The sequence below is a fragment of the Mobula hypostoma genome, chromosome 6 (assembly GCF_963921235.1).
Source record: "Mobula hypostoma chromosome 6, sMobHyp1.1, whole genome shotgun sequence".
Classification (NCBI taxonomy): Eukaryota; Metazoa; Chordata; class Chondrichthyes; order Myliobatiformes; family Myliobatidae; genus Mobula; species Mobula hypostoma.
This window is the reverse complement of record NC_086102.1, coordinates 174779109-174846599: the sequence shown is the minus strand read 5'-3', so window position 1 is coordinate 174846599 and position 67491 is coordinate 174779109. Positions and strand designations below refer to the sequence as shown.

Here is a 67491-nt window from a genome sequence, read left to right as displayed (position 1 = left end):
TTCTCATAAAACAAATTGTCCCAAGCCACTCCTAAATTCTTTCGCATCTCCTCAAAGTTAGCCTTTCGCCAATCAAAAATCTCAACCCTGGGTCCAGACCTATCCTTCTCCATAATTATATTGAAACTAATAGCATTGTGATCACTGGACCTGAAGTGCTCTCCAACACAAACCTCCGTCACCTGACCTATCTCATTCCCTAACAGGAGATCCAACACTGCCCCTTCTCTAGTTGGTACCCCTATGTATTGCTGCAAAAAACTACCCTGCACACATTTTACAAACTCCAAACCAGTCCTTTTACAGAATGGGCTTCCCAATCTATGTGTGGAAAATTAAAATCTCCCACAATCACAACCTTGTGCTTACTACAAATATCTGCTATCTGCTTACAAATTTGCTCCTCAAAATAGTTAGGAAAGCTAACAACATTATTGCCTGTTGTGTGAGGAATTGAATAAAAATGGAAGGTTATGTTTCAGAGTATTGGTGAGAGTTTATGAAAGAGATGTTTGAAGATCATGTTCTACTAGGCAACAGTGATCCCTGCTCTTCTGTGTGCTTCTGAGACCTAGACAACCTTGAGAAGGCAATAGAAGCATACTAACAACTTCACTATCCTCCCCTTGCCTGACATCTCTAGTATCGAGTTCCTAATTGCAATTCACTAGCCACATTGGGCATGCTGTTTTTATTATAAAACCCTTTTCCAGGCTTTGTCATGGATAGTCAGGGGTGTGATTAAAACTTCAAGAGTAAGTCTTTATTAATTCCAAGGGAAGGTCTCAGAAGATTGAAGAGATGACATCTGGAATACCCTGTACCACAAAACATGAAAGATTTCTGCAGATGTTGGAGTTCTTGGGCAAAGCACACTAAGTACCTCTCTGCCTTCCCTTTCTTCCAAGGTCTTCTGTCTTCTCCTATAAGATTCCTTCTTCTCCAGGCTTTCACCGTTTCCATTTATCACCTCCAGCTTCTTACTTCACCCTCCCACTCCACCCATCCACCTTCCCCCTTCACCTGGTTTCATCTATCACCTGCCAGCTTGTACTCCTTCCCCTGCCTCCACCTTCTTGTTTTGCCTTCTTCCCGTTTCCTCAGTAGTTCTGATGAAGGGTCACAGCCCAAAATATCAACAGTTTATTCCCCTCCATAGATGCTGCCAAACTTGCTGAGTTCCACCGGCATTTTCCTATGTGTTAACCTGCACCATGTTGGACTACTTGTTTAAGGAAGAACATTAATGGGTGACTGGGTAGCTGGGTGACTGTCAGGAGAGGGAAGGGGAATAGACAGAATGAGCAGAGCACCCCTGTGGCCATTCCCACCAATAATAAGTACATCATTTTGGACACTGTTGATGGGGACGACCTACCAGGGACATTGAATCCATCCACTATTTCCTGCTTTCCACTATTAATTCGCAGACTCGCTTAGTAGATCACCATCACTTATTTTATTCTTTCCTTTTAAAAAATATATGTATTGAACACCCTGAAGGTTAACTTGCAGGTTGAGTTGATGGTGAGGAAGGCAAATGCCATGTTAGCATTCATTTCAAAATGTGTAGAATACAAGAGCAAGGATGTGATGCTGAGGCTTTATAAGGCACTGGTGAGGCCTCACCTTGAGTTTTGTGAACAGTTTTGGGCTCCTCATCTTAGAAAAGATATGCTGGCATTGGAGAGGGTCCAGAGGAGGTTCACAAGGATGATACCAGGAATGAAAGGGTTATCATACAAGGAACGTTTGATGGCTCTGGGTCTGTACTCGCCGGAATTCAGAAGGATGAGGGGGGGATCTCATTGAAGCCTTTTGAATTTTGAAAGGCCTAAACAGAGCAGATGTGGAAAGGATGTTTCCCGTAGTGAGAGAGTCCAGGATAGAGGGGCACCCTTTCAAAACAGAGATGCAGAGAAATTTCTTTAGCCAGAGGGTGGTGAATTTGTGGAATTTGTTCCCACATGTAGCTGTGGAGGCCAGGTCGTTGGGTGTATTTAAGGCAGAGTTTGATAGGTTCTTGACATGGTATCAAAGGTTATGGGGAGAAGGCCGGGAATTGGGGTCGAGGAGGAAATAGAAAAGGAGGATCAGCCATGATTGAATGGCGGAGCAAACGCAATGGGTCAGATGGGCTAATTCTGCTCCTGTATCTTATGGACTATTTCCAACTTGTTTGCAAAGTTCTGTTCGGATATACTCTGTTCTCCACCCCCCCCCCCCCCACCATTGTAATCATTCAGTTATTCATTGTGGGCTTTCAGATCTGTCTAATCTTCTGTCCTGTCAACAGTTTTAGGGCTTTATTTTGATACTATCTTTAACTCTTTTTTATTCGTTAACCTCACCCTGAGACCGCCCTTGAGAACACTTGTTTAGCACTGAATTGCATCTATTTTCGATATTCAGGGAATCACTTTAAATGCTTAAATTAGATTCTAATTGTAGATTGCTTAATCTTTTTTGTCAGCTCATTTGGCAGGCTCTACTCAAATTTGCTCTTATTTAAGGTTAAAATATTTATCTCTCTCTCTTCTCCCTCTCTTCTTCCCCACTCTCTCTCTCTCCCACCCTCTCTCCTCCCTCCCTCCCTCCCTCTCTCCCTCCCTCCCTCTCTCCCTCTCTCCCTCTCCTCTCTCCTCTCTCCTCTCTCCTCTCCCCTCTCTCCTCTCCCCTCTCTCCTCTCCCCTCTCTCCTCTCCCCTCTCTCCTCTCCCCTCTCCCCTCTCCCCTCTCCCCTCTCCCCCTCCCTCTCTCCCCTCTCCCCTCTCCCCCTCCCTCTCTCCCCTCTCCCCTCTCCCCCTCCCTCTCTCCCCTTCCTCTCCCCTCTCCCCCCTCCCTCTCTCCCTCTCCCCCTCACCCTCTCCCCTCTCCCCCCTCCTCTCCCCCTCTCCCCCTCTCCCCCTCCCCCCCTCTCCCCCTCTCCCCCTCCCCCCCTTTCCCCCTTCTCCCCCCTTTCCCCCTTCTCCCCCCTTTCCCCCTTCTCCCCCCTTCTCTCCTCTACCCCCCTCTCGCTCTCATCTGAAAGTATGATTCAATTATTTCAGGATTACTGCTACCTGGGTGTCTCTGTGTGATCGGTGTGTAGCTAGGCGTGTAATCCTACCTCACTGAACATGACTAGTCTGGTGAAGCCTGCTACCTGGATGTCTGCATAACGTGCTGCTCTAAGGAACTATCTTGAAAAAAAGCTCTATGAATTCCTCAGTAGCCGTCCTTTTCCATCTATTTTTTCCAGTTTGTATATAAATTAAAACTCCTACGATTATTGCTGGGCATTTCTGACAAGACAGAGGTAAAAAAGAAGAACAAATGACAGCTTATGTTATAGTAATTGCCTAGCGGTGGTGGTGGGGGTGGGTGGGGAGGAGGTTGTCATCACTTGCACAATGACATTTTGCCTTTATTGTTTCAATTTCTACTTTCCATTCTCATTCTGACATGTCAGTCCATGGCCTCCTCTACTGCCAGGATGTGGCCACGATCAGGCTGGAGGAGCAACACCTTATATTCCATCTGGGTCACCTCCATCCCGATAGTCTGAACATCGATTTCTCGAACTTTTGGTAATTGCACCCCACCTTCACCATTTCCCATTCCCATTTCCTTTCTCACCTTATCTCCTTACCTGCCACTCACCGTCCTCTGGTGCTCTTCCTCCTTCCCTTTCTTCCATGGTCTTCCACCCTCTCCTATCAGATTCCCCCTCCTCCAGCCCTTTATCTCTTTCACCAATCAATTCTCCAGTTCTTTACTTCCTCCCCTCCACCTCTCCTGGCTTCACCTTCAAATACCACCTTGTACTACTTCCTCCCCTCCCCTCCCCCCACCTTCTTACTCTAACTTCTCATCTTCTTTCCCGGTCCTGATGAAGAGTCTGAGCCTGAAACGTCAATTGGTTACTCTTTTCCATAGATGCTGCCTGACCTGCTGAGTTCCTCCAGCATTTTGTGTGTGTTGCTTTGGATTTCCAGCACCTGCTGATTTTCTCACATTTGCCTTTGTAATTTCTTATCCCCATTTAAATTGTTTCTACGCCCTGGTTCCCTGAACTTAGGTTATCTCCCTAAGTACTAAGACCAGTACTAATTAACAGAACCACTTCTCCTCCTATTTCTATCTTCACATCTTTCACAAATTTCATATACTGAATCCCAGTATTCAGCTCCCAGCACTCAATCCTACTAAGTCCATTCTATTGGAGTATCACCTCTCCAATGCACACACATACATCTCACACCTTGCACAAACTTATTGCAATACATTTGCCTTTCCTTACCGCTGTCTCAACATGCATGTTAATTTTTAGGGAATCGTGCACTAGAACTCCCAAGTCCCTTTGCACTTCTGATTTTCGAATTTGCTCCCCGTTTAGAAAATGCACTTTCCAAAGTGCATGGCTATACACTTCCCTACACTGTATTCCATCTGCCAATTCTTTGTCCATTCTCCTAATATGCCTTGGGGGTGTAGTGTACAGCAAGGAAGACTATCAAAGTCAGATCCCAAGACTATCAGATCCCAGTGGGATCTGAACCAGTTGGAAAAATGGGCTGAAAATGGCAGATGGAAATTAATGCAGACAAGTGTGAGGTGTTGCACTTTGAGAGGATCAAGCTGATTAGGATTTGCACAGTGAATGATAGGGTACTGAGGAGTGTAGTAGAACAGAAGGATCTGGGAATACAGATCCATAATTCCTTGAAAGTGGCATCACAAGTAAATAGGGTCGCAAAGAAAGCTTTTAGCACGTTGGCTTTCATACATCAAAGTACTGAGTACAGAAGTTGGGATGTTATGTTGAAGTTGTATAAGATGCTGGTGAGATCCAATTTGGAGAACCGTATGCGGGTTTGGTCACCTACCTACAGGAAAGGTGTCAATAAGATTGAAAGAGTGCAGAGAAATTTACAAGTATATTGCCAGAATTTGAGGACCTGAGTTGTAGGGAAAGGCTGAACAGGTTAGGATTTTATTTCCTGGAGTGTAGGAGAACGAGGGCAGATTTGATAGAGGGTTACAAAATTATGATGGGTATAAATAGGATAAATGCAAGCAGACATTTTCCACTGAGGTTGGGTGAGTCAAGACCTGGAGGTCATGGGTTAAGGCTGAAAAGTGAAATTTTTAAGGGGAACATGAGGGGGAACTTCTTCACTTAGAGGGTGGTGAGAATAGAACAAGCTGCCAGCAGATGTTGAGGATGCAGGTTTAATTTCAACATTTAAGAGAAATTTGCATAGTACATGGATGGGAGGGATACGGAGAGTATGGCCCAGGTGCAGATCGATGGGATGAGGCGGTTTAAAGGGTTCAGCATGGATTGACGAAGGGTCTCGGCCTGAAACATCGACTGTACCTCTTCCTAGAGATGCTGCCTGGCCTGCTGTGTTCACCAGCAACTTTGATGTGTGTTGCTCAGCATCGACTAGATGGCCAAAGGGCCTGTTTCTGTGTTGTAGTGTTCTTTAACTCTACGAAATCAGGATGTAAAAATACTATCTATTTTATGAATTTTATAAGTTTTTCGAAACTTTAAAGTACTTTTAAAGCATAGAATGACACAAATGCAGTAATACATTGTATAAGGCACTCCTTCCCTTCACTGCAGGTCACCCTTGGGCAAGGTGTAGCACTTGCTTAGCAACTCCCCCCACCGATCAGGAGCACACGGGGGAACATTGGTAATAGCCGGGACCACCTGTCTTGTAAAGACACTGCCCAGAAGAAGGCAATGGCAAACCTCTTTTGTAGAAGAAGTTGCCAAGAACAATTATGGTCATGGAAAGACCATGATTGCCCATGACATATGGCATTGCACATAACGAACGTACGATTTGCTCCATTTTAAAGTGTCTCCATTAATACTGAATGAATGGAATGCAACTTGATGTTACCAGACTGATTAATTTATTCACAGTAAAGGATGGATGGATTTGATACAAACAGTTTTGAAAAATTGTAGCTGTTTATTGTTACATCATGCAGAGTTTTATTGATGGAAGCTGAATATATTTCATGTTGTACTCATGTTTAGTGTAGTCTATTTTGGTTAATAATAAATACACTTTAAAATTTGCAATGGAGTATTGTTAAAGTCTGTGTATCAGTGGCTTATTTATTTCTCAGCTCCTCGCTGATTTTGGTGAGTCATTTTCAGCTTCAAAGGTACAATTGTTTCTGCAGAATCTGACTTCTTATTAAATTTATTATCATGAAGACCTATTTACTTTATTTTGAAAACACCATGGGAAATACTGTGGTAAGTCCAGTACTCAATAGACTCTTATAAATGATAAAGAAGGATTTCCACTGAACGAAATGATAAAGAAAGGCCCTCAGCTTGAAAAGCCAATTTTAAAATCAGTTTGGCTAGCACCCAGGAAGCAACAAGGGAAACAAACACCAGCAGGAAGAGTTCATAAGGCCTAAGTAGCATTTGATATGTTGGGAACTGTATAATCAGATTAGAGGAAAATATAACAGGGATAATAGAATAATCATGGATGATTTTAATCTTCATACAAAATGGACAACTCATATTTGCAGAAATGGTGTGAAGAATGAATTAAGGGAATGCATTCCAGATCAGAAAATGATAGAATCCATAAGGAAAACTGTATTTATCTTTTTAAAATCAATTTAATTTGTACCTGCATCTCTAGCATATCTCTGACCTTAAAATTGAACAAGAAATCAAATTAGACATGGCAACAATTAATATTGAAATGTGAAGTATAAATGCAGTATTGGTGTGTATTATTGATTTTTAAAATTGGAATTGTTTAAATTGATAATGATTGGAATCTGTAGAATTTTTACCATTTTGTTTTTATTTGTTGCTTTTCTTCTAACACAATTTTCCTGTTCTAATTTTACAGTTCTGAAAATAAGTTTACCTGGTAACTTCCATAAGAAAGGATCATATCCTGCCATTGGCAGTACAGATGATGATAAGTTTGTATGATGATATTACTGAGACACACACTTAACCTAAAACCATTGCATGAAAGATTAACATCATCTTCGAGGTAACTTTCTCCAGTTGCTGTAGCCAGCTTGTACCAATGCCAAGTTGTGACAATAGCTAGCCTAATTAAAATCTATATTGTTGACATCCTAATAACCTTGGAGATTACTTTTGTACTAAGAATCAAATATTCAGGAAGTAATTAAAGATGAATAACCTTAAGAGATAAATATGACATTTTCTTTCCTCAAAAGGTACATCATTATAGAGGTTAAAAACAGGAAAGAGAGGAAAATAAATTTGTTTTACAGAATGATTGTGATTTTTAAACTATTTTGTGATTTTCCCACACTGAAATTAAACTGGGAAGTGAAACAATCTTCCCCATTTTTATATTTCTTCATGTTTCAATGCAGAGGAACATTAGGCGGTGACCCGTGAAACTGGGTGTGTGCTGCCCACACACTTCCTCAATGAGCTGAGCTGAAGCTGCAGTGCCAAGAAGGTTCCACTTAAATAATCTTTAAATCAAGCTGCATTCGCTGGTCGTGCTGTTGTTAAGATACAGACTGCTTTCATTTAAACTGAAACTTTGATCGTGGTATTATTTAAAGATACAGCTTATAAGTTCTGTATCAGTGTATTGCTAACCAAGGCAAACCTAAAAATGCAAGACCACAGGACTCCTGATGATTCAGAAAACAAAATGATTAACTTCTTTCTGACTGTTTAGTCCAGGATGACAAAATAATCTAATGATTCACTGAGTGAAATATGAGATAAATATAATTCCTTTACAATCAGGATTTGTTTGTATCCTTGTGATCTCTTTCCCAATTCCTTTTGGACCTTGCATATACTTTCTCAAGGTCACAGAGTTATAGGACTGTACAGCAGAGAAACAGACCTTTTGGCCCATCTTTTCCATGCTGATTGTAATGCATATCCAGTCGAATCCAGCTGCTTGCATCAGGCCTACATCCCTCCACTCCTTTCCGATCGAAATATCTGTCAAAAGCCTCTTAACTATTGCACTTGTTACGGCCTCTACACCTCCTCTGACAGCTTGTTCTATAGGGCGGCATGGTGGCCTGCTGGTTAGCATAGCGCTTTACAGTACAGGTGACCTGGGTTCAATTCCTGTCGCTGTCTGTAAGGATGGGAATTGTAAGGAGTTTGTATGTTCTCCCCCTGAATGTACAAACTCCTCCCGGTGCTCTGGTTTCTTTCCATAGTCCAAAGATGTACCGGTTGGTAGGTTAATTGTCCAGTGATTAGGCTAGGATTAAATCAGGGCAACACACGTCAAAGTTGCTGGTGAACGTAGCAGGCCAGCCAGCATCTCTAGGAAGAGGTACCATCGACGTTTTGGGCAGAGACCCTTCATCAGGAAGAGCTAGTAAGAGATTTGAAAGTGGGAGGGGGAGGGGAGATCCCAAAATGATAGGAGAAGACAGGAGGGGGAGGGATGGAGCCAAGAGCTGGACAGGTGATTGGCAAAGGGGATATGAGAGGATCATGGGACAGGAGGCCCAGGGAGAAGGAAAAGGGGGAGGGGGGAAGGAAAAGGGAGAGGGCGAAGGGCCTATTCCGCACTGTATCTCTAAATAAATAAATAACTACCAGTCTCTGTGTGGAAAACTTGCCCATTAGATCTCCCATAAGTTTCCCCCCCGGCCTTAAATCTACGTCCTCTGCTTTGAGACTCCTCTAAATCGGGAAAATGGTTCTGATTATCTGCCCCTTTAATGCTTGTCACTCTGATAAATTTCCATAAGGCCACCCCTCTGACTCCTCGAGTGAGAACAATCCACTTTCTCCCTGTGAATAATACTTACTCTCCATTGCCCTCTATTCTAGGCAACGTCCTGGTGAATCTCTTCTGCAATCTTTCTAACATACTCACATCACTCCTGTAGTGTAGTGGTCAGCAGATGTGCACCGAACACAGAACTTCTATTTAATCGGCAATCCCCGTCAGTAAGTTATGTTAAATCATCTATACCATATACATAAAGCAAGTAGGTCTAAATTATGAATAAATAAAAGATTTTGCACTATGAGATGATTTTCCTTTGATACCCTTCTCTCCCAAAAAACAAAATGATTTCTTTCAATTAAATCCAGTGATGTAACGTCTTAAGTTTAAGATTTAGATCTGAATTTCAGCAGAAGCATTTTGCTTATGTGAAGTATTTTTTGGTTTCAGGTTTACTAAGTCTTGGGTGTACTAATGATTTTAATTGTGATTATTGTTTGTGGTTTTAGTTACTGGAAGAGTTAAACGTGCTTGTCCTTTTTTTTGGTTTTTCCGGCTAATTCACATACAATGGACCAAAAAAGCCATCAGAGCTTGTAATTTTCTTAGTTCAAGAATTAGAAATTGCAGTGAAACAAGTCAAATTTGATTTTCTTCAGTTTGCAGATGCATTCCTAAAACAGCTTTATTTTTTATTGATTTAAAATATAATTAAGTCCTAAGAAGATCATATTGGTTTATTTATTTAGTTATTGAACTCTGGCGTGGAATAGGCCCTTCTGGCCCTTCGAGCCGGGCCACCCAGCAATCCCCCGATTTAACCCCAGCCTAATTACAGGACAATTTACAATGACCGATTAACCTACTAACTGGTACCTCTTTGGACTGTGGGAGGAAACCGGAGGAAACCCACGCAGTCACGGGGAGAACATACAAACTCTTCACAGGCCGTGGCGGGAACTGAACCGGGGTCGCTGGTTCTGTGAAGTGTTGTGCTAACCTCTGTACCGCTCTATTACTTCCCTGTCATTTTTTTATACGTCAATGTCTATCTACTCCTGTTGACATATTTACATTTACCTTCAGAAAGGGATTACTTATGGTGGTCTATTAAGCTTTGGGCTCAGTATTGGGATTTGGAAAGAATCCAGAATACCCGGTGGAGAACGTGGTAACTCCACACAGACAGCACCGGTGTTCCGGATTGAACCCTCGTCTCTTGGAGCTGTGAGGCAGCAGCATATCCTCATCTGCAAGATCTCATTTAGTAAAGATAATGTTGCATAAGGGAGTTCACAGAATTAAATTTGAAACCGCAGTAATCTGTAACAAGAGAAAATCTGTAGTTGCTGGAAATCCAAGCGACACACACAAAATTCTAGAGAAGCTCATCAGGCCAGGCAGCATCTATGGGGGAAAAAAAGTACAATTGACGTTTTGGGCTGAGACCCTTTGGCAGGACTGGAGAAAAAAAGATGAGTAGGTTTAAAAGGCGCAGGGGTGGGGGGGGCGGGGGAGAGAAATACAAGGTGATAAGTGAGCACGAGAAAATCTGCAGATGCTGGAGTTTCAACCAACACACATAAAAGTTGCCTGTGAATGCAGCAGGCCAGGCAGCATCTATAGGAAGAGGTACAGTCGACGTTTCAGGCCGAGACCCTTCGTCAGGACTAACTGAAGGAAGAGTGAGTAAGAGATTTGAAAGTGGGAGGGGGAGGGGGAGATCCAAAATGATAGGAGAAGACAGGAGGGGGAGGGATGGAGCCAAGAGCTGGACAGGTGATTGGCAAAAGGCATATGACAGGAGTCGATAAAATGTGAGTACCTGGGATCCTCAGAAGGTCCAATTTGAGAGGCTCAAAAACGAATCCTAAAGCCAACTGGAGTAAGTTGGCAGTGGAGACATGTTCCAAGAAAGGATATATGGCTGTGATAGCGAGTCTGAGTCAAAATGTGGTCGGAAAGTTGAAGAGCCAAAGAAATTATAGATGGGGAGCAGTGAGAGACCTTCTGAGGATCCCAGGTACTCACATTTTATTGAATCCTCTCATATCCCTTTTGCCAATCACCTATCCAGCTCTTGGCTCCATCCCTCCCCCTCCTGTCTTCTCCTATCATTTTGGATCTCTCCCTCCCCCTCCCACTTTCAAATCTCTTACTAGCTCTTCTTTCAGTTAGTCCTGACGAAGGGTCTTGGCCCGAAACGTCGACTGCACCTCTTCCTAGAGATGCTGCCTGGCCTGCTGCGTTCACCAGCAACTTTTATGTGTGATAGGTGAAACTGGGTGGGGGAAGGATGAAATAAATAGCTGGGAAGTTGACTGGTGAAAGAGATAACGGGCTGGAGAAGGGGGAGTCCAATAGGAGAGAGCAGAAGGCCACGGAAGAAAGAAAAAGGGAGAGAAGTGCCAAAGGGAGTGATGGGTAGGCAAGGAGATAAGGTGAGGGAGGGAAAAGGGGATGGGGAATGATGAAGGGGGTGGCCCCATTACCGGAAATTTGAGAAATCGATGTTCGTGCCATCAGGTTGGAGGCTTCTCAGATGGAATATAAGGTGTTGTTCCTCCAACCTGAGTGTGGCTTCATTGTGACAGGCCATGGATTGACATATCGGAGTGGGAATGGGAAGTGGAATCCACTGGGAGATCCTTCTTCTGGCGGATGGAGCGTAGATGCTCAGTGAAATGGTCTCCCAATCTATGTCGGTGCTCACTGATATACAGGAGGCCACACCGGGAATATCAGACACAGTTTATGACCCCAACAGACTAAGAAGTGAAGTGTCACCTCACCTGGAAGGACTGTTTGGGTTCCTGCATGGCAGTGAGGGAGGAGGTGTAGGGGCAGGTGTGGTACTTGTTTCACTTGCAAGAGTAAGTGCCAGGAAGGAGATCAGTGGCTGGTGGGGAACGAATGGACGAGGGAGTTGCGTAGGGAGCGATCCCTGCAGAAAGTGGCTGAGAAGGAAAGATGAGCTTAGTGGTGGGATCCCGTTGGAGATGGCGGAAGTATTGGAGAATTATGCACTAAATGTGGTCGCCAGTGGGGTGGTAGGCGAGGACAAGAGGAATCCTATCCCTGGAAGGGTGGCGGAAGGATGGGGTAAGAGCAGACATGCTTGAAATGGAAGAGCTGTGTTTGAGGGCAGCATTAATGGTGGAAGAAGGGAAGACACTTTCTTTGAAAAAGGAGGACATCTCCTTCATTCTAGAATGAAAAGCCTCATCCTGATGTGGTAGAGATGGAGGAATTAAGAGAAGGGACTGAACTAGAGGGGATAAGACAGAATTGATGTATGGTGATTTGAGTTCAGTGGGGCAGGACCAACCTGAAACAATGGGTCTACCTGGACAAGTGGGTTTGTGGATCTTGGATAGGAGGTAGAAATGGGAGGTGCGGGGTGTGGGAACAATGAGGTGGGTGGCAGTGGATGGGAGATCCCCAGAGCTAATAAGGTCAGCGATGGTGTGACAGGTAATGGCCAGGTGCTCCCTAGTGGGATCCTGTTCGAGGGGTAAGTAAAAGGAAGTATCTGAGAGTTGTAGCGGGGCCTCGGCAAGGTAGAGGTCAGTCTGCCAGACTACTACAGCACCCCCTTTATCTGCTGTGGATCTTGGGTAGGAGGTAGAAACGGCAGGTGTGAGGATTCCATTCTGGGGAGACCAGTGTTCAAGCAAAGGTATCGATTTAACAGTGCATGAATCTTTAAAGGTTTGCAATCGGTGAGAAATATTATAAGGATATTCAGATATTTCAGAATCAGCTTTAATATCACCAGCATATGCTGTGAAATTTGTTGATTTTTGTGGCAGCAGTACAATGCAATACTTAATAATAGAGAGAAAAATCTATCAATTACAGTCTGTGTGTGTGTGTGTATATAATAGTAAAATTAAATAAGAAGTGCAAAAAAATAGAAACTTTAAAAAGTAGTGAGGTAGTATTCATGGGTTCAATGTCTATTCAGATATCGGATGGTAGTGGGGAAGAAGCTGTTCCTGAATTGTTGTGTGCCTTCAGGCTTCTGTACCTCCTTCCTGATGGTGGCAATGAGGATAGGCCATGTCCTGGGAAATGGAGTCCTTAATGAGTTCACCGCTTTTAATGACGGCTGCCTAATGACCTGATATAAAACTTGAAGCACTGTGTTATTCTTTCATTTAGTGCTAGGAAGCTTGGCAAGCTTGGTGTTAGTACCATATAAACGTCTTAGTCACACATATATAACTAGGGTGCCTAAGACTTTTGCACAGTACTGTAGTAATTTTATGTGTTGCACTCTACTGCTGTCACAAAAAAAAGACATTTTATGACATATGTGAGTGATGATAAACCTAATTCTGTTATGGGTCTCGATTGTGGACTGGGAGTGGGAAAGAGGCAGGGAGGGGAAAATCATAATTGGGAAGAGTGGAAGGGAGAGGGGAGGGAGTGGGAAACGGCAGAGGGACATTCTTTAATGATCAATAAACCAATCGTTTGGAATCAAATGACCTTGCCTGGTGTCTCGGTGCTGAGTGTGTCTGCATCGGTGATACCAATGCCCCCGGCACTCCTTCTCTGCCGCCTGTCCCCCACCCCTTCCACGGCGCTCTACCCTTGCCATTCCCAACATCCTTTTGTGGCAGCAATACAGTGCCACTCTCTGCGTAAAAAAAACTTACCCCTGATAGCTCCTCTGTACCTACTTCCAAGCACCTTAAAACTGTGCCCTTTCGTGCTAGCCATTTCAGCCGTGGGAAAAAGCCTCTGACTATCCACATGATCAATGCCTCTCATCATCTTGTACACCTCTATCAGGTCACCTCTCATCCTCCGTCGCTCCAAGGATAAAAGGCCAGGTTCATTCAACCTATTCTCATAAGGCATGCTCCCCAATCCAAGCAGCATCCTTGTAAATCTCCTCTGCACCCTTTCTATGGTCTCCACATCTTTCCAATAGTGAGGTGACCAGAACTGAGCACAGTACTCCAAGTGGGGGCTGACCACGGTCCTATATAGCTGCACCATTACCTCTCAGCTCCTAAACTCAATCCCATGATTGATGAAGGCCAATGCACCGTATGCCTTCTTAACCACACTGTCAACCTGCGCAGCAGCCTTGAGTGTCCTATGGACTCGGACCCCAAGATCCCTCTGATCCTCCACACTGCCAAGAGTCTTCCCATTAATACTATATTCTGTCACCATATTTGACCTACCAAAATGAACCACCTCACACTTATCTGGGTTGAACTCCATCTGCCACTTCTCAGCCCAGTTTTGCATCCTATCAATGTCCCGCTGTAACCTCTGTCAGCCCTCCACACTATCCACAACACCCCCAACCTTTGTGTCATCAGAAAATATGCTAACCCATGCCTCCACTTCCTCATCCAGGTCATTTATAAAAATCACAAAGAGTGGGGGTCCCAGAACAGATCCCTAAGGCACACCACTAGTGACCGACCTCCATGCATCTGCATGGAAGTCTCACTTGGGCTGGGGTGGTGGTGGGTTTTGTGGCAGTTTCTGTCGATGTCTGAGCAGTTTATCACTGCCAGGACTCTGAGTCACTGTGTTTAAAAACACGAAGTGTCTGAGTAGTTCCTTACAAAGCAAGTAGTCTTTGCTAACACTGAGAACCATGCAGTCAGGCCATCTTGAAAGTGGGGATTTAGTTGATCCCTCATCCAGCAGATTGGAGCCTTTCTGAGGAAGTGATGGCAGTATAGCTCCTTGAAGGATTGTAGTGGTGCAGATTTGTGAGTTGATATTTAAATTTTATTTCAATTTTAAACATAGAACATGGAATGTGTACACAAACAATAAATCTAGCCTCCCAATGTACTTTTTTAAAAAAATTGCACGAGCCATCTTTGTCACAACCATGGATTTGACAGCACAGCAGATACGGCAACTGCGCTCGTGAATATGCTCATGTCAGCTAATTATTTCATTGTGATGGTATTTAACTCCATTCTTTTCATCGTAGCACTTGTCAAGACTTGAGCAAAGCACAGCAAAGCACAGCAAAGCACACTTCCTGCTTGCATTTGGCCTCACCTGAGAAATTGGACTGTCGAGTCAACTGACTCTGAAGACTAGCGGAATTCATTTTATATTTAGTTATTCCTTTCAGCCGCGATGTTGGCTTTATTTTCCACTTGAGAGTTTTAGTTAATGGCCCTGTTTGGCCTCGTGTTTATTGTTTTCTTTTCCCTCTAACTCTGTTCACATTAAAATCTGTGATCTGTGGACCCGGTTCAGTGTCTCTTGCTCCACACTTGGGCCATATCCGAACGTTCTGACAATCCTGTTGCGTGCGATCTTTTATTGATTCTATTATGGTTCTTGGATTTACTGAGCATGCCTGCAAGAAAATGAATATCAGTGTTATATATGGTGACATTGTATGTACTTTGATAATAAGTTTACTTTGAACTTTGAGCTCAGGAAATGTGGGTACCGAGTTTGAAGGAGATAGGTTGGAGTGAGGCAGAATGAACGTCCACAGTTAAGTAAACATAGAAGGAATTTCATTTCTCAGTGGGTGTACTCTTGGGGTGTATTCTGGAGCTGGGGGTATATAGCAAATATTAATTTCACCAGCAACAAAATTTGTGGATTGCAGTTTGGATTTAAACTGCAGCTCAGAACAACTAGACCCCAGGTGCATGAATGTGGCCTACAGCCAGTGGAGATTAACATTCACTTTGGGTGTCTGGAGTGTGGGTATGAAGAAGGAGGTGTGTGAAAACTGTATGTAATTCAAAGGAGGCATTGAAGATACATTGTAACTATAGAATTGTTTGATCTTCAGCATATAAAAATGTCATGTAATATTGGGCCGGGAGGCCTCCTCTTCAATGAGTGACTCAATCTGCACCTGTTGCTCATTTTTGTTGAATAAATCACTTCTGTATCCACTCGCTTCAGTGTCTGTCTGCTGACTTTGTTCACGTTACAACACCACGATCATTGTTCAAGCTGCACAGTGGACAGAAGGTAATTTAGGTACAGTATTGCGTAATGTATATTTTGGTCTTGTTGAAATCAGTCTCAATGCAATTTGGGATTAGAACTGTCTTTCCTAGTTTTTCCCCCTTTCATTGGTATTATTCCCTCCCACCCCACCGTTTCTCTTGTGTTTTTCTCCAAGAGTTAACGCAGCCGGTAATAAAGCGGTTCATTCAACAGGGGCGGCGGGTGGTCTAGTGATATAAGCTAAAAGGTTGTAAACTGGTGCTTTGAATGACAGTGTGGTTCGACTGTCACTGCAACCCCAGTTCCAACCGCCCCAGGGACCCTCGGGGACAAAGAGAAGGGGCAGCAACCAAAACTGTTTTCGATCCATTCGTACTCCGACGGTAACTGTATTTCTTAGTTCATGGGAGGAGCCCTGCAATGCGCAAATTGTGATTAGCACTAATGTCTAAATCCCAACGCTAGCAATGCTTGTCTGCATTGCCGTGTTGCCCGAGCTCAGCGCTTTGCACAAAGTTTATCTTCAATCAGCAACTTGCATAAACGTGAACTCCAAAGCGAGAGAGGTGAGATGCAAAAAAAACCCCACAAAACTAAATCACATGACTCGAATTTCCGACTTTATGCTTACTTTGTGGGAGTCTTGGGGACGAGTAACTTTTTGCTCAACTGCACGGAGGTAACTTTGCTGTAATGAGACTCACTGATCTGCAAACTAAACTATGAATGTTTAGAGTGCTCTTTCACTGAATGGCAAAGCGAACTACATGGCGATGAATTCCTTATCATCCAGCTACGACTCCTGTTCGGAGAACTCCAATGAGAGTTACTTCGGAGAAACAGATAACAGACAGCTTCTCGTTTTAGGAACTCTGCCGCGGAAGTACAAACAGGTAAATCAGTCATCTCCAGGTTTATAGTCCCACTTTAAGAAGCAATTAAGGCAAACATTTCGATTATGTATACGTATTTATGTTTGTAGCACCATGTATGTTCTTAAAGTTTTTCTTCTATGTTTTGGAGAAAACGGTTTTGAATATCTGACTAATTTCCCTTGGAGTAATGTAACATAGTGCAAAGTTGGCGAGATTGAAATAGGACACAATGCATGTACTGTACTGCATTTGTCTCAATTTACTCAATCAATGTAGGGTATAGAAGTGACAGATCTTGAAAAGTTCTACACGGTACAAAATGAATGGGATTCTAATTAAGTTAATTAATTGGGCTCGTTTTGGTATAAAGTGTACATAGATTATCTTACACTTTGAAAAAATTAAAGTTGTTGAAGAGAACAATAATTTTGACCATTTCCTTTACAGCTTGTTTTGACTAGATCAAACTCTTTGGCTGATGCATCAGATTTTAAAAAGTAAGATGTTTATACTGTATATTCATTGTTTTGGAATGGTAATCTTGGAAAATCTTGGAACCTTGGAATTTAAATATGTTTTGGTAATAGTAAAGAAAATCTACATTGTCAGTATGAATATATGTTTGGATGATAGCTCTCTGTAGAAATGAAGATGGGTAATGAATGACTCTATCACCCAGTGTTGTGAGGGAATGATTAGATGTTTTAGAGAGGTCCATTCTAATAATAACAACAGAAGATGCTGGAAGCTCTTAGCAGATCAGGCAGCCTAAGTAGAGGGAGAAACCAAGTTTACTGTTTCCAGTCAAAGGGTCTTCAACTTGAAAAGTAACTCATTTCTCCAAATGCAAATGAGTGTTTCCAGCAATTTCTGTTTTTATTGGAAATAATATGGCTCTGGGCATTGACTCATTGTTCAGAATAATGAGGGGTGACCTCATTGAAACCCATCGAATGTTGAAAGGTCTCAATAGAAAGGATGTCTCCTATGGTGGGAGAGTCTAAGACCAGAAGCCACAGCCTCAAAATAGAAGGGCGTCCTTTTGGAATGGAGATGAGGAGGAATTTCTTTAGCCAGAAAGTGGTGACTCTGTGGAATTCATTACCACAGGCATCTGTAGAGGCCAAGTCATTGGGTATATTTAAGGCAGGGGTTGATAGATTCTTGATTAGTCAGGGCTTGAAGAGATACGGGAAGAAGGCAGGAGGAGATTGGGGCTGAGAGGGAAAATGGTTCAACCATTATGAAATGGTGGAGCAGACTCGATGGGCCAAATGTCCTAATTCTGCCCCTATATCTTATGGTCTTATGGTCTAATATTTGCATAAATGTGTTTTACTTTGAAAGAATAGAATCAGTAGAATGAAAATTAATATTAACTTATCTTTGTTTTACAAGTAGAACCATGATTGTTATAAATAAGCAAGATAATGAAACTTTTGGATTTGAGATTCAGGTGAGAAATTTTTTACATATCCTGTAATTATTTTAAACAAAAAAAATTGACAAATATTTACAATTATTTTTTGCAATAATCAAAATTATTATTTTTATTTAGACACTTGGGATGAACCAGAAGAATGCAAATACAATGGAGAGATACACTTTTGTCTGCAAGGTCCATGATAATAGTCCATCTCACTGCGCAGGGCTGAAGCCTGGTAAATGATCACTTCCCCTCCTGATCTGTTTGGTTTTGCCTTTTTCATTGATCTGCAGTAATCACAGGAAGCTTAGTGTACAGTTTCCTACATCTGTAGGACAACGACTCATTTTGTGTTTTTTTAATCATAGGCGATATGCTAATTAACATAAATGGTATAGACACTGAAGGATTTTGTCACCGAGAAATTGTCAACCTAATTAAATCGTCTGGCAATATATTAAGGTAAGTGTTACATGTAAAGGATTGTTCAAAATTTCAAGGAGAACTTGATGCTTCTGTTACCAACTGTAGTTGCAATTTTGGTATTGATTCCACCAAGCAACTCTGTGGCAATAGTACTAAAAGATGTAATTGTAATTACCAGATGAGCTTAACTAATCTTAAATTTGTTAAACTCATGTACTTCTTGGAGAACAAGGTGGTGGTTGGGGGAGGCAGAGGAGTGGCTTGGACCAAGCTAAGTTCAAAGACTCATCAGAGGATTGGAATGAATATGCTAAGGTTATCACAGACTTCATTGTTAGTCATGGATGAGTGAGTGCCCACAAAATCATTTAGTATCTTCCCTAACCAGAGGACCTGGATGAACCTAGAGATCTGCAATCTGCTGAGGGCCAGGTCAGTGCTGTTTAGATTTGGCGACCAAGTAGAGTACAGGAGATCCAGATACGACCTCTGGAAAGCCATCTCATATGTGAAGTGGCAATTCCAGACCAAACTGGAATTGCAGAAGGATGCTTGGCAGCTGTAGCAGGGCATGAATGCTTTTACTTTGCCCTCCTACAAAGTAAAACCAAGTGATATTCTGTAAGTGGCAACAAGGTCTCGCTCCCAGATGAGATCAATGCCATTTATGTTTGCTTTGACTGACAAAACTTGGCACCTTCACAAGTTCCCATAGCTCCTGATGGCCCTGTCATTTCAGTCTTTGAGACTAACATGAGAGCATCCTTCTGGAAGGTGAACCCATGGAAAGCATCTGACCCAGGCAGGGTACCTGGCCAAGCACTAAAGACCTGCGCTGATCAACTGGCTGGACTGTTCACTGCTATCCTTAATGTCTCACTTCAGCATTCTGAGGTACCCCCCAGCTTCAAGCAGGCTTCAATTATACCTGTTCCCAAGAAGACTTCAGTAACTAGCCTCAATTACTGTCATTCAGTAGCACTTGCATCCACTGTGATGAAATGCTTTGAGAGGTTGGTGATGAAACATATCAGCTCCTGCCTGAGGAGCAACTTGGATCTGCTCCAGTTTGCCTACAGTCATGACAGGTCAACAGCAGATGCCATTTCATTGGCTCTTCACTCAAGCTTGGAACATCTGGACAGTGAAGATGCATACATCAGGATGCTGTCATTGACTACAGCTCCGAATTCAATAATATCACCCCCTAAAACCTAATCAATAAGCTCCAAGACCTAGGCCTCATTCCTCCTTGTGCAGCTGGGTCCTCAATTTCCTTTCTTGCAGTCCCCAGTCAGTTCAGATTGGCAACGACACCTCCATCACAATCTTCAACTGTGCAGGTGCACCACAAGGCTGTGTGCTTAGCCCCCTGCTCTACTTACCTTATACTTAATGACTGTGAGGCTAGGTACAGCTTCAATGCCACCTTTAAGTTTGCTGATGACACCACTATTGTGAGCTAAATCAACTTCTCATTCAATGTCAGCAATCCCAAGGAGCTGATTATAGACTACAGGAGGAGGGCACCTGAGTCCTCATCAGTGGATTAGAGTTTTGAAAGGTATAAAATCATATTCTATGACTTTCGTTGTCTGGGATTTTTCCAAAATACCTAATCTTGCCATAAGGCCATCAGACAGGAGCAGAATTAGGCCATTCAGCCCATTGAGTCTGCTGCACTATTCCATCATGGCTGATCCCAGATCCCATTCAACCCCATGCACCTGCCTTCTCACCATATCCTTTGACTCCCTGACCGATCAGGAAACAACTAACTTCCACCTTAAAAATTCCAATGGACTTGGTCTCCTCCATGGTCTGTGGCAGAACATTCCAAAGATTCACTGCTTGCTGGCTAAAAAAAATCCTCCTTGCCTCTGTTCTAAAGGCCTCGCATTTGAGGCTATGCCCTCTCGTTCTGGATACCCCCACCATAAGAAACATCCTCTCCACATCCACCCTATCTAGTCTTTCAACATTCAGTAGGTTTCAATGAGATACCCCCACATTCTTTTAACTTCTAGTGAATACAGGCCCAAAGCTGCCAAACACTCCCCTTCATTCCCAGAATCATCCTCGTGAACCTCCTCTGGACTCTCTCTAATGGGAACACATCCTTTCTGAGATATGGGACCCAAAACTGTTAACAATTCTCCAAGTGTGACCTGACTAGTGCCTTATAAAGGCTCAGCATTGCATTTGCCTCCTTTGCCACAGACTCAACCTGTAAATTAACCTTCTGGGAGTCTTGCATGAGGACTCCTAAGTCCCTTTGCACCTCTGATGTTTGAACCTTCTCCCCATTTAGATAATAGTCCACACTATTGTTCCCTTCATAAAATGCATTATCATACATTTCCCAACACTATATTCCTTCAGCCACTTTTTTGCCCATTTCTTCCAATCGCATTGCTTCCTCAGCACTACCTACGCCTCCACCTATCTTTGTATCATCTGCAAACTTTGCCACAAATTATCAAAATCATTGACAAACAATGTGAAAAGTAGCAGTCCTAATACTGACCCCTGAGGAACACCACTAGTCACTGGCAGCCAACCAGAAAAGGCCCCTTTTATTCCCACTCACTGCCTCCTGCCTGTCAGCCATTCCAATAGCCATGCCTGAAATGCCATAGGATTTTGTCTTGTTAAGCAGCCTCATATGTGGCACCTTATCAAATGCCTTCTGAAAATCCAAGTAAGTGACATCCACTGCCTCTCCTTTGTCCACCCTGCTTGTTACTTCCTCGCTGAACTCTAACAGATTTGTCAGGCCAGATTTCCCTTGACAGAAACCATGCTGACTTTAAATTATTTTATCATTAGTCTCCAAGTATACCGAAACCTCAACCTTAATAATGGACTCCAACACATTCCCAACCACTGAGGTTCGGCTAACTGGACTATAATTTCCTTTCTTTTGCCTTCTTAAAGAGCTTGGTGGATGTGTGATCTTTCTAGGATGTTGGTGTGTAAGTGGAGTGCTTGCAGTCTCTGGGAAGACTGGGGACATTGACCAAAAGGGGATGCTGACTGCAGCATCTTCAAATTGGATGGCAGAAAATACTACATTATTCTAGCCATGACCATATTCAACCTGTGTATTGGGCTAACACTAATAATTCAATACCTATTGTAAGACTGTTCGTACAGCATCTTGAGAGCCTTTGAATTCTCTGAACATTGCAATGTTCAGTTCTAGTCCATCCAACTCAAAGTGTATTCACTTCAGGCCGCTCAACAACCCTTAAAGAAACTTAAGTCTTTTCTAGAATATGTGCAGTCTCATCTTCTCCATTAATATTGTGACCTACTTAATGGATATTTGTCTGTTGTTCATGAATCTTTGTAATATCCCAGCCATTACCTGAATTCTTTGTGAATTGCTTCTCTGAGACTTTTCAAACAGATTGCAGGATCTTCTCTGAATTGCTTGCCATTGAGATTCCTAAGGGGCCCCATTATTCTGAAAATGCTGAATGGTTTTTGATATGTGAAACTCTGAGAAATCTCACTGCTCTTCAGAATTCCCAACCAATTCGTCTTTGCTTTGTAGGCCTGTTTCTTGTTCTCCTGATGGCCTCCAGAGACTTTTCTATTTTCAACAACTTTTCTAGCATGTGGGCACCATCATAATTCAGTATCTGCTTCATTTGCTAATCCACTTTAAAGAAGATATTTATTCACTTTTGCTGGCAGCATCTGAATGGTCAATACTGCAGATCCATGGTTCTTGAACAGTTCCCCCAGTATTCTCCTTATTGTCATAGAAGGAGTACTTGCTTCTGATTCTACCTTTTCAAAATAAATCAGAATTCCCCAGAACTGCGTTTATCATAATTTGGTTTCACCATAGGCCTTATTGAAATATCCTATAGACCTCTCTGGTTTTGTTAGTACACAAATGAACATGTTTTATTCAAAATGCTGGCTCACCTATCCTTAGTGAGCCTCTTCTAGGAAATATATGGCAGTTATAGAGAACAAAAACTGGGTGAATCTCAATAGGAGGATTAAAAAATGCAGCAAATTTAGTACCCTAATTCAAGAAAGGCAGCAAGTATAAGCCAGATAATGACTGTGAATCCAATGCCAGTGACACAGAAGATATTCAAAAAGATATCTGTGGTCAGAATTATTCTACACTTGGAAAGGCAGGAAGTAATCAAAGATAGCATGGCTTTGCTAGAGTGACAAAGGTTAGATCCTATGTGGTCATTTGGCAAAGTGGATCTGAAGTTGATGTGATTACTGGCTTGGAGGTAGTTTTTTGATACAAAAGCCTGTGAGTGATGATATCTGTCAGGATCAAAATGTTATCACTCTTGCTATTTGTTAGATGCACCAATGACTTGGACATGAAAGTGAGAAGTATGATTGGTCTCGATATAAATGTTGACTATCCCTTTGCCTCCACAGATGCTGATGATCCACTAACTTCCTCTAGCAGCTTGTTGTTTTGTTTTTGCTTTAGTTTATTTTAGTAAGTTCACAGCTGATTCTCACATGAATGCTTCAATTACCAAGGCTTTGGATGCTACAGACCAAGTGCCTGAAGATGGTATTAGCGTAGATGAGCACTCAGCTTGGATGTGATGGTTAGAAAGCCTTGCATGACTTTCGCAGATGAAGCAAAAATTGGGGGTGCTGTTGATAGTGAGGATAGGAATATGAGGCTTGGGCAGAAATGAAAGTCAATGGAGCCTTTTTTTTTTTAGGGATTCTTTTGCGGCTTCTTTGCTTTGTGGCTGCCTGTAAAAAGATGAATCTCAAGGTTGTGTAATGTATACATACTTTGAATAAAAAAATATACTTTGCGCTTTGAACTTTCTGTGCTGTATGACTCCTGGGCCATTTTGTCCATACCAGCCGCTGCACATTGATCTATACTAAACCCATTTCCAAACAATCGACTGCCAACATAAAAGGCAGTTTCATCCAGTTCATATTTTTTTTGGTTTGACCAGGGCTCCACCCCACAGATATCCCATGTAACTCACAATGGAGGAGGCCGTTTAGCCGGCTCACTGAGTAATCCAAAGTACCATTCCCCACTTCCCTGTTTCAGATCCAAACCCAGCTTGTACTTTCTCTTGCTCTATCTTAGTTATTGAACGAAAATCTTCCATACCAATTACTGTATCTGCAACCTATTGGTCTGCTAATCATTGCTTGCAAAATTAAGATTTGCTTGTGCCACTCAAGCTCAGCTGACCAGTGGTCTGTTTGCTTAAGGCCAATGCACCCCAAAACATGAGCGATTCTTGGCTCTCTCCTAAACTCATGATACCTCAGTCTGAAAGCATCTAGGAGCATGACTGCTGCTAGCTCAATACCACAACAGGCAAGTGGGCCCATTTTTCTTTGTTACGGACTTAGCAGTCGATCTTTACAAACTTCAATAGTCCCCCCTGCGTAGGTGTTCAAAACAGGAAGTGGTTGAAGTGTTTCTGACTCACAGGCCTCCCCTCCCCCTTCTTTTTGCAGTTGCATGAGCTTCTGGTCTTTTTACCCAGCCACATGTGATGCCCACCCCCGAAGAAACCACTGTTAACATTTTTGTGTACCTCTTTCCTCATTGCACATTGAAACTATGCTTGAGTGAATAGCTTGCCCTTTTAACTGCTGTTTCTGCAGTGACGGCTATTCTGCATGCTTTCTCAACCCAGTGCATCGAATATATCACTTGAATCTTCCTCATTGATATTCTATCATCCCACAATACCCATTCTAAGATGTGAAAACTGCACTTCTTTTTCCACTGCCTTCAAAATGGTCACATTTACCAAACTTGTTGCTTCTGAAAATCTCTGATGGTACCATGATGTCCTTGGAGCCGATCTCATCTTTAGTTTGTGCAGTTAGGAGGCTCGAGTTGATTTCTATGTCTCCAGCCTTGTTGCCAGCACCAAATGTGCCTTCCATATCTCACGCCTGGCTGCATTGCTCTTCTGTGCCCTCCTGTATGACTTTGAAAGCATAATTCTCCCACAAGAGCAGATTAACCCCTTGTGTATGCAGGGCAAATGGTCCACTTGTACCTTTTGACCTCATCAATATAATGTCTGCCGTCTTTGCCGTTCTACTTAGGAATCACTGTTCTCTTTTATAGATAAAAATGAGGATGCTGGAAACATCAGCAGCTTAGGTAACGTCAATGCAGTGAGAAACAGAGACAACATTTCAAGTCAGTGACCTTTCATCAGATGATGAAAGATCATCAAGCTGAAACATTAAACTGCTCTATAACCTGCTGTGCAGTTGCTGCATTCCCTCTTTTTATTTCAGCATTTCAGTATGTATTGTTTTCTTATAAAATATGTTTCCTTTTAACGTTGCTTTGGAAAATTGTCAAGCAATCCTGCAAACAGGAATATCCCAGACTCAATCCCTGTGTAAAGTTTGTAGGTTCTTCAATGTTTCCGCTTACCATAGCAAATAATAGACATAGAGTTGTCAAGAAAATTTTAACAGCAATCGCTTTCTGTTTTTAACGGCACACTTGCAGTCATAAGGACGATTCCTGGGATTTGGTGCTTCAAATGAAACATGATGCTTACCAGTGTATGCATGAATGTTGTCTAGATTGTGCTGCCTGCAGGGATAGACTGATTAATTTGCTGAGGAGTGGCAGAATGGGTTTGAGCATTATGCAGTCATTAGAAATTAACATGATTTTTGAACTTATGAGAGTTGGTCCTCAGATAACACCCTTAGCAAATATTGCTGCATTGTCCTGAGGCTCAGGTGACTGACTTTAAACAACCCTCCTAATGGTGGCTAATGTTTGAAAAGGATCGGGGGTGTAAACCAAGAAACTATAGGCCAGTCAGCCAGTAGTGGGGAAGTTACTGGATGGAATACCATAGAACAAGACCTACCATCATTTGGATAGACACAGTCTGATTAGGAGGAGTCAGCATGGTTTTATACATGTGAACTTTTGCTTGATGAGCATTGTAGAGTTGTTTGAAGAGGTAACCAAAAGGTAGATGAGGGCTTTTTGTTTATGTAACTTATTTGGATATGAACACACACGTCTTGATCAGTAAGTTTGCGGATGATATGAAATTGGGAGGTGTTACTAATAGTGATGAAGGTTATTATAGATTACAAGGGGAGTTGATCAGTTAGGAAAGTAGGCTGAGGATTGGCAAATAGCTTTCAAGACAGATAAGTGTGAGGTGATGCATTTTAGAAAGTCAGATCTATGTAGGACTTGTACAATGGTAAGGAACAGAGGGACGTAGGACTATAAGTGCATAGATCACTGAAAGCGCCATCATTGCCAAAGACTTTTGCACAGCGCGGTATTTCCTGCTTCAGGTCCAGTTTGACAGTTATGCCACTCTTCTTGATCTGTGGAGCTGCCGTCAAGCTTCTTGTGATGGGCACTGAAGTCCCCAATCCAAAGTACATTCTGTACCCTGATTGTTCTCAATGCTTCACTCAAATACCTGGGAAACTCCCTTTATCCTATCCATTCCTCCCACATGCAGTGTAAAAGTAGCTCGCTTTCTCTGTTTCCCAATTCTGATAAGGATCTTCAAACTGAAATGTTAACCCTTTCAGCATCCATTCAGATGCTGCCAGACCTGCTGAATGTTTGCAGCATCTTTATTTTTTCTGCTGTGAGTTTCACCCAGTATCAGCGAAAAAAGATCAATGACCGGTCTTGACTAGGATAGTTCTGATTTATCTTTAAATCTGATGGTGTTCACTTCATGGTTCTGCTCATGTTTTTCATGGTGGTTGAGGAATTGTTGAAGTAACTTTGCAGCGTTGCTGCAGTGCATCCTGTAGAATGTGCATAGGCTAGACACTTGACGTCAATGGCGGGAAGTGCATATCCTGTTAGAGCAAGGTTGTCTCAGATAATAGTTTCTGTATTCACACTTAACTGTTTTATCTTTTCACAGCCTTATGACTGTCAATAAAAATTCTGTTAAAAGAGGTGAACTTGAAGCAAGATTGTACTTTTTAAAGGTATTTTCACAATTTTATCAGTTATGAAATAATAAGAGCAAATGGCTGATTAAGCAAGACTTTTATGATCCTAAAACAGAAAGCTATACAGGCTAATTTTCCTTTAAGACTCAGAGAAAGTTCGGTGCATATAAGTGAAACTGTTTTTTTTAGATGTATTTGACAGAAAGATCACCTGAGCTCACTTTTCTCTTTCTGTGGTGAACTTGCACCAAAATAAGTGGCCCACTGCTGCAGTTATTTTTGACAGTGCCAAAATGCTATGGAAAAACAGAGAAATGCTGTGAAATTTGTGCCTTAATTTAGCAATGCCACATGAAGTTGCTTTTTCAATATTGCATTTGAAGTGAAAAACAAAATGCATAAAAATAATAATGGAAAAACTTGCAGATGCTGGAAATACAAAATAAAATTAGAAAATTTTTGGAAAACTGAAAAATGTTAGGCAGCATCAACAGAAAGAGAGTCAATGCTTCAGGCCAAAGACTGTTCAACAGAATTGGGTGTTTATTTGAAACTTAACTCTTTTTTTTCTCTTTCTGCATTTGCTGCTTAACTTGCTGACTATTTATTCCCAGCAATTTCTAGTTTCAGTTCAGATATCCTTTATATACAATATTTTGAGTTTTAAAGCTTTAACATCACTTTTATTGCTCCTTTGTAAACTTGTAAAGAATTAAATGCCTCACTTAGAGCAAATTATTTTCAGTGATCATCAGTAATTAAGTAACTAGTTATTATTTGATTAATGCTACTGCTTTGAAATGGGCAGAACTGTCTACTGAAAAATAAGCTAATGCTGCATTTCCAAACTCTGCAGAAAACTATCATATATTTAGCATTTACTAACACTACTTTCCTATGTCTCATAGAAAACACTTCAAGAGAAATGGGTGGAGTACAGGTCACTTATGTTACAAGAACAACGCCTTGTTCATGGTGAGTTTCTGTCGGAAACCACAGCAGCATCGTTTTAACTGCTGCACAATTTTAAAGTTTGCATTGAAACTTGTTATATAATGAAAGGTGAACTAGATTTTCAGGGGGGATAGGAAACAGAGCGCGAGTACAGATAATAGCGTGGTTATGAAGAAGGACGTTGTTGGGCTTGCATACAAAGTCAGGAATTGAAAGGTTGAGCGTGGTGGGACTAATGTTCTGAGCTGCATATATTTCAATGCAAGGAATATTGTGGGAAAGGCCGATGAGCTTGGGGCAATGATCAGCACATGGAATTAAAACATTGTGGCAATTAGTGAGACTTGGTTGTAGAAGGGGGCAGGACTGGCAGCTCAATGTTCCAGGGTTACGTTGTTTTAGTTAAAATAGAGCAGGAATGATTAAAGTGGGAGGGATGGCATTATTAGTCAGGGAAAATGTCATGGCAGTCCTCAAACAGGACAGACTGGGGAGGTCAACTAGTGAGGCTTTATGGTAGAACTGAGGATGAAGAAAAGTATGACAATGTTAATGGGATTATATTATAGTCTGTGGAATTTAGAGGAGTCAATTTTAGATTAGATTATGAGGACACGCAGTCCTCTTTTATTGTCATTTAGTAATGCATGCATTAAGAAATGATACAATATTCCTCCGGTGTGATATCACAAAACACAGGACAGACCAAGACTGAAAAAACTAACAAAACCACATAATTATAACATATAGTTACAACAGTGCAACAATACCATAACTTAATGAAGAACAGTCCATGGCACAGTAAAGGAGTTCAAAGTTTCTTGAAAGTCCCACCTCTCACACAGACAGGAGAAGGAAGAAAACTCCTCCCTCCCATGTCTGACCATAGTCCGACTCTGAGTTGTCCGAAAGCTTCGAGCCTCCGATCAGCCCTCCGACACCAAGTACCGAGCACCATCTCTATCCGAACGATTCGACCTCAGTCTCGGTTGCCAGCAGCAGGCAAAGCCGGCGATTTTGAGGTCTTCCCTCCAGAAGATTCTCGATCGCGCAGTAACAACGGCAGCGAACTGGCGTTTCAGAAATTTCTCCAGAAGTTCCCCTGTGCTTTCACGTCTGTCTCCATCAAATCAGAATTGTCCACGGCCCCTATTTAACGGATACGATATCATTTTCACCGGAGAGCTGCGCGCACAAGGCGTGCTGCTATCGCCTCCTCCCATACTCTCTCCAATAGAAAATCTCTCCAATACTTTGCACCTAGTGATCAAATGCCATTAGTTTCAAGGTAATTATAGAAAAGGATAGGTCGGGCCCTTAGGTTGAGATTATAAATTGGGAAAAGGCCAATTTTGATGGTATCAGAAAGGATCTGGCAAGTGTGCATTGGGAGAGGTTTTTTTTCTTACAAAAGTATACTTGGTAAGTGGGAGGCCTTTAAAAATGAATTATGAGTACCAGTATTTGTATGTTCCTGTCAGATAAAAGGCAAAGATAACAGGTTTAGGAAACCTTGTTTTTTTGAGAGATATTGAGGCTCTGGTTAAGAAAAAGGAGGTGCATAGCAGGTATAGGCAGGAAGGAGTAAATGAGGTAATTGAAGAGTGTTAAAAATGCAAGGGAACACTTAAGAAAGAAATTAGGAGGGCGAAAAAAGGTATGAGGTTGCTCTAGCACACAAGGTGAAGGAGAATTCAAAAGGCTTCTACAGATATGTTAAGAACAAAAGGATAGCCATGGACAAAACTGGTCTTCTAGAACCTCAGAGAGGTAATCTATGCATGGAGCTGAAAGAGATGGGGGAGATCGTAAATGTATTTTTTTGTATCTGTATTTACTTAGAAGATAGACATGGTGTCTATAGATGTAAGGCAAAGCAGCAGTGAAGTCATGGACACTATACAGATTACTGAGGAGGAGGTATTTGCTGTCTTGAGGCAAATTAGGGTGGATAAATCTCCAGGGCCTAACAGTGTATTCCCTTGGACCCTGTGCAGGGGCCCTGGCAGCGATATTTAAAACATTCTTGGCCATAAGACCAGAAGACATAGGAGCAGAATTAGGCCATTCTGCCCATTGAGTCTGCTCCATCATCCCGGATCCCACTCAACCCCATACACCTGCCTTCTCCCCATATCCTTTGATGCCCTGACCGAACAGGAAACAATCAACTTCAGCCTTAAAGATATGTACGGACTTGGCCTCCATCGCAGTTTGTGGCAGAGCATTCCGCAGATTTACTACTCTCTGGCTAAAAAAAATTCCTCCTCACATCTGCTCTAAAGGGTCGCCCCTCAATTTTGAGGCTGTGCCCTCCATTTCAGGATACTCCCACCATAGGAAGCATCCTCTCAACATCAAACCTATCTAGTCCTTTCAACGTTCGGTAGGTTTCAATGAGATCCCCCCCCCCCCCCCCAGCATTCTTCTAAAGCCCAAAGCTGCCAAACATTCCTGATATGTTACCCTTTCATTCCCAGAATCATCCTTGTGAACCTCCTCTGGATTCTCTCCAATGACAACACATCCTTTCTGAGATATGGGGCCCAAAACTGTTGACAATACTCCAAGTATGGCCTGATTAGTGTCTTATAAAGGTTCAGCATTATCTCCTTGCTTTTATATTCTATTCCCCTTGAAATAAATGCTTTTGCCTTCTTTACCAGAGACTCATGGCATGGGTGAAGTGCTGGAGGATTGGATGGCAGCTAATGTTTTTCCAAAGGCTCTAAGATTAAGCCAGGAAACTATAGGCTGGTGAGCCTGACATTAGTAATGGGACAGTTATTGGACAGTGTTCTAAGGGACTGGATGTTTGAGTGTTTGAATGATGAAGGCAAGGCAGTGGATGTTGTTTACATGGACTTTAGCATGGCATTTGACAAGTTCCCGCATGGGATGTTGGTCAAGAAGGATCAGTCACTCGGCATTCAAGATGAGGTGGTAAAGTAGATTGGACTTTGGCTTTGCAGAAGGAGTCAGAGTGTGTCTGTAGTTGGTTGCCTCTCTGACTGGAGGCCTGTGATGAATGGAGTGCCATCTCAATTGGTGCTGTGTCTATTGTTTCTCGTCCACATCGATGATCTGGATGATAATGTGGTAAACTGGATCGGCAAATTTGCGGACGACACTAAGATTGGGGATGTAGTGGACAGTGAGAAAGACTATCAAAGCTTACAGCAGGATCTGGACCAGATGGAAAAATGGGCCGAAAAATGGCAGGTAGAATTTAATGCAGACAAATGTGAGGTGTTGCACTTTGGAAGGATAAACCAGGGTAGGTCTTATATGGTGAGCAGTAGAACACTGAGGGGTGTAGTAGAAAGAGGCAGCTGGAATACAGCTCCATAATTCCTTGAAAGTGATGCAACAGGTAGGTAGAGTTGTAAAGGAAGCTTTTGGCACATTGGCCTTCATAAATCAATGTACTGAGTACAGCAGGTTGATGTTATGTTGAAATTGGCCTCGCCAATATCTTAATTCAAAGTTCAAAGTAAATTTTTATCAAAGTGTGTATGTATATGTCACAACCTGAGATTTATTTTCTTGTGGGCATACTCAATAAATCCATAATAGAAAAAATAACCGTACTAGAATCACTGAAAGACCACACCAACTTGAGCGTTCAACTAGCATACAAAAGACAAATGGTTCTTTTTGTATTTGCACAGTCAGCTGTCTTTTGCACATTGGTTGAGCACTCAATGAAAGACCACACCAACTTCATTCTACTGTGAGTACTGTTCTATTATGCATTTATTGAGTATGCCTGCAAGAAAATTAATCTCAGGGTTGTAAATGGTGACATGTATGTACTTTGATAATAAAGTTACTTTGAACTTTCAACTTTGAATTGTATAAGATGTTGGTGAGGTCTAATTTGGAGTTTGGTGTCCAGTTTTGTTCACCTATCTACAGGAAGGCTGCAAATAAAATTGAAAGAGTACAGGGAATATTTACAAGGTTGTTGCCGGAACTTGAGGACCTGAGCTTTTGGGAAAGCTTGGATCTCACTCAGGGTGGTGGGATTGTGGAACAAGCTCACAGTGCAAGTGTTGGATGCAGGGTCAATTCCAACATTAGGAAAATTTGGATAGGTACATGGATGGGGGGGATATGGCGGGCTGTGATCCAGGTGCAGATCAGTGGGACTGGGCAGATTAATGGTTCAGCATGGACTAGGTGGACCAAAGGTTCCGTTTTTGTGCTGTTGTGTTCTTCGACTCTATAATTAAAATGAAAGATTAGAATAATGTGGGTCAAAACTTATTGAGGTACTATTTCTGGTAAAATTGTGTTCAAGATAAGGGATCTCAACAGTTATGAATAAGCAGTATTTCACCTGATGTGTCAAGTGTTCAATAGTCTGCATCACAAAATCCAACATTGTTTTCAACTTAGAACTATCTGGAGCAAAGCTTCATCATATGCCCCGTCTTCAGTATTTAAAAAAAAAATACTACTATTGATCCAATACCTTCTTTTGATAAAAAAAACACTCCGTTGATTTTATTTGCTCAGCTACTGCCAGCACGTAAGACCTGGCTATATCCACAAGAATGGCAAGATTCTGCCCAAGCTTCTTGCCCTCAAACTATTTAGTTGCAGTTAGTTCAGTTACTTGCATAAGATTAAATCTGAGGCTCTGCAAGTAAACTTATAACCTCTTGCCCATTTTGTGCCCTAAATTTGTGTTAGTATTACTTAATAATTTTCCTTGACTGTTTTCCATTGAGTATTTTGTTGCCAAGGAGAAAAGATTACAGTCTTGACTTTTTCATTTTTGTAGAACATGAAGTTTTGTTTTCAAGTGTTTTATTTCTTATTTTGCTTTTGCCTGGGCAAAATTAATACAAAGTATTCATACAGGCATTCAAATCTAATTAAAAGCTTTAATGCCGTGGCAGAGATTGATTTGCCATCTGAGTAGACAGTTTTAGTGCTGATAAAATGTTCCAGCCGAAACTGTTGACTGTTTATTCCTCTCCATAGATGCTGTCAGACCTGCTGAGTTCCCTTGGCATCTTGTGCATGCATCTGCAGAATCTCTTATGTTTTTACATTTTCTGTGTGTGATACAAAGGAACATTTTAACAGCTTGCAAATCTCTGCAGCTTTAGCTAATCAGTGGGAGGGCTGGTGGTGTAGGTATTTTCGCAGAGCAAAGATTCACATTTTGGTAGTACATGGAACTTTAAATTGGGATTATTCAGACAACACAGTTTTTAATGATATTTCCATTGTTTCAATTTTTAGGATTCTTAAGGAACAATGAGTCAACAGAATCTTCTGAGTCTATTCTGTATGGTGATACGACATTATTTGGGTCAACAGTACGAAACAAGGAAAGGTTTTCTAGTGACAGTAGCTGTCGGAGCCAGCTTAGCCTAATGACTGATGACAGCGAGGATGGAGTCTTCCAGCCTGGGATGTCTGATGACTTGATCATTGGGAGCCACTATAGGCGAAGCAGCATGGACGAAGATTGTGTCTTCCACAGAGATACAGAAGTATTTACGCCCAAGAGCCAACTGAGCAGGAGTAGGAGCATAAGTATGACCAGCAGTGGGAGTGGTCAGATGTCTCCATCATGGGACTTCCACAGAAGCTGCGGGACAATGCCTCGAAAAGGCAAGAGACCAAGTGTCAGGAAGCGCCTCATGAAGTTCATTCCAGGTTTAAATAGGGCAGTGGAGGAAGAGGAGAGTCACTTTTAGATTTGCATATCAATAATGCAATACTGGTCCTGCTAGTTTTAAGATAGCATTAAGGAGTAATAGGAATCTGTGGCATTAAGTGATCAAAGTATCTCTGTTGCAGACTACATTTATGACTTTTATGGAAGTTCAACAAATCCTCGAGATAAAATGATTGGAAGGTTTTGTAAGCCATAATTTCATATTTTACACAGAGAGGTGCTTCTTTAAGATTGTGACTTTAGAAGAAGTTATCCTTGAAATACACAGCGCCCTTTTTACATCTAATTATCTTTAACAGTTTTGTCTCATTGTCCAAAGTATACAGGAGAAAGCAAGATAAATAGGGGTAATTTGCAAATATTCCTCCTTTATTAACAATTAAATTCAGAACCACCATAAAACTCTTCTCCAGGGATCCCTTGAATAACCCACTTGCTCGTTATATGACGTGGGTGATCATGGTCTTTCCATGATCATGATTGTTCTTGGCAATTGGATAACTGCCCTTAAAAAAATCAAACTGAATAGTCAGCTAAGTGACACAACTAAGCTGTGTATATCAATATGCCTGAGATTCCGGCATGAAAATTTGATCCAGACAGGTCTGGGTGAATTGAGTGGTTTACGAAGATAGCAAACATTCAATTAATACAGGAGTGAACATCTTAATTCTCACTTGATACTGTAAGAACAATACTGACAATCTATCAATTGTAATTTGTATCACCACTGCTCTTATAGAGCAATAGCTTCACAGAAGTTTCTGGAAGCTTTGGGAGATGATTAGAGTTTGCTTAGTGACATTAAGTGCCTGAACCATTCTAGATGCATGCATTATTGGCTATCTGCACCATCCATACAGAACTTTGTAGCCAAGAAACTGTATTCATTAAAAAGCAAACCACTGGGCTGATGTGCATGCATAATACTTGCACAAAAAAAAGCATGTTGCATTTCTCAAAGTTACTGTGTCTGTTTTAAGTGGAAATCCTGACCACTGCGATATTGAGTTGAGTACTTCCTGTTGCAATTCACCCTAGCACTAGTATAATTTCTCATTAGTGTTTTGTGCTGAAGATAATGTCATTTACGTGCTTAGTTTGTCACTCAAGGTGAAACAGAGCAAAGTGCGCAGCAAAATGGAACCATGTCTAATTTAAAAAGAGTTCCGACCAAGACGCTGGTTTAGCGTTGAGCTCTCAGTTGATTCCATCTTTGCCTGCATTTGACCAGCGTTACTGACAAATATCATTGCAGCTGGGCACTTGAATGCAAGATGCTGCTACCTGTGACCCCAATGATCAGTGTGGTAGTGGCCCCAGCACATAGGGCCTAGTTAGGCTGTCCTTGAGCTTGGTGGAATGGGGGGACGGGGTGAAGCACTATCACATATAGATGGACACTGTTTAACCCCAGCTTCTAAATTTCATCCTCCCTCACTTTATTTCTACTGGTGTGCTTTTAAGAACTTGAGTATATTGTTTGGTCTAACATTTGATACATCATTGTACAAGATATTGCCATTGATTACAAGTTTATTGCCTTCAATAAATGAAGTTTTATTGATAATTGTAAATTTCCTTTTGTATTAATGAGTAGAAATACTATATCGATCCAAAGGCATCTATTTGGTTTCAATATGAGATGTTGCTGCTTGCTGGAGTAGGAGGATATAGATTGAGTACAAGGTTACAAGAGAACTTTTTCTCTGGGCAGTGCAGTGATGACGACTGGGTGTGAATACAGTGAATATATCAGTGACTTCAAGATATAGAAGTTGTGTTTGCTGTGATCCTGGTACATAAAACAATACTGAGGGTTAAAAGATGTTGTCATCGTCCTTTTCCAATGGTCGTCGTGGAAGGCTTGTGATTTCTTGAGATCCCAAGAGCAATGCTGTCTCTGGAGCTTAGACATCAGGCACTTTACTACTGGTAGGCGTTAAGGTCAAGGGGGAGATTCCAGACAAAGAATAATCCAACCAAGACATCAGTGGAGGAGTTGGTGGAGGATGATGACACATAACAACAGCAGTGAAAGTGGAGGAAGGCTGCAGCACTGAAAGGTCCCCAGTCGTCTTGCACTCCATTGCACTGGGTCCTGACCCTGTCCCTGATCTGGCAAGGAATGTGTGGTGACTGCAATACACCAGCCCCCACACATTAAACAAAGTCACCCAGCGCAAAAGGTGGCAAGTATCGTCGTGGGTGTTATGAGAGCCAGCAGAATATGGCATATTACATTCTCCATTCTTAATCTGATCATGACTTTGAGTATCAAACATCCGAACGGTTGCCCAGTGGGTGAATTACAAGAATCACCTCACGAAAGCTCTAATTCAAATATAGAAAATGTGATGTACATCTTACAGAAACAGACTGGTTTTACTGCGGCAGAAACCGATTAAACGTGAGTGATGCAGATGATCAGTACTACAGCACGTAAGTAAGTATATTTTGAGTAGCAGGAAAGATTTAGGTAAACATTTGAATGAGAATAAAAAGCTGGCCACGTTATGAGTGGCGTCACAGAATGTTTATACCAAAAGGACTATGAAGAGATCCATTCATAACATTTGGGAATTGCTACTGAAAATAGTAGCTTGTAGCTTAGCCTGTTGGCCATGCATAGTCTTGTGACTGGAAATACCTGCCAGTACTGTGATCCGTCATGTCCAGTTCATAAGACAATAAGATACAGGAGCAGAATTAGGGCATTTGGCCTGTCGAGCCTGCTCTGCCATTTCATCATGGCTGATCCACTTCCATCTCAGTCCCAACCCCCTGCTTTCTCCCCGTATCCTTTCATGCCCTGACTAATCAAGAATCTATCAACCTCTGCCTTAAATATACCCAATGACTTGGGCTCCACAGCTGCCTGTGGCAACGAATTCCACGGATTCACCACTCCCTGGCTAAAGAAATTCCTCCTCATCTCCATTCTAAATAGATGTCTCTCTATTTGAGTTGGTGCCCTCCGGTCTTAGACTCGTCCACCATAGAAAACATCTTCTCCACGTCTACTCTGTTGAGGCTTTTCAGCATTTGATAGGTTTCAATGAGATCCTCCTACGTTGTTCTGAATTCCACTGAGTACAAGCCCAGAGCCATTAAACACTTCTCAGACTTTTCAAACCTTGAATCATTTTCATGAAACTCCTCTGACCCCTCTCCAATGTCAGCACGTCCTTGGATAAGAGGCCCAAAACTGCTCACAATACTCCAAGTGAGGCCTCACCAGTGCCTTATAAAGCCTGAACATTGTTACATCCTTCTTAATGCATAGGAAATGGCTTTACAGGAGTTAGGGGTAACACTATCATTTAGGAGATACAAGAGATGTCAGACACTGAAATCTGGAGTGATATATATCAAATAGATTAAATAAGTCATGCAAAATTAAAAATTTCAAAGAAATAGTGAGGTAGTGTTCATGGGTTCAATATCCATTCAGAAATTGGATGGCAGGGGGAAGGAAGCTGTTCCTGAAATACTGAGTGTGTGTCTTCAGGCTCCCGTACCTCCTCCCTGCTGGTAGCAATGAAAAGAGGGCATGTCCTCGTCTCAATTGGATGAGCTACATCAAATGCCTGTTTCCCTCAACAGATGCTGCCTGATGCTGTGAGCGCCTCCAGAACTTTGTTAGCTACTACCAATTAGGAAACATTTTTTATAAAAGGGGCCAGTACATTTAGCAATGAAATACACCCCTCCTCAAGCATCATCACTGCCAAAATATTCTCAGGTTATTTTAGATCCTCTTGGTATGATAATGCAACTGGAACTGCTGTAGAATACTTCATGTAACATCACATCAGTTTAAAGCTGGGATCCACGGACCCCTTGCTTAATGGTATTGATCCACAGCATAAAAAAGGTTTAAATGCTAACATTGCATTTGCCTTCCTCACCACCAACAGAACCTACAAATTAACTTTCAGGGAATGAGGAATCCCAAGTCCCTTTGCACCTCAGATTTGTGAATTTTCTCTCCGTTGTACCACCAAGAGCATTGCTCCAAATGTACAAGTGGCCCCATGGCTATTCAGGCAAGAAAGCTATGACCGATTTCCTGTTATTGGTGAATAGCAAATCAAAATAGATTGAGATAAGCTGTCTGGAGTCTAGACACCCAATTGATGCTTGATGGAGCCAATTTTAATCAATTTGATTCAGTCCAGGCCTTTGATACTCTTTGTGTAGAGACTGTGTTCTCCCTGTGGTTGTGTGTGTTTCTCTCAAATGATTTGGTTTCCTCCCACATCCCAAAGGATAATTGGCCACTTCATTGCTGAGTGTAGAATATGGGAGGAGTTGATGAGAAAATGAAGAAAATAAAATGAGATTAGTGACAGATTGGTGTAAATATATGCACACTGGTTGACACAGGTTTCTATTGCTGTACATATGACTCAGATCACGTGGGTAGCATTGTGCACATGTGAACATTGGTGAAAAGACTCAAAGCAGCCACACCTTCTCGAGCTCTGTGTTTCCCATATGTTAATCTACACATTACTACACCACAGACTAGGGACCCACACTTGGCCAATCAGTGGTTGCAGAAATTAGGTAATTAGTACAAGATGGAGGAGTCGGTAGGTTGAGGTTGGTAGATGAGAAGTATGATTGGCCTGGTAGAGAACTGGCAATTGAAGATCTGCTTCAGCTGGATTCCTCATGCCTGTGTGGGATCTATTCCAAAAGTTTCCCCTCGACGTGCTAACACTACAAATGCATTTTGCATCAGTATGACCAGCTGAATTTTTAGAATGGCTCGATTTAACCCAGGAAGACCAGATAATTGGGTTGGATTGTGGGAACTTGATTTTGCTGCACAAAACACTGGAAAAGCACTGCTTCATGACCAAGTTCTAGGCCCTAAGTTACATCAGCTGAAAATTAATGCAAGAGATCTTATTAACATACGAGCATAAGAAATAGGAGCAGGAGTAGGCCATCCGGCCCATCGAGCCTGCTCTGCCATTCAATGACTGATCTGGCCATGGACTCACCTCCACCTACCTGCCTTTTCCCCATAACCCTTAACTTTCCTATTGTTCTAATTTAGCATTTATCCAAATAAGAAGTAACTTCAGGAAACTTAGTCTTCTTTCAAGCCCCCATAAATTAAAATAAGGTATTCCTAGATTTGGAAATACAAGATCAAAATAGTCACATTGTCTGTATGTGAAGAATTAGTGTGCCACGTAGTCCAGAAGCTGTGTGCAGACAAAACATTCAGCAGAGAACAATAGTACTGTTGTAACATTTAATCCTTATAGAGTGAAAATATTCCAATGCACTCATGCTGTAACCTGGATCAGATTTGAAAGGCAACAACTTATTTCTGTATCTGAAAATGCCACATTTTGATTTTGCATCATAATTACTATAAAGACAGCCATGCAGCTGAATCTTTGCTGTATGACCTTGAGACATAGGAGCAGAATTAGGCCATTGAGTCTACTCTGCAAGTCCAATATGGCTGATTTAATATCCCTCTCAACCCCATTCTTCTGACTTTCTGCAACCTTTGACATTCTGGTTAATCAAGAGTCCATCATGAGTTGACGGCGCTAGCCAGGAGTCAGAGAACATTTTGGGAAATCAGTGTTATGTGTTTTACTGAAACGTGGCTGCACGTGGGCATACCCGACCAAAACGTTTCCATGGAGGGCTTCCAGACCGTTCGGGCTGACCAGAAGTGCACTGAGAGCGGTAAGCATAAAGCCGGGGGGGGGGTGGGTTTGCTGTTCTGGTTTACAGCAGATGGTGCAATCCTGGTCATATTACAATTAAGGAATATGTTTGTAGCCCGGATATTGAACTTTTTGCTCTTGGACTCTGGCCATATTCCACCGAGATGCAACCCTGGGCGTCATGGAGGTCGTTCCTGCCTGTGGCCATCGAACTTTGCAGCTCCTCCCGTGGAGGGTCAGACACCCTGAGCCAATGGGCTGGTCCTGGACTTATTTCCATCTGGCATAGTTTGAATATTGTTGTTTGATTGTTTGTGATTTTGTTTTGCTATATTTATGCTCTATTCTTGGTTGGTGCAGCTGTAACGAAACCCAATTTCCCTCGGGATCAATAAAGTATGTCTATGTCTATCAACCTCTGCCTTAAATATACCCAATGAACTGGACTGCACAGCTGTCTGTGGCAATAAATTCCACGGGTTCACCATCCTCTGGCTTAAGAAGTTTTTGCTTATCTCTCTTCTAAATGGGCATCCATCATTTCTGAAGCTTGCTGGTCCTAGACTCCCCCGCTATATGAAACATCCACTCCACTTGGGCCTTTCAACATTTGACAGGTTTCAATGAGATCCCCCTCTCATTCTTCTAAGCTCTAGTGTGTACAGGCCCAGAGCCATCAAACGCTCCCCATATGTTAACCCTTTCATTCCTGGGATCATTCTCATGAACCTCCTCTGAACCCTCTCCAATGCTAACACATCTTTTTCTTAATAAGGGACCAAAAAGTACTCTAAGTACTCCAAATGGGGTCTGACCAATGCCTTATTAAATCTCACCATGACATCCTTGCTTTTATGCTCTAGTCCTCTCAAAATGAATGCTAACATTGTATTTACCTTTCTTACTATGACTCAACCTGCAAGTTATCCTTTAGGGAATCCTACATGAGGACTCACAGGTCCCTTTGCACTTCTGATTTTTTGAATTTTCTCCCCATTTAGAAAGTAGTCCACACCTTTATTCCTTCTACCAAAGTGCATGACCAAGCACTTACCTACACAATATTCCATTTGCCACTTCTTTGCTCATTCCCCTAAACTGTACGTCCTACCAGCCCTTTCATCTATCTTTGCATCATCCACAAACTTGTCCATGAGCCATCGTTTCCTTCATCCAAGTCATAGACGTATAATATGAAAAGAAGCGGTTCGAACACAGACCCCTGTTAGTCCTACCTGTTCCTTCATCTATATCGTATCGTTCCAACACGGACCTCTACGGCACCCCACTAGTCACTGGCAGCCAACTGGAAAAGGCCCCCTTTATTCCCACTCTCTGCCTCCTGCCAGATTGCCGACTGTTGACAAAGTCAATGGCAGATTAATTTGGTACTCTGTAGCTCCTATTTTCTTGTCTGAGAGATATACCAACTCAGTTAGTGACCATCACTTAAAATGCTGACAGCAGAAGTCTGAATAACTTGCGCCAGATTTTGAATCCACCTTTTTGCTCACGTAGCACCTATAAGATGCTTCATGAGCTAGGACATGGTCAATGTTCAAAGTAAATTTATTATAAGAATACAGAAAGGTCACCATGTACAACCTTGAGATTCATTTTCTTGTGGGCATACTCAATAAATCTATAGAATATTAGCCATAACAGAATCGATGAAAGACTGCCCAACTAGGGTGTTCAACTAGAGTGCAGAAGACAACAGTGCAAATACAAAAAGAAAATAAATAAATAAATAAAAACAACAAATATCGAGAACATAAAATGACAAGTCCTTGAAAGTGAGTCTATAGGTTGTGGATACATTTTAGTGATGGGGCAAGGGAAGCTGAGTGAAGTTATCTCCTTTGGTTGAACAGCCTGATGGTTGAGGGGTAATAACCATTCCTGAACCTGGCGGTGTGAGTCGAGGCTCCTGTACCTTCTTGACATGACCTGAATGCTGGGGGTCCCTGATGATGGATGCTGTCTTCCTGCTACGACGCTTCATGTAGATACGCTCGGGGGGAGGGCTTTAGTCATGGTGGACTGGGTTGTATTCACTATTTTTGTAGGATTTTCCATACAAGGGTATTGATATTTCCATACTAGACTGTGATGCAGCCAGCTCTTTGATCTTGCTGACATTGAGTAAGAGGTTGTCATGAAACAACTCAGCCAGATTTTCAGTCTCCTTCCTAAATGCTGATTTGTCACCACCTTCGATTTAGCCTATGACAGTGGTGTCATTAGCAGACTTGAAAGCGGTATTGAAGCTATGCGTAGCCACACGGTTGTAAGTATAGAGCGAGTGGACCATGGGGCTCAGCACACAGCTTTGATGTGCATCTGTGCAAATGAAGATTGTGAAGGAGATGTTGACAATCCAAACTGACTGGGGTCTGCAAGTCAGAAAATCAAGATCTAATTGCACAATGAGGTATTGAGGCCAACATGTTGAAGCTTATTGATTAGTTCTGACCAGATGACAGTATTGAATGTTGAGCTATAGTGGAGAAAGAGCATCCTGATATATGCACCTTTGCTGTTTAGATGTTTCAGGGTTGAGTGAAGAGCCAGTGAGGTGGCATCAGCTGTAGACCTGTTGCTCCAGTAGGCAAATCTGTGCTATCCAAGTTGATTCTCAAGCAGGAGTTGATATTTTCATATCCAACCTCTCCAACCACTTCATCACTGTGGATGTAAGTGTTACTGGATGATAATTATTAAGGTAAGTTACCACATTCTTCTTAAGCACCAGTATATGTGAGACCTGCTTGAAGCACACAGGTACCTCAGACTGCCGAAGCATGAGGTTAAAGATCTCAGTAAGCACTCAAGTCAGTTGATCAGAACAGGTGTTTAGTACTTGACCAGGTACCCTAACCGGGCCAGATGTTTTTTGTGGGTTTGCCTTCCTGAAGGATGCTCGCATGTCGACCTCTGAAATTCTAGCATTATTGGGAGCCGTGGGAATTTGTGATAGCTCCTTCATTTTTTTGCCGGTCAAAGTGAGCACAGAAGGCATTGAGGTAATCTGGAAGTGAATCTCTCTTTTCACCGATGTCGCTTGATTTAATTTTATAAAAGGTAATAGTATTCAAGCCCTGCCACAACTGTCGAGCATCCTTCATTGATTCAAGTTTAGTCCGGAATTTCCACTGTGACAGTGGGATGTCTTTCCAGAGATCGTACCTGGACCTCTTGTAATTTTCTTGGTTACCAGACTTGAATGCCTCAGATCTGGCCCTCAGCAGACTGCAGATCTCACGGTTCATCCACGGCTTCTGGTTGGGGAAGACTGAATGATTTTGTGGGATGCATTGATCTACAACTGTTTTTATAAGGTCCGTGGCAACCATGGTGTATTCATTCAGATCCACAGGTGAGTTCTTGAACTCAAAGCAATCCCATAGCTGCACCTTTTACTATATTGTCTGCTTATTATATATTTTTAGTGCTTTGAATAAGTAGATAAGTTATGGACATGTATGATAAGCTAGAAATATATGATAAACTAGATTGTATTGGTGGAAAGAGAAAATATATACCTTTAAGATTTGAGATTAAAGACCTTCATTGTAATTAGCTTCTGTGATATCAGGGTGTGTTTTTATGGTGTCTGAGACAGAAAGTATACCTGCTCATTTCTTTATGAACACAATCAGAAGAAAGAAGCTAATTATAAAAGAATGTTCTGTACACAAAGTCTATTCCTATTCATCACTACTAGTTTAGTTTGCACTTAAGCAATGGATTTTTCATTTATCATTGCTGCTGCTTCTTGTTGCTTGAAACAAGTTGAGTTGGGTTCATATAGCGTGAAATGTTGTGCTGAGCAAAATGCATGTAAGTATAACTTAAACCACCATTAAACCAGCCTGAAAGATAAGATCGTTATATAATCTGCCAATCTAGTGTATGCTTCATTCAGAAATGCCCTCACACCAATCTATTAATAAAAGGTATAACAACTTGAAAAGTTATTATTTCAGACAGCAAATTTAGCCAAGAGGGTTTAGCAAAAATAAGAATTCTGTGGTCATGAGCTGAGGGGACAACATAGTAAATCAATTCAGTAAGAAAGATAATGTTTAATGCTGTTGAACATTTGCTTAAAGATTATTAATCTGAAGCATGAATCCTGATTTATTAAGCATTTTCACTATTTTCTGTTTTCAAAAGATTTCTAGCATTTTTGGCTTTATTTAACAAAGTGATTTTTGAAGGTACTACCTTCACACCAAATTCTTACATTTAAATTAGGACGTGGTCTGTATTCTCAGTTAAAAACAGGATGTGGTGAACAAAGGATATGCTTTCTCAAATGTAGTGTTTTCTTTGCAATGTAATGATCAAGGCGAACCTGGTTTCCATTGAAAAAGGATTAAACGCAAGGAATCCATTGTAAACCGAACCTTATTACTGGTGAATGTGTCTTAATGTAAACACTGATCCTTGGACAAAAAAGAAACCAACAAAGCTGAGAAAGGTTCAAAGGTTAAAACAAGGAACAATAAGCCTCACCTTTAACTGGATTCCAAGACCACAACTATTCTGTACCTTCACATAAAACTTGATCATTTGGTCGTCATAATGCAGCTTCATTTTTTTTTCCGCTGGACTGGAACACAGTCTTAGCTCCCCACTAAACATTTACATCCCAGTTATCCAATGCCGAGTTATACTTTGCTTGCTTGTAATATGCTGTGAATAACAAGAAAGGAATATATTCTAGCTGTTTCTTTTCAAATGGCACGGAAGTGGAACTTCAATAATTAATATACGACTTCATTAATAGGCTGAATTTTTCAAATTAAAAATTTTGTCAGAAATTGTTCTGACAAAGGTCACTGACCTGAAATATTAACCCTAAGAACCTTTTTCTGATGCTGTTCAATGTGCTGAGTTTCCAACATTTTCAGCTGGTATTTAAAATTTTCACCATTTCTCTTAATCCTTTTGTTCAAATGGAAAGAAGTATCTGCCACTCTGCCCTTTAAACATTCAAATAAAGCCCACAGGCTGGACAATCTCAAAACTGAATGAAGTTAATACTAAAAATTTACCTCACCTCCTATTCCTTTCACTATCTTTCATTCAGTTTTGAACGGCTAGCTGTGATTTGGATTCCATACTGATCTTATTTATATTTTTGATACAAGGCTTGGAAGGATTTTCAATTTTGAAGTGATGTAAGACAATAATAATCTATACTAGGAGGACACAGCACGTGCTTTCACGTCAGAAGAAGGGAAGTCTCCTTGGAGACTTAATGGAGGCCTATGAATGACAAAGGCTAGTCACACATTGCAGGTCTTAACTGGAGAACTAAGGTTACTTAGGTATAAAGGTGACCAATCCTTCTTGCCATTTAACCTTCTTCCTCACTGCCTATATCTCTGAGGAATGTGACCTGGATTTGAACCTTCCTGACTGAATTTTTTGAGGGTATGACGAAACACATTGATGAAGGTAGAGCAGTCGATGTAGTGTATATGGATTTCAGCAAGGCATTTGATAAGTTACCCCATGCCAGGCTTACCGAGAAAGTAAGGAGGCATGGGATCCAAGGGGACCTTGCTTTGTGGATCCAGAATTGGCTTGCCCACAGAAAGCAAAGAGTGGTTGTAGACGGGTCATATTCTGCATGGAGGTTGGTGACCAGTGATTGCCTCAGGGTTCTGTTCTGGGACCCCTACTCTTTGTGATTTTTATAAATGATCTGGATGAGTAAGTGGAGGAATGGGTTAGTAAATTTGCAGATGACACCAAGGTTGGAGGTGTGGATAGTGTGGTGGGCTGTCAGAGGTTACAGCGGGACATTGATAGGATGCAAAACTGAACTGGAAAGTGGCAGATGGAGTTCAACCCAAATAAGTGTGAGGTGGTTCACTTTGGTAGGTCAAATATGATGGCAGAATATAGTATTAATGGTAAGACTCTTGGCAGTGTCGAGGATCAGAGGGACCTTGGGGTCAGAGTCCATAGGACACTCAAAGCTGCTGCACAAGTTGACTCTGTGGTTAAGGTGGCATATGGTGCATTGGCCTTCATCGATCGTAGGACTGAGTTTAGGTAATGTTGCAGCTGTACAGGACTCTGGTCAGATCCTACTCGGAGTACTGTGCTCAGTTCTGGTTGCCTCACTACAGGAAAGATGTGGAAACCATGGAAAGAGTGCAAAGGAAATTTACAAGGATGTTGCCTGGATTGAGGAGCATGCCTTATGAGAATAGGTTGAGGGAACTCGGCCTTTTCTCCTTGGAGCGACGGAGGATGAGAGGTGAACTAATAGGGGGTGTATAAGATGATGAGAGGCATTAATCATGTGGATAGACAGAGACTTTTTCCAGGGGCTGAAATGGCTAACACGAGAGGCACAGTTTTAGGGTGCTTGGAAGTAGGTACAGAGGCGATGTCAGGGTAAGTTTTTTTTTATGCAGAGAGTGGTGAGAGCGTGGAATGGGCTGCCGGCGACAGTGGTGGAGGCGGAAATGATAGGGTCTTTTAAGAGATTCCTGGATAGGTACATGGGGCTTAGAAAAATAGAGGGCTATGGGTATCCCTAGGTAATTTCTAAGGACATGTTCAGCACAGCTTTGTGGGCCGAAGGGCCTGTATTGTGCTGTAGGTTTTCTATGTTTCAGCATTTCTTCCAAGTCATAAGGGAAAATCTGTCTGATTAGCCAACTTGCCGATCATGGAAATACAAATTAAGTGACAGATATGGCATTTGCAAACATGCACCAACTGCATTATATTCTTTCAATCCCTTTGTCATAAGAACATAAGAAATAGGAGCAGGAGTAGGCCATCTGGCCTGCTGAGCTTGTTCTGCCATTCAATAAGATCATGGCTGATCTGGCCATGGACTCATCTCCACCTGCCTTCCTTTTCCTCATAACCATTAATTCTTCTACTATGCAATAATCTATCCATCCTTGTCTGAAATTCATTTACTGAGGTAGCCTCCACTGTTTCATTGGGCAGAGAATTCCACAGATTCTCCACTCTCTGGGAAAAGTAGTTCCTCCTTATCTCCATCCTAAATCTACTCCCCCAAAATCTTGAGGCTATGTCTCCTGACGAGTTCTTGTGGAGAGTCCTGGACCTGAAATGTTAACTGTATCTCTTTGGCTTTGGATTTGGCTTTGACTTAACAGGCTTCAACACAGTTAAGAAGAAATAAGCTTTTTTGTTTTAAGTACACAGTAGTCAGGATGGACTGCTCCTCCTATCAGATGTGGGAATTCAGAATACCTGATGGTATCCCTGATGACTATATCTGTGGGAAGTACACCCTACTTCAGTGCTTGACTGACTGGGTCAAGGAATTGGAGCTGGAGCTGGATCTGGATATACTCAGGATCATTTGGGAGGCTGAAGATATTATAGGTGAGTCTTTAGCAGAGGTGGTTACACTCAGAGTACAGGCTTTGGACAGTAGATGAGTAACCACCAGGGAGGTAAGGGATTAGGAAGTCATTATAGGATTCCCCTGTAGCCATTCTCCTCAGACACAAGTATACCTCTTTTAATACTGCTGGGGGGGGGGGGTGGGAGTGGAAATGACCCATCAAGGCATGGCAGCAGCAGCAGCCAGGCCAGTGGCATTGTGGTTGGGTCTGGGGCTCAGCCGGGAAGAGGAAAGTCAGGCAGTGCGGTAGTTATAGGTGACTCTATGGTCAGGGGGACAGAAAGGAAATTCTGTGGTCGCAAAAGAGATGCCAGGATGGGGGTGTTGCCTCCCAGGTGCTAGGGTCCAGGAGTGGCTGCAGAATGTTCTCAATGGGGAGATTGAACAGACAGCGGTCTTAGTGCACATTGGCACCAATGACATAGGCAGAAAAGAGGAAGAGGTCCTATGCAGTGACTATATAGAGTTAGGTAAAAGGCTGACAAGAAGGACCTCCAAGGTAGTAATCTCCAGAGTACTCTTGGTGCCAAGGGTTAGTGCAGGTAGGAATGGAGTGATAGCACGGACTGGCTGTGGAGATAGTGCAGGGGGCAGGGTTTCAAGTGCTATGATCATTGGAACCTTTTTTGGGTGTGAGGCAATGTGTACAAGAGGGACAGATTGCACTTGAACTGGAGTGTAACCAATATGTTGGCTGGGAGATTTGCTACTGCAACTCAGGAGAGTTCAAACTAGTTTTGCAGGAGTCTGTGAACCGGAGCACCACGTCATTAAGGGAAGGATTGGACTGAGAGGTATGTGTCAGGGTAAGTATTGAAGGGCAAAATTGATATAACAGGTATGGAAGTTTGAAGAGTGTATATTTTAATTCTATGAGTATTATGGGTAAGGGTAATGAACTTAGAGCATGGATCAGTACTTGGAACTACGATGTCATAGTCATTACTGAAACTTGGTTGGTAGAGGGGCAGGAGTGGGTGATTAACATACCAGGTTCTGGAAAAGATAAAGGAGGAGATAAAAGTGTTGGGGGGGGGATTTGCACTACTAATGAGAGGCAATATCACAGCTGCGCTCAGGGGATACATAATGGAGGGGTCAGACATCGAGTCCATTTGGGTAGAACTCAGGAATATGAAGGGTGCAATCACACTGATGAGATTGAACTACAGACCCTCTAATAGCCATCAGGGCATGGAGGAACAGATATGTAATCAGATTAAGGAAATGTGTAAAAATAACAGGGCTGTTCTCATGGGAGATTTCAACTTCCCTAATATAAACTGGGACCGTCTTAGTACAAGGGGTTTAGGTGGGGCAGCATTTGTTAAGTGTATCTTGGAAGGTTTCTTAAATCAATATGTGGATGGTCCAATGAGAGGAGAAGCAATACTGGACTTGGTGTTGGTTAATGAGCCTGGCCAGGTGACTGACCTTTCAGTGGGTGAGCAGTTAGGAAGTAGTGACCACAACTCCTTAACTTTCATAATAGCTAAAGATAAGGATAGGTATGGTCCTTGCAGAAGATTTTAAAATTGGAGTAGGGCAAATTATGAGGGCATTAAGCAGGAACTATGAAGAGTTAATTGGGAACCCCTTTTTTCCTAGTAAGTCCACATCAGATAAGTAGAGGATGTTTAAAGATCAATGGCACAGTGTACAAGTAAAGTATGTTCCTGTTAGAAGGAAGGTTGGGAGTGGAAAGATAAGAGAACCTCAGATGATCAGAGAGGTGATGAATTTAGTCAAGAAAGAGAAAAGAATCTAAAGCTTGGGAAGTCAGGATCAAATGAAGCATGAGTATAAAGACGTCAGAAAAGAACTAAAGGAGAGAATTAGGAAAGCCAGGAGGTCCTTGGCAAGTAGGATCAAGGTGAATCCCAAGGCATTATATTCATACATCAAGAACAAGAGGATAACTAGGGAGAGGGTGGAACCACAGGGATAAGGGGGTGAGCTTGGATGCAGAGAATGTGAGTGAGGTACTTAATGAGTACTTTGCTTTATTATTTACTAAGGAAAAGGATATGGAGGACCAGGAGATCAGTGCTGATTGTATAAATACATTAAGGTGTTTAGAGGTCAAGGAGGCAGAAGTGTTAATATTAAGGTGGATAAATCCCATGGACCCGATGGGATTTACCCCAGGTTATTTAAGGAGGCAAGAATGAGATTGCTGGGGCTTTGACCAGCATCTTCATGACTTCTCTGGCCTCAGGCGAGGTCCCAGTGGATTGGCTATTTAAGAAGGAAACAAGGGAAAATCCTGGGAACTATAGATCAGTGAGCCTCACTTCAGTTGTAGGGAAATTACTGGAGAAAATTCTTAGGGGTAGGATACATCAGCATTTGGAAACTTATGGCCTAATTAGGTAGAGCTAGTATGACTTTGTGCAGGGCAGGTCGTGTCTTACCAACTTAATTGAGGTTTTTGATGAGGTGATGAGAGAGATTGATGAGGGTTGGACAGTGGATGTTGTCTACATGGATTTCAGTAAGGTGTTTGACAAAGACCCTCATGGGGGGGCTAATCCAGAAGATTAAGATGCGTGGGGCCACTACAAATGAGCTGTTTGGATTCAGGACCGGCTTGCTCATTGAAGTCAGAGGGTAATGGATGAAGGGACCCTGCTGAGCTGGAGCTCCATAATTAGTGTTGCTCCACAGGGATCTGTGCTGGGACCTCTAGTGTTTGAAATAAATATAAATGACCTGGATGATAATGTAGGTGCATGGGTTAGTAGGTTTGCAGGTGAAATCAAGATTGGTGGAGTGGTGGTTAATGTAGGAGACTGGCAAAGAATACAGTATGAGATAGATCAATTGCAGATATGAGCAGAGAAATGGCAGATGAAGTTTAACCCAGATAAGTGTGAGGTGTTGCACGTTGGCAGGCAAAAGCAAGGAGACAGTACCCTGTTAAGAGCAAGGTCCTGAATAGTTTTGTTGAGCACAGAGATCTTGGGATCCAAGTTCTTGTGGATAGTGGATAGTGTGGAGGGCTGTCAGAGGTGACAGCGGGACATTGATAGGATGCAAAACTGGGCTGAGAAGTGGCAGATGGAGTTCAACCCAGATAAGTGCGAAGTGCCTCATTTGATGGCAGAATATAGTATTAATGGTAAGACTCTTGGCAGCGTGAAGGATCAGAGGGATCTTGGGGTCTGAATCCATAGGATGCTCAAAGCAGCGGTGTAGATTGACTGTGGTTAAGAAGGCATATGGTGTATTGACCTTCATCAATCGTGGAATTGAATTTAGGAGCCGAGAGGTAACGTTGCAGCTATATAGGACCCTGGTCAGACCCCACTTGGTGTATTGTGCTCAGTTCTAGTCACCTTACTTCAGGAAGGATGTGGAAGCCATAGAAAGGGTGCAGAGGAGATTTACAAGGAACTCAGCCTTTTCTCCTTAGATTGACGGAGGATGAGAGGTGACCTGATAGAGATGTATAAAATGATGAGAGGCATTGATCGTGTGGATAGTCAGCAGCTTTTTCCCAGGGCTGAAATGGTTACCACAAGAGGACACAGGTTTAAGGTGCTGGGGAGTGGGTACAGAGGAGATGTCAGGGGTAAGTTTTTTCACTCAGAGTGGTGAGTGTGTGGAATGGGCTGCCAGCAATGGTGGTGGAGGCAGATATGATAGGGTCTTTTGAGAGACTTCTGGACAGGTACATGGAGCTTAGAAAAATAGAGGGCTATGGGTAAGCCTAGTAATTTCTAAGGTAGGGACACGTTTAGGACAACTTTGTGGGCTGAAGGGCCTGTATTGTGCTGTAGGTTTTCTATGCTTCTACGTTTTTTAGCTCCTTGAAAGCGGCTAAATGCATCAATAAGGTGGTTAAGGCGGCTTATGGAACACCTTCTAATAGTTGAGGCATTGAGTTCAAAAGTCAAGAGATTATGTTGAAACTTCATAAAACGCTGGTTAGGCCATATCTGGAGTATTGCATACAGTTCTGGTCACCTCACTATAAGAAGGATGTTGAGGTTTTGGAGAAGGGTGCAGAAAAAGTTTACCAAAATGCTGCCTGCTTTAGAGAGCATGTGCTGTCCTAAGAGGCTGGATAAATTTGGGATGTTTTCTGTGGAGCGCCAGAGGCTGAGGGGAGATCTATTTGATGTTTATAAGATTATGAGAGGCATAGACAGAGTAGACAGAGAGTATCTGTTTCCCATGGTTGAAATACCAGAGGGCATACATTGAAGGTGAGAGGAGGTTTTTCAAAGAGGATATGAGGGGCAAGTTTCTTAACCAGGAAGTGGTGGATGCCTGGAATGCGCTGCCTGGTGTGATGGTAGAGACAAATACGTTTGAGGCTTTTTAAGAGCCGTTTGGATAGGTACATGGATGTAACAAAGATGGAGGGATATGGGCATTGTGCAGTTAGGAGGGATTAGTGTTTGGGTGTTTTGATTTGCTTTTCAGATGGTTTGGCACAACCATTGTGGGCCGAATGGCCTGTTCCTGTGCTGTACTGTACTGTTTTACATTCTTTCCATGGAAGCTGTCTAACTTGTAGAGTATTTCCAGCATTTTCTAGGGAATATGGGTACATTCCTTTAACTCATGCAACCGAACTATCATCCCAGGGACCCAGGAACATACTCAAACCAGGTTCTATACTGTAGAACTGTAGTTGGTCACCTTTACTCCTCTATTCATATGCTTTTGTAATGAATATGGACATGCCATTTCTCCTTCTAATTACCTGTGTTAGCTTTTAAAGTTCAAAGTACATTTATTATCAAAGTATGTTTTTTATACACACACAATATTCTGATCTGTGTCCTTACAGGCAGCCACCAAGCAAAGAAACCCAGCGGAACCCATTAAAACAAGAGACGACCATTGAACACCCAATGGAGAAAGGGCACATGAGTGCCTTTGCGGATGAATGTTTCCCAACATGTCAACATTTAAAATACTCCCCTTTTCTGTTGTGTGTACCAGTGTAGATAATCTCACACTTTTTTACATTATATGCCATCTGCCATGTTTTAGCCTGTCATTTACCTTGTAAATATTCCCTTCAGGCACTTCACATCATCCTTTCTACTAACAATTCCATCTAAATTTGCAACATCTATAAACATTTGATCTCTATATCCAAATCATATGCATATAGATTGTGACTATATTGCACTCAGTCCCAATGATATTTCATTCGTCACAGCCAGCCAATCTGAGAAAGACAAACTGGTATCTGTTCAAGCAAATCTGAATTTCGCTCACATTAGCCTTGCTGACTAATCTCCTGCGTGTACTTTCATCAGACATCTTTTGGAAATTCTCCTGCACCACATCCATTTGGCCCCCCTTATCTATTTTATTAGTCACTTCCTCAAAGAACTCCAGTAGATTCGGCACATATGGTTTCTCTTTAATCAGTTCATGCTGAATCTGCTGATTCCCATTACTCTTTAGAAGGCGTTCTATAGCTAATCCTTTATTTTAGAATCCATCATTTTATCTAGTATTGACTTTAAATTACCTGATTGATAGTTTCTTATGACTTACCTTTCTGTCAGGAATAGTGTAGACACCATAGCAGAAACCAGAGAAGTCTGGAAACTGGTAACCAATATATCCAATAGCACAGTAGCCACTTTCAAAACTCAAGCATATTGATCATCTGCCCATGGGATTTATCAGTTTAGTCTCAACAACTTAAGTACTTTTCCTAAGACTTCTTTCATTCAGTTTCACATTCATTGGTTTCCTTATATTTCTGAAAGTGCCTTTTTCGATAAAGAATTTACTTAATTTCTCTGCTGCTTCCTTATTCCTCATTATAAAATCCCTTACCTTTAACTGAAAATTATCTATGTTTGTCTTGCTGCTCTTTATCACATACTCATAAGATAATATACAGTTCATTTCGTTTAGAGTCATAGAGTACAACTCAGAAACAGGCCATTCGGTTCATCTAGTCCATGCCAAAACCACTTAAGCTGCCTACTCCCAGCGACCTGCACCGGAACCATAGCCCTCCACAGTCCTCCCATCCATGTATCCATCCAAACTTCTCTTAAACATTGAAGTCGATCTCACATGCACCACTTGTGCTGGCATCTCATTCCAGGCTCTCTCAACTGTCTGAGTGAAGAAGATTCCCCTCATGTTCCCCTGTTTCTGCCTATTTTCCTTTCATTTCCTATCTTCACCTCTGAATTTTACTAATTTCTTTGCTGAGTTCTAAAATTCTTCCAGTCCTCAGGTCTGCTGATAATTCTGATATTTTCATGAACCTTTTCCTTTTATTTAATACCACTTTTACTTTCCCCTGTGAGCAAGGTAAGTTGGTGATTGTTTTATTCAGTGCCTTTCAATATGGTTTTTGCTGGTCTTCTCTCCTTCTCCCAATTAATAGGCAGTGAGCGGCCACTTCAATATTGAGTTAATGCAAGGATCGAGTGAGCATTTCAAGGATCAACTTGAAGGCCAATGCAGGAAAGACGTCTTTATTGTTGTGACCTTTTGGAGAGAAATGCATGGTTTCGAATGAAAGTAACCATCCTTTAGAAGCAAATTCATTTGTTTAATGAAGGTTAAATAAATGTGCCTTCAAAAATGAAATTATAATCTAAAAGAGTATGCATATGATACTTAACTGTTAAAGATATTACATGACAGAATATAATGCTTTTTAGTAACCCAAGTATCTGTAATATTAGTAGCAAGCAATGATTTTTAAGCTTAATGCTGTTGCTCTTTTAAGGATTTTGTCCATTTGCCTTCAGGTTACAAGTTCAAAGTAAATTTTACTATCAAAGCACATGTATGTCACCATATACAACACTGAGATTCATTTTCCTATCAGCATACTCAGCAAAGCTAAGAATAGTAACTATACTGGATCAATGAAAGATCAACTAGAGTGCAGGACACAACAAGCTGTGCAAATGCAGGTATAAATAAATATCAATAAATAGCGAGAACATGAGGCAACAAGGGTTCTTAAAGTGACACAAACAACAGGAATTCTGCAGATGCTGGAAATTCAAGCAACATACATCAAAGTTGCTGGTGAACGCAGCAGGCCAAACTTTCACCCTGCCCTCAAGTTTACCTGGTCCATTTCCGACACCTCCCTCCCCTTTCTAGATCTTTCTGTCTCTGGAGACAGCTTATCCACCGATGTCTACTATAAGCCTACTGACTCTCACAGCTATCTGGACTATTCCTCTTCTCACCCTGTCTCTTGCAAAAACGCCATCCCCTTCTTGCAATTCCTCCATCTCCGCCACATCTGCTCTCAGGATGAGGCTTTTCATTCTAGGACGAGGGAGACGTCTTCCTTTTTTAAAGAAAGGGGCTTCCCTTCCTCCACTATCAACCCTGCTCTTAAACGCATCTCCCCCATTTCACGTACATCTGCTCTCACTCCATCCTCCCACCACCCCACTAGGAATAGGGTTCCCCTGGTCCTCACCTACCACTCCACCAGCCTCCGGGTCCAACATATTATTCTTCGTAACTTCCGCCACCTCCAACGGGATCCCACCACTAAGCACATCTTTCCCTCCCCCCCCCCCCGTATTCCACAGGGATCACTCCCTACGCAACTCCCTTGTCCATTCGTCCCCCCCATCCCTCCCCACTGATCTCCCTCCTGGCACTTTTCTGTGTAAGCGGAACAAGTGCTACACATGCCCTTACACTTCCTCCCTTACCACCATTCAGGGCCCCAAACAGTCCTTCAGGTGAGGCATCACTTCACCTGTGAGTCGACTGGGGTGATATACTGCATCCGGTGCTCCCGATGTGGCCTTTTATATATTGGCGAGACCCGACGCAGACTGGGAGACCGCTTTGCTGAACATCTACGCTCTGTCCGCCAGAGAAAGCAGGATCTCCCAGTGGCCACACATTTTAATTCCACATCCCATTCCCATTCTGACATGTCTGTCCACGGCCTCCTCTACTGTAAAGATGAAGCCACACTCAGGTTGGAGGAACAACACCTTGTATTCCGTCTGGGTAGCCTCCAACCTGATGGCATGAACATCGACTTCTCTAACTTCTGCTAAGGCCCCACCTCCCCCTCGTACCCCATCTGTTACTCATTTTTAAGCACACATTCTTTCTCTCACTCTCCTTTTTCTCCCTCTGAATATACCTCTTGCCCATCCTCTGGGTCAACCCCCCCCCCCTATCTTTCTTCCCGGACCTCCTGTCCCATGATCCTCTCGTATCCCTTTTGCCAATCACCTGTCCAGCTTTTGGCTCTATCCCTCCCCCTCCTGTCTTCTCCTATCATTTTGGATCTCCCCCTCCCCCTCCAACTTTCAAATCCCTTACTCACTCTTCCTTCAGTTAGTCCTGACGAAGGGTCTCAGCCTGAAACGTCGACTGCACCTCTTCCTACAGATGCTGCTTGGCCTGCTGCGTTCACCAGCAACTTTGATGTATGTTTCTTAAAGTGACATCATTGTTTGTGGAAACATCTCAATGGATGGGCAAATGAGTGTAGTTACCTCCTTCTGTTCAAGAGCCTTGTGAGTGAAGGGTAGTAACTGTTCTTGAACCTGATGGTGCGAGTCCTGCTGCTCTTGTACCTTCTACCTGATGGCAGCAGAGAAGAAGTATGACGGCCTTGCTGTCGAGGATCCCTGATGATGATGCAGCTTTCCTACAACGGGGTTTCATGTAGATGTACTCAATGGTTGGGGGCCTTTACCCATGATGTACTGGGCTGAATCCACTACCTTTTGTATGATTTCCCATTCAGAGGCTTTGGTGTTTCCATACTATATCAAAATCGGCAAAATATTCCAGAGAGGCAGCATGAGAAAGTGCCTTGAATAAACAACACGTTTCGAATTCCTCATGACTCCTATAAATGTTTGCACATTCTCCAATGGACTTCATTCAAGATTAAGAACCCCGTGAGTACACATACTTTAAAAATGTTGAGAATTATCTAATCTAATGTAAGAGATCATGACTATTAACCACCCCCGTCCTCTGAAATGTTTAAAAGCTTAAAAAAAATCAAGGAAGTACATCGGTTTGAGCTACATGGTCCCTGTGCCAGGGCATTGCTACATCAATTCAATGATGCTACTTGTTCAAGTGACTTGGTCTGACAGAATAACACAGTTAATTCACTGTACCTTTGTTCAGTGGAGCTAGAGTCGTGTCTGGCGCAGAGTTCACCAGAATTACAAAACTGGGCCTGTTTTAGACACAGAGCTATGGAGTAATGCAGGGTTGAAACAGGACCTTCAGTCGCACTCCTCCATGCCAAGCTAGTTGCTGATTTGAGCTTGTTCCATATCCCTCTAAGCCTGTCCTATCCACATACCCCTCCAAAATATCTTTCGGGTGCTGTAATTGTACCCGACTCCAAAACTTGTTTTGTCAACTTGTTCAGACCTCTGTGTAGACCACTGTGTGTAAAGGTTGTCCCTCCAGTCTCTTCTAAAGTCTTTCCCCTCTCACTCTGGAAACTATGCTCTTCTAGTATTAGACTCCCCTACTCTGGGGAAAAAATACTCTGTTCATTCATCTTCTCTTAGTCCCTCATGATTTTATAAACATCTAAGGTCACCCCTCAGTCTCCTATGTCCTAGGAAAAACATCCCAGTCTATCCAATGCAACTTCCAGCCCTCCAGTCCTGATAACATCCTTATTAACCCTTTCTGCACCCTTTCCAGCTTAATGAAATCCTTCTTGCACTCAGACAGCCGGATATGCACACAGTATAGAAACTGTGGGCTCATCAATGTCTAATTGCAACAGTATTAGGCAGGAGGTCTTAAACACAAGAAATTCTGTAGGTGCTGGAAATTCAAAGCTACATAGATGAAAAGCTGGAGCAACTCAGCAGGTCCAGACCTGTCCATGGAAATGAACAAACAGTTGATGTTTTAGGCCAAGACTCTTCTTCAGGACTGGAAAGGAAGGAGGAAGATGCCAGAATAAAAAGGAAAAGTGGGGGGCAGAGAGGAAGCAAGCTAGCTAGAATAGGTGAAGCCAGGTGGGTGGGAAAGGTAAAGGGCTGGAGAGAAAGCAATCTGATAGGAGATGAGAATTGACCATAGGAGAAAGGGGCACAAGGGGGAGGTGATAGGCAGGTGAGAAGAGGTAAGAGGCCAAGAGTCCAGAGTAGGGAAGAGAGGAGGGGGAGGGGGGGGATTCTTTTTTAAACCGGAAGGAGAAATTGATATTATGCCATCAGGTTGGAGGCTGCCTAAACAGAATGGGAAATCCAAATTAAAATGTTTGGCCCCCGGGAAGTTTCGCTTTTGGCAGATGAAGTGGAGATGCTCAACAAAGCAGTCCCCCAATCTACGACGGGTCTCATCAATAGAGAGGAGGTCACATCGGGAGCACCAAACACAGTAGATGACCCCAGCCGATTCACAGGTGAAGGACTATTTGTGGCCTTGAATGGAGATGAGGGAGGAAGTGAATGGAGAATCCAGGTGAATCTAAGTGAATCTAGGTCCTGGAGAGTGAGTACAGAGAGCTTGGTAGGAAGTTGAAAAGCAGGACCTCGAGGGTGGTAATCTCAGGGTTGCTACCTGTGCTATGTGCCACTGAGGGTAAGAATAGGATGCTCTGGAGGATGAACAAGTGGCTGAGAAACTGGTGTAGGGGGCAGGGTTTCAGATTTCAAGATCATTGGGACCTCTTCTGGGGAAGTTGGGACCTGTACAAGAGAGACGGGTTACACTTGAACTACAAGGGGACTAATATCCTTTCAGGGAGGTTTCTTAGTGCTATTGGGGAGGCTTTAAACTAGATTTGCAGGGGGATGGGAACCAGAGTACCAGAGCTGACAGTGGGGCTGGGGTGAAAATAAATGATGTTAAAAGTTCAAGCAAAGCCACAAACAGAAAGGTTGTGAGTGGTGGTAAAAATCTTCTGAGGTGTATATATTTCAATGCTAGGAGTATTGCAGGGAAGGCAGACGAGTTGAGGGCGTGGATTGACACATGGGATTATGATGTTACAGCAATTAGTGAAACTTGGCTACAGGAGGAGCAGGACTGGCAGCTTAATATTCCAGGGTTCTGATGTTTCAGATATGATGGAGGCAGAGGAATGAAAGGTGGGGGGGCATGGGGTAGCATTGCTTGTCAGGGAAAATGTTACAGCAGTGCTCAGGCAGGACAGATTAGAAGGCTTGTCTACTGATTCTTTATGGGTGGAGCTGAGAAACAGGAAAGGTATGGCCACATTAGTGGGGTTGTATTATAGACCACCCAATAGTCAGAGAGAATTGGAGGAACAAATCTGCAGAGAGATAGCAGGCAACTGCAGGAAACAAAGTTGTTGGTGGTAGGGGATTTTAATTTTCCACATATTGATTGGGACTCCCATACTGTTAGGGATCTAGATGGTTAGAGTTTGTAAAATGTGTTCAGGAAAGTTTTCTAAATCAATATAGAGAGGTACCAACTAGAGGGGATGCAATATTAGATCTCCTGTTAGGAAACGAGTTAGGACAGGTGACAGAAGTCTGTGTAGGGGAGCACTTTGGTTCCAGTGATCATAACACCATTAGTTTCAACTTGATCATGGATAAAGATAGAACTGGTCCTAGGGTTGAGGTTCTCAACTGGAAGGCGGCCAAATTTGAAGAAATGAGAAAGGATCTAAAAAGCGTGGATTGGGACAGGTTTTTCCTCTGGCAAGGATGTGATCGGTAAGTGGGAAGCCTTCAAAGGAGAAATTTTGAGAGTGCAGAGCTTGTATGTTCCTGTCAGGATTAAAGGCAAAGTGAATAGGAATAAGGAACCTTGATTCTCAAGGGATATTGCAACCCTGATAAAGAAGAGAGAGTATATGACATGTATAGGAAACGGAGTAAATAAGGTGCTTGAGGAGTATAAAAAGTGCAAGAAAATACTTACAGAAATCAGGAGGGCCAAAAGAAGACACAAGGTTGCCTTGGCAGTCAAAATGAAGGATAATCCAAACAGCTTTTACAGGTATATTAAGAGTAAAAGGATTGTAAGGGATAAAATTGGTCCTCTTGCAGATCAGAGTGGTCGGCTATGTGCGGAACGAAAAGAAATGGGGGAGATCTTAAATGATTTTTTTGCATCTGTATTTACTAAGGAAACTGGCATGAAGTCTATGGAATTAAGGGAAACAAGTAGTGAGATCATAGAAACCATACAGATTGAAAAGGAGGAGGTGCATGCTATCCTGAGGCAAATTAAAGTGGATAAATCCCCAGGACCTGACAGGGTATTCCCTCGGATCTTGAAGGAGACTAGTGTTGAAATTGCAGGGGCCCTGGCAGATATATTTAAAATATCGGTGTCTACGGGTGAGGTGCCGGAGGATTGGAGAATGGCTCATGTTGTTCCGTTGTTTAAAAAAGGATCAAAAAGTAATCCAGGAAATTATAGGCCGGTAAGTTCGATGTCGGTAGTGGGTAAGTTATTGGAGGGAGTACTAAGAGACAGAATCTACAAGCATTTGGATAGACAGGGACTTATTAGGAAGAGTCAACATGGCTTTGTGCGTGGTAGGTCATGTTTGACCAATCTACTGGAGTTTTTTGAGGAGGTTACCAGGAAAGTGGATGAAGGGAAGGCAGTGGATGTTGTCTACATGGAATTCAGTAAGGCCTTTGACAAGGTCCCACATGGGAGGTTAGTTAGGAAAATTCAGTCGCTAGGTATACATGGAGAGGTGATAAATTGGATTAGACATTGGCTCAATGGAAGAAGCCAAAGAGTGGTAGTAGAGGATTGCTTCTCAGAGTGGAGGCCTGTGACTAGTGGTGTGCCACAGGGATCAGTGCTGGATCCATTGTTATTTGTCATCTATATCAATGATCTGGATGATAATGTGGTAAATTGGATCAGCAAATTTGCTGATGATACAAAGATGGTGGACAGTGAGGAAGGTTTTCAAAGCTTGCAGAGGGATTTGGACCAGCTGGAAAAATGGGCTGAAAATTGGCAGATAAAGTTTAATACAGACAAGTGTGAGGTATTGCACTTTGGAAGGACAAACCAAGGTAGAACATACAGGGTAAATGGTAAGGCACTGAGGAGTGCAGTAGAACAGAGGGATCTGGGAATACAGATACAAAATTCCCTAAAAGTGGCATCACAGGTAGATTGGGTCGTAAAGCAAGCTTTTGGTACATTGACCTTTATTAATCAAAGTATCGAGTATAAGAGCTGGAATGTTATGATGAGGTTGTATAAGGCATTGGTGAGGCCGAATCTGGAGTATTGTGTTCAGTTTTGGTCACCAAATTATAGGAAGGATATTAATAAGGTTGAAAGAGTACAGAGAAGGTTTACAACGATGTTGCCAGGACTTGAGAAACTGAGTTATAGAGAAAGGTTGAATAGGTTAGGACTTTATTCCCTGGAGCGTAGAAGAATGAGGGGAGATTTGATAGAGGTATATAAAATTATGATAGGTATAGATAGAGTGAATGCAAGCAGGCTTTTTCCACTGAGGCAGGGGGAGAAAAAAACCAGAGGACATGGGTTAAGGGTGAAGGGGGAAAAGTTTAAAGGGAACATTGGGGGGGCTCCTTCACACAGAGAGTGGTGGGAGTGTGGAATGAGCTGCCAGACAACGTGGTAAATGCGGGTTCTTTTTTTAACATTTAAGAATAAATTGGACAGATACATGGATGGGAGGTGTATGGAGGGATATGGTCCATGTGCAGGTCAGTGGGACTAGGCAGAAAATGGTTCGGCACAGCCAAGGGCCAAAAGGCCTGTTTCTGTGCTGTAGTTTTTCTATGGTTTCTACGGATAGGTGTAACACTTCGGCTGCTTGCAGGTTTAAGCGCCAGGAGGGAGATTAGTGGAAAGGGATGAGTGGACAAGGAAATCATGGAGGGAGAAATCCCTGCAGAAAGAGAGTTCTCGGGGGTGGAGGGTGGCAGGACAGGTAAAGGCGTGTTCAGTAGTAGGAGCCCTTTGGAGATGGTGGAAGTTGCGGAGAATCATTAGTTGGTAAGAGTAGATTGGGAGTGACTGTTACTGGGTAAACCCACATCTCATGTGGTCATTGTTTCAATCCAGCAGGTCAAAATTCAGGATCAACATGTTCCTGTGAGGAAGTGAAACATTGATGGTAAGGTTTGAGAACCTTGGATGAATCAGAAACAGATTTATTATCATTGAGCTATATACATGAAATTATTCTTTTACAGCAGCATAGTGCACAGATATGAAATTAGTATAAATTACAAATGCTACAGAATATTGCAAGTTTAGAGGAAAAGAAAAGGGAAGCATACATAAGGTATAGGAAGCTGACATTGGACAGGGCTACTGGGTGATATAAAGGGAGTGAATTTAAGCAGAGAATCAGGAGGGACAAAAAGGGCCATGAAGTGTCCTTGGTGAGAAGGACCCGAGAGAATGCTAAGCATTGTATACATTAAAAACAGGAGGGTAACTATGGAGATGGTAGGACCTGTCAAGGCCAAAGAAGGGAATTTATGCCTGGAGTTAGAGGAAGTGAACAAGTACTAAATGAGTACTTTGCATTGTTTTTCACCCAGGATAAAGGACCTGGGAGATGGCAATATCTGGGAGGGGAATGCTGATATTCTACAGCATGTTGATATCACGAAGGAGCTGGTGTTGGAACTCTTGCAGAACGTTAAGTTTGATAAGTCCTCAGTGCCTGATGGGATCTATTATTGGTTATTGAGAAAGGCAAGACAGGACATTGCTGAAAAGATTAGAAAGATTGTAGATGACAAGAAAGTGAGGAAAGTTGTTAAAGGATTCAGCAGGATGTAGAAAAGTTGGAAAGGTGGGTAAAGAAATGTTCATAAGACCATATGACAGAGGAGCAGAATTAGGCCATTCAGCCCAGAGTCTGCTCCGCCTTCCCATCATGGGTGATCCTGGATCCCACTGAACTCTATGCACCAGCCTTCTTGCCATATCTTTTGATGCTCTGACCGATCAGGAAACTCTGGACTCTCTCCAGTGACAACACATCCTTTCTGACATATGGGGCCCAAAACTGTTGACAATACTCCAAGTGCGGCCTGACTAGTGTCTTATATCGACTCAGCATCATCTCCTTGCCTTAATATTCTATTCCCCTTGAAATAAATGCCAACATTGCATTTGCCTTCTTTATCACAGATTCAACCTATAAATTAACCTCTGGGAGTCTTATACGAGGATCCCCAAGTCCCTCTGCACTGCTGATATTTAAACCTTCTTCCCATTTAGATAATAGCCTACACTATTGTTTCTTTTACCAAAATGCATATTCATACATTTTCCAACACTGTATTCTATCTGCCACTTTTTTGCCCATTCTTCCAATTTGTCCTGTTGCAATTGTGTTGCTTCCTCAGCACTACCTACCCCCCCACATGTCCTTATATCATCCACAAACTTTGCCACAATTCCATGATGCAATGTGAAACAATTGACAAACAATGTGAAGAAGTTGTGGTCCTGGTACTGACCCCTGAGGAACACCACTAGTCACTGGGACTCAACCAGAAAAGGTTGCTTTTATTCCCACTCCCTGCCTCCTGCCAGTCAGCCATTCCTCTATCCATGCTAGTATCTTTCTTGTAACGATGGAAGTCTCAGATGGAACTTAATCTGTCAAGTGCAATGTGTTGTTTCTTCGGAAGTGAAGTATAAGAGGAAAGTGTAAGAGGCAAAACCCTCATGGCGTTGATGTACAGCTGACCTTGAGGGACAAGGTCAGAGCTCTCTGAGTAGCAACACAAGTGGACAAGATTGTGAAGAAGGCATATGTCATACTTGCTGTCATTGTTTGGGGAGTTGAATATAAAACTTGGAAAGGCTAATTGCAGCTGTATAAAACTTTATTAAGGCCACTTTTCAAGTACTCTGTGCATTTCTGGTTGCTGCATTATAGAAAGGATGTGGAGGGCTTTGGAGAGGGAACTTAAGACATTCACCGGGATGTTGCTTGGCTATAAAAACAGGTTGAATAAACTTGGATTGTTTTCTCAGGAGTATTGGAAGGTGAAGGATGTCTTGATAGAAATAAATAAACTCTGAAGAGTGTAGATAGGGAAGAGAGTCTTGGATTGGAAGTGTCAAACACTACAGGCACAGCTTTAACATGAGTGGGGCTAGATTTAAAGCAGATTGAAAAGTTTGTTTTTTTTTTAAAAACACAGAATGATAGCTGCCAGAAACACATTGCCAGTGAAAATAGTGGAAACAGGCAAGATAAAAATATTTAAAAGGCAAGCACATGAACAGGCAGGAAAAGGAGGGATACAAACCATGTAAATAGCATTTGCTAAAATTGACACGGTTGGTAAGACATCATAGACCAAAGCGTCTGTTCCTGTGCTGTACTGTTCTATGTTCTAGGGTCGATCTTTTCAAACAAATAATAGATATAGATTGTGAACGGTTGGGACCATTGCTCACACTTTTGCAGCACACCACTGGTCACAAGCTTCTAACCTAAAAATTATTTGTTTATAGCTACTATTTTAATCCACATCAATACATTACCTCTAGTACTCTGCATACCAAACTCACCTAATAACCTCTCGTGTGGCATGTTATCAGACGTTTCTGAAAGTCCAAATATGCCACATCAATTGTTCATTCATGCTGCACATGATTTGTAAAAATCTCTTCTTTTATAAATCCATAGACTATTATTATAACAATCCTGTTATTAGTTCCTGAATGCTTTGTTAAGCAATTTTTAAATAATAGGATTCCAGTGCCTTCTTTCCTACAGACACTGAGCTAGCCGTATTGTTTTCCTCTCTTCCTCAAGTAGTGGGGTTGCATTTCCTACCTGCCAATCAATGGGAATTGATCTAAAATCCATGGGAATTCAGAAAGTGACATCTAGTGCATTTGCTATTTCCATAGTCACCCCGTCAAAACCCTGGGATGCAACAAAAATTTTGTGGGTTTATTTGTCCCATCTCGTTCTCTAAAACTAGGTTTTCTAACACTCATTCAGCTGAGCACTTGATTTATTCTGGACCTCTATGCCTCCACTATTTCTGGGAGCATTCTGTGACTTCGACTATAATGACAGAGACAAAATAATTTCTCTACCACTTATTCCCCATTATCTTGAGCTAATCTTTTACTTTGATATCTATAGAAGCTTTTACAGTCTGTTTTCATGTCTCTTGCAAAATTCCTCTTCTTTTCCTTTCTTTACAAATCACTTCGTGCTCCGTTGCTGAATTCTTAAGTGTTCCTGAACCCTTAGGCTTACCACATTTATCTGCGTTTTCCTTTGGTCACATGTTTTTATTTTTTTCTTATCACTTCTAATTGGTGACACAGCATGAAGTTTAAAAAGACCTTGGGTGCTTTTTGATAGGCTTCAATCAGCATGGGGGGTCAATAAAAAGAAAGGAGGTTTAGGTAGAGTGGCTGTTGATGGAGTGGGCAGTGTTAGAGTGGTCCAGATTTTGCTCAACAGGCTTGGGCAGGCACAGGCAGAGGTTCTAAGTAAGGTTCCAATAAGATTGTTTTTCTCTGGTAGTACAGAGCTAGTGTGCTGAGAATAAGTCTGGAGGTAGTGGTTTGTTCTTTGTGTGAGATGTGGGAACTCTGGGAGACCTCCAAAACTGCATTTGCACAAAATGCATGGAGCTGCAGCTCCTTAGAGACCATGTTACGGAACAAGAGCTACACCTTGATGACCTTTGTCTCATACGGGAAAATGGAGGTGTTAGATAGGAGCTACAGGGTAGATGTCATCCCCAAGTTGCAGGTGACTGTTGGGAATAGGCAGACAGTGCCGAGTGCCACTATGGCCATTTCCCTCAAGAATAAGAATCCCGCTTTGGACATGGTTGGGGAGGAGGGTGGCCTACTGGGGGAAGCCACAGAGACTGGGTTTCTGGCAATGAGTCTGGCTCTGTTGCTCAGAAGGGAATAGGAGAAGAGAAGTGGAGTTTTGATAAGGGATTCCATAATTAAAGCAGATTCTGTAGACATGAAAGAGACAACTGGATGGCAAGTTGCCCTCTCCCCCCTCCCCCCCCGGGTCAAGGATGTTTCAAATTGGGCCCATGGGATTCTGAAGGGGAGGGTGATCAGCAGGAAGCCATGGTACATATTAGTACCAACCACATAGGCAGGAAAAGGGAGGAGGTCCTGAAGAGGGAATACAGGGAGTTATGCAGAAAGCTGAAGGAGGACATCTAAGGTAGTAATCTTGGGATTACTGCCTGTGCCATGTGCCAGTGAGGGTAAGAATGGGATTATTTGACAGATAAATGCAGGGTGTGGCTGAAGAGTTGGTGCAGGGAGCAAGGTTTCAGATTTCTGGATCATTGGGATCTCTTCTGGGAAAGGTATGATCTGTCTGTATCTTGTTTTACGGCGGTTGGCATCCAGCTTAATGGTGCATTACCGCCACCCTCTGCTCCAGAATGTGCACTAGACATATATTCTAAATCCCTTCACCCAATCTCTTGCACACACACACACACACGCACACACCTACACTTTACCCTCCCATCTTTGACCATCCTAGTACCCTATTCCTGTTTATCCATCATATCCTATAAAAAACCCCTGTACCCCTTAAAAACGCTAAAAACACCCGGACTTGTGCTCTCTCATGCATGCCCAGCAACCCTTTTAATGTGAATTCCTGCACCCCCAACTCCCTTAGTTTAATTCTCATCATCTCTCTGTCTCCCATACTTCCTGCAACACAAAACTACATGTTGTACTGACTCCTCTTCCTGACATTCCTCACACAATCCTGTCTGGTGTTCCCCTATCATTTTCAATGTTTTGTTTAATGCACAGTGCCCCAGCCTTAACCTAGTCCACACAATTTCCTCTCTTCTGTTTCCATTACCTATCCTAGTACCTGCAACACTCTTTTGTATTTGATATAAAGGTATGATCTGTACAAAAAGGATGGATTACACCTGAACCTGAAGGGGACCAATATCCTTGTGGACAGGTTTGCTAGAGTTGTTGTGGAGGGTTTAAAATAATTTGGCAGGGGGTGGGAACCAGAGTAATAGGGCTGAGGATGGGGCAGTTGGTAATATTGCCATCAGTGGGATGAGTTAAAAGTGTAACAGGGAGCCAAGATCAAAAAAGGGTGATGAATACAGAACTAAAGATGTTATATTTGAATAAGGTAGTTGATCTTGTAGTACAGTTAGAGATTGGCAGGTATGATGTTATGGGTCGTGGCTGAAAGAAGATCATTGTTGTGAGCTTACATCCAAGGATACACATTGTATCAAAAGGACAGGCAAGTAGGAAGAGGGGGTGGCGTGGCTCTGTTGATAGAAAGGGTGACATAGGATCAGTAGATGTGGAATCATTGTGGGAAGAGTTGGGATACTACAAGGGTAAGAATACTCTGTAGGAGTTATTATACCAGGCTCCAAACAGTAGTCAGGATGTGAGCTACAGGTTATAACGGGAGATAGAAAAGGCATTTAAAAGTGCAATGTTGCTATACTCAAGGGGGATTTCAATATGCAAGAAGATTAGGAAATCCAGGTTGGCGCTGGAAAGGGAATTTGTAGAATGCCTTCCAGGTGGCTTTTAGAACAGTTTGTGGCTGAGCCCACTGGGGGAAATGGCAATTCTGGATTGGGTGTTATATAATGACCTCTGATTTGATTAAGGAGCTCAAGGTAAAGGAACCCTTAGGAGAGTGATCATAATATGATAGATTTCACCCTGCAATTTTAGAAGTAGAAGCTAAGAATGGATCTATCAGTATTACAGTGGAGTAAAGGGAATTACAGAGGCCTGAGAGAGGAGGTGGCCAAAGTTGATTAGAAGGGGACACCAGCAGGACTGGCAGTGAAACAGCAATGGCTGGTGTTCTGGGAGAAATTTGGAAGGTGCAGCAAAGATGCATCCCAAAATGAAGAGTGTTCTAAGGGGAGGATGAGGTAACCGTGGCTGGTAAGGAAAATTGAAGACAGTATAAAAGCAAAAGAGAGGGCATATAATATAGTAAAAATTAGTGGGAAATTAGAGGATTGAGAAGCCTTTAAAACCAACAAAAGGTAACTAAAGAAGCTATAAGGAGAGAAAACATCCAACATGAAGTTAGGCTAGCTAGAAAATAGAAGAGGATACCAAAGGTTTTTCCAAATACTTAAAGAACGAAAGAGCAATGAGAGTGGATACTGGACTGCTGGAAAATGACACTGGAGAGGTCGTAAAAGGGGATGAACTGCATAAGTAATTTGTATCATTCTTCACCCAGAAGATATTAGCAGAATGCCGGAAATTCGAGTGTGTCAGGGGGCAGAAGTGAGTGTCATTACTAGTACCAAGGAGAAGGTGCTTGGGAAACTGAAATGTGTGAAGGTAGTTAAGTCATTTGGACCAGATGGGCTATATCCAAGGATTTTGAATGAGGTAGCTGAAGAGATTATGGAGATAATAGTAATGATCTTTCAAGAATCACTAGATTTTGGAATGGTTCCTGAGGAATGGATAATTGTAAATGTCACTCTACTCTTTGAGAAAGGAGGGGGGCAGAAGAAAGGAAATTATAGGCCAGGTAGCCTGACTTTAGTGATTGGAAAGATGTTGAATTCTATTATTAAAGTTGATGTTTCAGCGTATTTGGAGGCACATGATAAAATAGGTCAAAGTCAGCATGGTAAAGGAGAAATGATGCCTGACAAATCTCAAAGTTGCTGGTGAACGCAGGAGGCCAGGCAGAATCTCTAGGAAGAGGTAGAGTCGACGTCTTGGCCCAAAACGTCGACTGTACCTCTTCCTAGAGATGCTGCCTGGCCTGCTGCGTTCACCAGCAACTTTGATGTGTGTTGCTTGAATTTCCACCATCAGCAGATTTCCTCATGTTTGCATGACAAATCTGTTGGAATTCTTTGAGGAAATAACAGGCAGGATAGACAAGAGATCCAGTGAATGTTATTTACTTGGATTTTCAGAAGTTCTTTGACCAGGTGACACATAAAGCACTAAACACGATAGGAGCCCATGGTATTACAGGAAAGATACTAACATGGATAGAAGATTGGCTGACTGGTAGGAGGCAAAGAGTAGGATTAAAGGGAGCCTTTTCTGGATGGCTGCCTGTGACTAGTGTTGTGCAGCAGTGGTCACTGTTGGAACCGTTTCTTTTCACATTTGTGACCAAGTTTGTGATTGATACAAAGATAGGTGGAGGGGCAGGTAATATTGAGGAAACAAGTTGTCTGCAGAAGGACTTAGACAGACTAGGGAATGGGCAAAAAAGTGGCAAATGGTATATATTGCATAGGGAAGCACATGGTCATGCACTTTGGCAGATGAATAAATGTGCGGACTATTTTCTAAATAGGGAGAAAATTCAAAACTCAGAGGTGCAAAGTTCATGGGAGTCCTTGCGCAGGATTCCCTACAG

At 42.3% G+C, this 67491-nt stretch overlaps 1 protein-coding gene across 2 annotated transcripts; it reads left to right on the top strand.

Annotated features, from left to right (window-relative positions):
• The first annotated feature begins 16173 nt into the window (after nucleotides 1-16173).
• cytip (cytohesin 1 interacting protein) lies at nucleotides 16174-34561 on the top strand. 2 transcript variants are annotated; one of them, XM_063052285.1, is made up of 8 exons: nucleotides 16174-16590; nucleotides 17020-17069; nucleotides 17974-18028; nucleotides 18131-18233; nucleotides 18367-18460; nucleotides 26347-26413; nucleotides 27286-27352; nucleotides 32588-34561. In XM_063052285.1, exons 1-8 carry the CDS (start codon nucleotides 16465-16467, stop codon nucleotides 33046-33048), a joined length of 1023 nt encoding a protein of 340 aa, XP_062908355.1. In that variant the 5' UTR covers nucleotides 16174-16464; the 3' UTR covers nucleotides 33049-34561. The 2 variants fall into 2 exon arrangements, with proteins under 2 accessions (XP_062908355.1, XP_062908354.1); XM_063052284.1 differs by having other exon boundaries at nucleotides 17971-18028.
• The last annotated feature ends 32930 nt before the right edge of the window (nucleotides 34562-67491 follow it).

Coding starts and splice junctions, on each gene's coding strand:
- cytip (XM_063052284.1), top strand. CDS start 16,465: ATGGCGATGAATTCCTTATCATCCAGCTACGACTCCTGTTCGGAGAAC. Junction 16,591..17,019: donor TGCCGCGGAAGTACAAACAG/GTAAATCAGTCA, acceptor TTTCCTTTACAG/CTTGTTTTGACTAGATCAAA. Junction 18,029..18,130: donor CTTTTGGATTTGAGATTCAG/GTGAGAAATTTT, acceptor ATTTTTATTTAG/ACACTTGGGATGAACCAGAA.